The sequence below is a fragment of the Setaria viridis genome, chromosome 5, assembly GCF_005286985.2.
Source record: "Setaria viridis chromosome 5, Setaria_viridis_v4.0, whole genome shotgun sequence".
Taxonomy (NCBI): domain Eukaryota; kingdom Viridiplantae; phylum Streptophyta; class Magnoliopsida; order Poales; family Poaceae; genus Setaria; species Setaria viridis.
This window is the reverse complement of record NC_048267.2, coordinates 2,785,648-2,837,165: the sequence shown is the minus strand read 5'-3', so window position 1 is coordinate 2,837,165 and position 51,518 is coordinate 2,785,648. Positions and strand designations below refer to the sequence as shown.

The 51,518-nt window shown below is 45.8% G+C and overlaps 7 protein-coding genes and 1 long non-coding RNA gene across 15 annotated transcripts; 2 read left to right on the top strand and 6 right to left on the bottom strand.

Moving 5' to 3' along the window:
* Positions 1-5,529: 5,529 nt before the first annotated feature.
* Positions 5,530-7,158, bottom strand: LOC117855471 (uncharacterized). The gene is made up of 2 exons (XM_034737830.2): positions 6,407-7,158; positions 5,530-6,042 (listed from the first exon to the last, which is right to left on the bottom strand). Exons 1-2 carry the CDS (start codon positions 7,156-7,158, stop codon positions 5,736-5,738), a joined length of 1,059 nt encoding a protein of 352 aa, XP_034593721.1. The 3' UTR covers positions 5,530-5,735.
* Positions 7,123-9,749, top strand: LOC117855472 (uncharacterized). 2 transcript variants are annotated; one of them, XR_004640508.2, is made up of 3 exons: positions 7,123-7,302; positions 7,379-7,487; positions 7,588-9,749. It is a non-coding gene; the product is annotated as an uncharacterized lncRNA (long non-coding RNA). The 2 variants fall into 2 exon arrangements; XR_004640507.2 differs by having other exon boundaries at positions 7,126-7,487.
* Positions 9,750-11,480: 1,731 nt separating this feature from the next.
* On the top strand, positions 11,481-16,536 carry LOC117859244 (probable peptide/nitrate transporter At3g43790). Of its 7 annotated transcripts, none has more exons than XM_034742453.2 (18): positions 11,481-11,872; positions 12,015-12,293; positions 12,948-12,988; positions 13,115-13,175; positions 13,362-13,464; positions 13,559-13,661; positions 13,742-13,795; positions 13,921-13,983; positions 14,074-14,123; positions 14,214-14,289; positions 14,465-14,665; positions 14,767-14,854; positions 15,053-15,138; positions 15,458-15,565; positions 15,694-15,738; positions 15,832-15,920; positions 16,031-16,074; positions 16,164-16,536. In XM_034742453.2, exons 2-18 carry the CDS (start codon positions 12,131-12,133, stop codon positions 16,265-16,267), a joined length of 1,479 nt encoding a protein of 492 aa, XP_034598344.1. In that variant the 5' UTR covers positions 11,481-11,872; positions 12,015-12,130; the 3' UTR covers positions 16,268-16,536. The 7 variants fall into 7 exon arrangements, with proteins under 7 accessions (XP_034598344.1, XP_034598345.1, XP_034598343.1 ...); XM_034742454.2 differs by having other exon boundaries at positions 11,481-11,898; positions 12,018-12,293; XM_034742452.2 differs by having other exon boundaries at positions 11,481-11,898.
* Positions 16,537-17,655: 1,119 nt separating this feature from the next.
* On the bottom strand, positions 17,656-23,602 carry LOC117859245 (COP9 signalosome complex subunit 2). Its single transcript, XM_034742458.2, has 12 exons — positions 23,439-23,602; positions 23,252-23,344; positions 21,603-21,681; positions 20,268-20,508; positions 20,114-20,188; positions 19,889-20,023; positions 19,032-19,219; positions 18,862-18,930; positions 18,696-18,786; positions 18,471-18,605; positions 18,064-18,176; positions 17,656-17,967 (listed from the first exon to the last, which is right to left on the bottom strand). Exons 1-12 carry the CDS (start codon positions 23,446-23,448, stop codon positions 17,877-17,879), a joined length of 1,320 nt encoding a protein of 439 aa, XP_034598349.1. The 5' UTR covers positions 23,449-23,602; the 3' UTR covers positions 17,656-17,876.
* A 702-nt stretch (positions 23,603-24,304) lies between these two features.
* Positions 24,305-26,959, bottom strand: LOC117859246 (magnesium-protoporphyrin IX monomethyl ester [oxidative] cyclase, chloroplastic). Its single transcript, XM_034742459.2, has 5 exons — positions 26,423-26,959; positions 26,259-26,323; positions 25,504-25,831; positions 25,312-25,410; positions 24,305-25,054 (listed from the first exon to the last, which is right to left on the bottom strand). Exons 1-5 carry the CDS (start codon positions 26,909-26,911, stop codon positions 24,791-24,793), a joined length of 1,245 nt encoding a protein of 414 aa, XP_034598350.1. The 5' UTR covers positions 26,912-26,959; the 3' UTR covers positions 24,305-24,790.
* Positions 26,960-28,557: 1,598 nt separating this feature from the next.
* On the bottom strand, positions 28,558-31,131 carry LOC117859121 (probable protein S-acyltransferase 4). Its single transcript, XM_034742319.2, has 5 exons — positions 30,700-31,131; positions 30,244-30,432; positions 29,795-30,127; positions 29,474-29,707; positions 28,558-29,386 (listed from the first exon to the last, which is right to left on the bottom strand). Exons 1-5 carry the CDS (start codon positions 30,754-30,756, stop codon positions 28,976-28,978), a joined length of 1,224 nt encoding a protein of 407 aa, XP_034598210.1. The 5' UTR covers positions 30,757-31,131; the 3' UTR covers positions 28,558-28,975.
* A 2,486-nt stretch (positions 31,132-33,617) lies between these two features.
* On the bottom strand, positions 33,618-37,191 carry LOC117859120 (CO(2)-response secreted protease). The gene is made up of 7 exons (XM_034742318.2): positions 36,787-37,191; positions 36,435-36,636; positions 35,991-36,255; positions 34,988-35,878; positions 34,785-34,896; positions 34,490-34,703; positions 33,618-34,403 (listed from the first exon to the last, which is right to left on the bottom strand). The coding sequence occupies exons 1-7, from the start codon at positions 36,880-36,882 to the stop codon at positions 33,838-33,840; spliced, it is 2,346 nt and encodes a 781-aa protein (XP_034598209.1). The 5' UTR covers positions 36,883-37,191; the 3' UTR covers positions 33,618-33,837.
* Positions 37,192-45,825: 8,634 nt separating this feature from the next.
* LOC117854527 (protein TIFY 11d) lies at positions 45,826-46,643 on the bottom strand. The gene is made up of 3 exons (XM_034736748.1): positions 46,429-46,643; positions 46,077-46,328; positions 45,826-45,979 (listed from the first exon to the last, which is right to left on the bottom strand). The coding sequence occupies exons 1-3, from the start codon at positions 46,641-46,643 to the stop codon at positions 45,826-45,828; spliced, it is 621 nt and encodes a 206-aa protein (XP_034592639.1).
* Positions 46,644-51,518: the final 4,875 nt, after the last annotated feature.

Below are 51,518 nucleotides of genomic sequence, written 5' to 3'. Positions count from 1 at the left end.
AGAATTACTCCTTCTCCCCTACCAAAGTGGTAGTACACACATTTATCGGCTTCATTCATAACAAAGCCTACAGACGTGAGAGTTCAGTCAAACTTCTCATGCCATTTCTTAGGCGCTTGTTTGAGACCATACAAATATTTTAACAACTTTCACACCTTTCCTTACTGACCTTCTACTACATATCCATCAGGTTGATCCATGTAAATTTCCTCATCCAACTCTCCGTTAAGGAAAGCTGTCTTAACATCCATTTGATGGATGAGAAGACCGTGTGAGGCAGCCAAGGATAGTAGTACTCAAATCGTGGTCAATCTGGCAACTGGTGAGTAAGTATCAAAGTAATCTTCGCCTTCTTTCTGAGTGTAACTCTTGGCCACAAGCCTTGCCTTATACTTTTCAATAGTACCATCAGGCCTAAGCTTCTTTTTGAATATCTACTTGCATCCTACAGGTTTGCCCTCGCATGAACGATCAACGACCTCCCAAGTCACATTAGACATTATGGAATCCATCTCACTTCTGATTGCTTCCTTCCAATAGCCAGCATCAAGAGATCCATAAGCCTCAGCAATGCTTTTTGGAGTGTCATCATCTACAAGGTACATAATGAAGTTATCACCAAAAGACTATGCAGTCCTTTGTCTCTTACTCTTTCGAGTTCCTTCATTGTTATCCTTCTCATGATTCTCCTCATGTGGTTGTTCAAAGTGTAATACTGTATCATAATGTTCAAGGGAATTAACAAATTCATGACTAGAACTGCTAGATGTTTCTTTTGTAGGAAAAATACTCTCAAAGAATGAGACATCTCTGGACTCCATGATTGTACGAACATGCATGTCCAGTACTTCAGATTTTATTATCAAAAATCTATATCCGACACTATGAAAAGCATAGCTTAGAAAGACACAATCAACTGTTTTCGGTCTGAGCTTGTGTTTCTTAGCAAGTGGTACATTAACCTTTGCCAAGCATCCCCAAGTATGCAAGTATGAGAGTGTTAATCTTTTATTTTCCCATTCCTCGAATGGTATCTTCTCTTTGTTTTCCATAGGGACTCTGTTAAGAGTATGACAAGCAGTTAGCATGGCTTCACCCTACCGTTCCTAAGAAAATCCGACTGTTTCTAACATGGTATTAACCATCTCAGTTAGAGTATGATTCTTTCTTTCAGCCACTCCGTTTGACTCAGGGGAATAAGGTGGTGTTTTCTCATGAATGATGCCATGTTCCTCACAAAACAAATTGAATTCATTAGAGAAATATTCTCCCCATCGATCCGATCGAACACGTTTTATCTTCCTCTCAAGTGATTTTCAACTTTGACCTTATAGATCTTGAAAAAAATTAAATACCTCATCTTTCGTTTTAAGCAAGTACACATAGCAGTATCTAGTAGAATCATCTATCAAAGTCATGAAGTATCTCCTTCCACCTTTAGTCAACACACCGTTCATTTCGCACAAGTCTGAATGAACTAATTCTAACAGTGCCAAGTTCCTTGCCTTGGTAGCCTTATGAGGCTTGTGAGGTTGCTTAGATTGCACACACACTTAACACTTGGAATTTTTAACCAAAGTGAATTTTGGAATTAAACTGAAATTAGCTAGCTGCAACGTACAACCAAAATTGACATGACAAAGCCGTGAATGCCAAATATTTGATTCATCATTATTACATACATGATTCATAACTTTATTACAAGAGTCCGATAACGACAAGTGAAACAAACTATCACAGTCATATTTTTTACCAACAAAGGAACCAAACTTAGACACAACACACTTGTTCGACTCAAACACCAACTTAAAACCATCCTTACAAAGAAGGGATCCGCTAACAAGATTTTTATTTATTGAGGGGACATGTTGCACGTTCTTTAGTTGCACGGTCTTTCCTGAAGTAAACTTCAGATCGACCGTACCAACACCATGAACAGCAGCACCTGAGCCGTTCCCCATCAACGCGGATCCAGTCCCTTGACCTGGTAAGAGGAAACCAATGAAATATCAGCACAAACATGTATATTAGCTTTGGTGTCAATCGACCAATTTGGTAAACGAACAAACTGAAAGAACAGTAGCATGATTACCATACCCTGATGTTTCCTTCTCAGCATCGCCAATAACAACATTAGCAGACTTCTTCTGCTCGGGCTGCTGCTTGTCCTTGCGGTCCTTGCAGTCCTTGGCCCAATGGTCAGAACCACCACACACACAAAGCATTTTCCCTTATTGTTGTTCTTCTTCTTAAAGTTGGTAGTCTGAGCAGTCTTGTGTTGAAACTCAACCTACGCTTTGCCCTTATTCTTGTGGGATTGGAAGTTCCTTTTATGCACCACATGAGCACTAGAACCTCCCTCATTGCCATGCGCACGTGGATCCTTTGCTCTCGCCTTTTCCTCAATATCAAGAGTGCTGATCAGACCAGCTACAATGAACTCCTATCTCTTGTATTTCAGAGTAGTAGCAAAGATTCTCTACAAAGGAGGCAATTTGGCAATGATGCCACCGGCCACAAATTTATCCAGCAGCGGACACATGAGGTAATTGAGATCCTTGGCAAGTACATCGGACACATGAGGTAATCGAGATCCTTGGCAAGAGCATGTATCTCATGAGTTTGTTCAACCACAGAACAGTCATCGACCATCTTGTAATAATAAAACTGCTCCATGATGTACAATTCGCTGACCACATCGGATACTCCGAAATTTGCCTCAAGTGCATCCCACAACGCCTTGCTAGAGGGATGTTGCATGTATGAATCAACCAAGTTCTCAGTAAGAACATTGATCATAGTCCCTTTGAATAAGTTGTCAGTAGACATGTACACACTATCCTCTGTGGAGGTGTGCGGTCCCTTAGGACGCTCCTTGGTAATGAACTACACATTCGTAGCCATGAGCCACAACTCAAGTCTGCCAACCCATCTCTTGTAATTCGTTTCATAAAAAACAATTGGTTTCAATTGTGCAGCAAAGCCCACAACCGAAAAAGCCCTATCAAGTTTTTGGATTGTTGGAATTATAAGCATTTTATAGTTTATTTTAATCTAAAATATAAAATAAAACATGACATAAATGATAGCATAAATAGGAGCATGAACATTTGTGTCTATAAAAATAAATATAAAGCATGCAATGGAAATAACAGAAAACAAGTAATGAACTAGAAAGTTCATGAGAAAGTACCCTGCAGTGGGGCTAGTGCCGGCGGCACCATATGCACTGTTACTCAGCATTTTGAGCCTATTCGGTGTAGTCGATCAAAGTCGATGCCGTGCAGATGTTCGCCATGCAGTTGCGCCTCCTGGAAGAAGAGGTGCGCAGCGAGTAGTCGCGCAGATGCGCTCCCAAAAAAACTTGATCGCCCTTCTACTCCTCGGGTGCAGAGTCTTAGGCAAGGATGCAGCTTTGGAGACCTACTCTTCCGGTGTGTTCTATGCACGCAGAATGCCGGAACGGGGACAACAAAAAGGCAGCACAGCAGTAGGCTGAAAGCTCGATGGTTGGTATGTTGCACTCGGAAGCCTGTGAAGGAGTGTCTCTTTTATAGATATTAGAAGTTTTTTGGGTGTCCAGATTCATTGTTATTATTCGGCCTGCCATCAAATTGTAAATTACTAGTAACCCCAGCCATCAACTAGCAACCGTTACTAGTCATTTGTTGTTAGCCTTTTAATCCACATCAATTACTAGTCACTAAACACTACGTCAGTTACTAGTCATCAACTCATGAATAATGGTTAGGGATCTCTCAGCTTCTAAGATTGTTTTATTGCAAATGTAACTACGGTCTTGGGATTTAATTGAATAATTGCTTTATTAATAGGCCACCGAGGCCCATTAATCTAACAGCGCCACAACGCCGGCGTGGCGGCCTCCTTCAGCGATGTCTTGGATGAAGCCGTCCAAGTCATCGTCGTCCTCGGCCCACGCGTCCTCGTCGTCCTCGGCCCACGCGTCCTCGTCGTCCTCCATGGCCGCGGTGTCTCCTCCCCCAACGTCAGGAATGCTCACGAGGCTGTTGATGAGCTCGTCCATCAGCTCCCGGTCTTCCTCGGCTCACGCCTGCACGCCCTCCATGGGCGCTGCGCTCTTGGTGGAGGAGCCGAAGCGCGGGTGGAAGTCAAAATCGTCAGGTTGCTCCATGACGCGCGACAAGAAGAGGTCCAGCTCCGCGATCCCCGTTGCTTCATCTTCTTCTTCTTCTTGATGATGCTGTTGTTGCTGATCCTCCATCGGTGACGACTCTGCGGGCTCGATCAAGTCCTAGATCAGGTCTAGGTACTCCTCCATGGTGTCGGCGGCGAAGGCGGCGGCGCGCATGCGCATGGCCTTGGTTTGAGTAGAGAATCCATCCACGAGAATTTCTTCTTCCATAGCTTTGTTAGCTCGATCAGTTAGGGGCTGCACGCACTGATGGAGTTGTCGATCGATCGGATCGGATGGATTGCTACGTACCGTGCCTCATGAATTTATAGGTTATACAGGGTGCACCGTTCCCATCGGAAATTCGGAATTGGCAACCTGATCGACCGACTCACTCCCGCCAACTCCATCGAGTCGGAGTTGTTTGTACTAACTGAATAAAATGAATAAAATAAAATTTATTATTAGATGTATATTCCTTTTTTCGACGAGCATATATATTTCAATACTATTAGGTAAGGGAGTATGCTGGTTATTGTAGAGGTGTTCCCCATGATATTTTTTTTCTTCCAGAAGAGGGTGCGTCGAAGCAAATCCCCGGTGTTGTCAATATATTTCTTCGATCTGATTCATCAACTCCAGCACTAAAATGCGTGTTTCATTTAATCTGATCATTTATCATTTCTTATTACCAAAATTCAAATTTGTTTCTGATTTGTACGGTCTTATCGACACTTCTCCCTGCAACATACCTGCAACATATCCTTTCATGGAAAACCTACATGGGCTAGAGCTCAAGATGCTTTATCAACATAGCATCGCTTTTGAAGGTTTGCTGTATGTCCAGTTTCTACAAACATGTTTACTGGACCATGTTGGTCCCTTTTCCCTTTTCTTGATTCATTGTTTTTTCTCTACCTTTTGTTTTTTGTATGGACCATGTTTTGTTCCATTTTAATAAATCACGGGATGCTCTCTTACCGGTTCGAGAGAAAAGTTCTACAAAACTCTCTCTTTTATTGCCTTTGGCAACTACAATAGGAAACAGTTTTCTTTCTTTTTTTTTCGAATAGAATAGGAAACAGTTAGTATCATCTGTGCTGATGTAAATGAGCACTCTAGATTCAAGTTTACCGAATTATCGGATAATGTACAACTATCTTCTTCTAGAAATCTAATAATGAGCAAATGCGCAAAATATTGAGATCCGAACAATGTTCTACTAAGCGCTGTGTACCAGGCGGTCTAGCACCAGTTGAAGGGAAACACCAAACACTCCATGTCATCCAAGTTTCAGGAATTGTTCAACTCCTGAAGTATCACCCTTTTACCAGTAAGGCTTCATGTTGTCAACAAAGCAAAGGGCCAACTTCACAGAAGTAAAACTGCAGAACCTTAATTGCAATCCATAGTAGAAACAAAAAATCTACAGCAACTGTTCAGTAAACCAAACACACTCAAAATTTCGACAAGAAGTCGTTCTTCAGATATGATGTTGGCTCATTTGTAACTGCGGAACACACACCAAAGCTGCTTTCTTCACTTCCTGTAACGCCACTCTTGCAGAGCCCTCTGTATCTATCTACACGCTTAACCTTACTTTCTTCTGAATTGAAGCCTCCTCATGCGGGGACCCTGTCCTCTTGTAACGTTGGGTAGGCCTGAAACTGACCATGTACAGTGGAAGTATTTGTGTTCCTGCTGAGCTCTCCCAGATGACATGCCACGTGGGATTCTCCATGGCATCAGTGCCTGAACGGAAGAGGGGGCTGCTGGCCTGAGATTGTGGGGACCCGGCATCGATGATCTCCGGAAAGCCAGGCGACAGCACGCAGAACAGGAGGTGGGCGGTCTGCTGATCGTTCATGCTCGCCACCGAAAGCTCGACACTGCAAACAAAACGTGATAGAAGTATTTAGTAAAGAGAATATAGCTTGAACCTTATCCTGCATATGGACAAGAACAGGATGATGATATGATCCACCTCTGAAGAACAAAATTAGGCGAACATGGCATTTGATACGATCTGCCTATCCAGAACAGAGGACATAACTAGGCAAACAGCTAGTCACTTCCATTTATCCATCAAGAACAGAAAATAGAATCTAGGCAATTGGCAAAGAAAAGGTCACCAAAGCAATAAGTGAATTGTCCAAATGTCCATTCCATCTACTGATCGAAAAACAGATCCTTGGCAAACAACAAGAAGTCACCAAGAACAGAACTACAGAAGCAAGGCAATGTCGAAGTCACCTTGGCATCGGCTTTCCCTGGACGGACAAGTGTATGCCGCGCCCGTGCGCGCGAACAGCACCGAGCAGCGGCCAGTTCACCGTCAGGTCGCCGCCGTCGGCCGCGACCTGGACGTGGTGCGCCGCCGCGCCGTACCAGCCGAAGGCCCACGCGCCCCGCCCCTTCGTGCTATCCAGAAACCTGACGGCGCGCGCGTCGCGGTGGTAGCAGCGACGCACCGCGGTGATGGAGAGACGGCCGTCGCTGGTCCCGTCGAAAGCCTTCCTCACCGAGGCCTCGTCGACGTCGCCCCACGGTGCGGGCGAGAAGATCCAGCTGTCGTTGTCCACGCAGTCGAACCCCATCGCCCTTGCCTCGGCGTCGAGCACGAGCACCACGCCTTGCGCAAGAAATCGTAATACACCCTGGCGACCGTCGAGTCTTGGTTCTTGGGCGTGGGGTGGCAGCGGCCGGGGATTCTTGATTTCTTTCCGCGAGGGATTCTTGATTTCTTTCCGCGAGGGAGACGAAGGAAGGAGACCAAGAAGAGATGCGGGAGGCCGAGTGCGTGTGCCGGCGTTCTTGGGCGTGGGGTGGGAGCCGCGGGGGATTCTTGATTCTTGGGCGAGGCCGCGAGGGGAGAAGGAGGAAGACAAGAAGGGGAGAAGGGAGGAGAGAGGGGCGGGGGGACGGGTATTTGACTTGTTCAAGTGGTCGGGCCGGGTTGTTGGGTTGGTCTTTTGAACCCGGCCGGGCCCTATGAGCCGCATCATTCTGCAGCGCGAACCTGACGAACGGAATCGGCGGCGGCGGCGGCCAGCGACGCAGTTTGCGACCGGGATCGGCGGGGGTTTTCCTCACGGGCGTGGGGGAGGGGTTTGGCCTTGGATGAGCGGTAAATCAGCAGGAGCAGCGAGGTACGTTTCCGTTGTAGGTCGGTTTCAGATTTATTTGTACTCTAGCAGAATCACGGGCACGGCTGTGTGACTGCAGAGTTCGTCCCAGTTTTGCTCGCAATCACATCAGAGTTTGCCGTGCTTGCCTGTGGAATGGCATCTCCAGTTGTGGAATGGCTCCAATGTGGTTTCATGAACCATTTGAGGTTGGGGCCAGTTCATAGTTCACTTTTAATTGGTTGCGCAGGTCGCAGGAGGCAAAATGATGTATTAATGCCAATTTTTGTATGTGCACATTCTGTGTAGGTTGCATAAAACTTCAGCCTTTCATGACACCTTCTCACTCTTGGGCTTCAGATTTAGCATAAGCCTGAAAGATCCTACTGCCTTCAGGGAAGTACTCTGCAGCCTTTGAGGCCGTGGGTGAGATATAAAATCAAGTTGATCCATTGCAGTATGTCTGTCTGTTACATGTATGACAGACCCACAAGTTCAACTTTTGCCTACTTGACCCCAATTTAGAAAGACTTTGCACCATGACATTGGTTTTGTGATCCAGAGCAATAGTCCTGCATTCCTTTCAGTTCACTGACACAAATTATTTGTAGTTTACAATTTGGTCATAACTGCAAACTGTCATAGATCTTATTTTCTTGGATGGCATGAGCTGTTTCCAGTTCATCTAAAGAAAAGGCTGTCTCCAGTTAATTGTATCGTAGACTGCCCCCTCTTAAACTATAATGCAGGGCTAGTGCAGAAGCAGGCGATGGTCTCTCTAGTTGCAACTTGCAAGTTCCTTTTTACCCCGGTGTCCATTGTCCTCTCTGATATCTGCCTGTATGGCTGTGCATCACACGGACCACAGTATGCTCTTTCTTCTGTTTGTTGTCCTCCTCCATGCCGCAAGCAATTTGTTCTGCATTGAGCTCTTGTCCCTGACTCCCTGTAATGCCCGCCTGTTTCTTTCCTTCCATGTGGTCCACCATGTAGCCACAAATGATCATGACACTTCTTTCCTGCTTTGGTAATTTGATTTCAGTTCAACTAAATTTTACCTTTATGTTCCAGAGGGTTTTATCCAAACACATCAAATGGGCTAGTTTTTTTTAATAATTTCACACATCAAGTGGATTCAAAGATCTTGATGAGTTATTTGAGCAGAGCGAAACTATTGAGATTGATTTGAAGTAGATAACAAAATAGACATGCTGACTATGTGGAATGAGAATTCGGCAATTAGAAGCTCCTGCCATTTTCTACATGTAAGCTGTAACTGTAACTGTTTCTTGTTGACCCCATCTGTTACTGGATCCTAATTTGCTGTTTTCGGTATTAGCAAAAGGCAAACCTTTACTCTAAAACCTTTTGCTAATTTTAGGCTGGGAGAACTGTTTAAATTGCTTCAATCTTTTTTTACCAGGTTCAGCCTTGTATCTTCTACTAGCCCTTGTGTTGTATTGCCGTACCACCATGATGTTTGGATCTCTGCAGTCTTGCTATTCCAATCTTAAGCTGTCGTGTTCATACTGATGTCTAGTCATGTTTCATAGGACTTGTATATTTTATAACTTGCTTTCATTGTCATTCACTGGTCCAGCCTGTTTGGCACACAGGTCACAAATCTGGATCATATTATCCATGTTCAGGAGGGGTGTGGCTAAGGGCATCTATGCAAGGATGATCATTTTTATGCTAGTGCCAGTAATTTGGATGATTTGTAGTAATGAAGCATTTGAGTTATCCACAGACAAGCCTTCATTGTTTAGGTTTTCTTTTAGTGATTAGTCAAAGGGGTGTATGAGATGAGCGCTAGATGTCAGCAGTGTTCTTTTGTTTCTATGCTGCAATTACTTCTGATGTCCTGCTCTCCTCACTTTAGGATGAACATATATTTTGCACTCATGTGGCTTTTGGAAAGAAACCTGCCAAATGTAGCTGATCAATTTGGCATGATGTCCCAAAGGTTTGTTTTCACTTTTCTTTTTCCATGTTTTGCAGAGAACCAACATTCTCTTGAAGTTGCAAATATGGTGTGCATGTTCTTTATGATCCAGATCCATGCTCATTGACTTTTGCTGAAACACTGAGTTCATAAGTAGAGAAACGTAAAGGATGGTCGTTGCATGGAACGAAAAGGTCAATGTAGCAGGCCAGTTGCATACCCCTCCAAGGCCAAGAGTATATCAGGTTGTTCAAAGATCATGCCTCAAGCACATCAAACATGCCCAGCTAGGTAATGTTGGCTAAAGTTGCAAGGAGCAGCCAGAAGTACCACTAGGTGTTCACGCATTGTATTCTTAATTGTGAGGTACTTTATTTTTACACAGGCAGTGACGTATTCTTTGTTGCAGCTTTGGTGTTTATCAGTCGTAAGGTCAGGAACGGCTTATAATTTGGCATCGTTTAATTCATTTGTTACCAGCAGACTGATTCCATCAGTTACCATCCTGTAAAGTTTCGTGCTCTCATTTCTCCTGTCAGATTTAAGTTTTGAAGTCGACAGTACGATAATTTCGTTTTTGTTCTTGGCTTCACTGACACGCTTCACAATTAGGCACAGTTCTTAGTCTGTTCTTAGTAAGGATCGTGGGGAAAGGAACAGTTTTAGTTACCTAACTATAGTAACATTTTTGCACTTCATATACCGGAGATCATGCCAATTTGAAGTCTGAACTCTGAAGCGCAAACACATCACGTCTTCCATGACAGGTTGAGGAAAAAATGCCGCATCGTCGGCAAGCATACTAATCCTGAACTTTTAATGAACGCGCTTTGTGCTCTTGAAACCAGTAGATTCAGACTATCAGCCAACCGAGTTGCCATGGTCTTTCTCCTAGGTAAGTTTTGCAACACTATGAGTGAGGCTGACGGGTCGAAAGTCTGACACACTTTGCATCTGGCTTCTTTGGAATCGGGAGGATCAGATGTGTTGAGTTCAGGTTGTTGAAATGTTGATCATGTTGGTTATGGAAGAAGTTCACTGCTGGCTGCTGCCATGACATCATCTTTGATTACTGACCAGCTTGCCTTGAGAAACTGCCCCAATGTAGCCATCAGGGCCTTATCTGCAGCTATTTCTCTCACTGCTGCCAATATCTCTTCCTCCGAGAAAGGGGGTTGCGAATGCTCAAGATCATGTGCCTCTCTAAATTGTGGGCCTCCCAGTCGAGAATGTGACTTCTCTGCACTGGTTGTCCAAATTGGGTACTGAAACGTTGATGGATGCAATCAGCTCTCTCTTCATGAGTTCACGTATGTGCACTGTTCTTCCATTTGCCTGCGATTGTTGGATGGATTTTTTCCCCCTTCACGCCGTCCATTTACATGAAGGAGAATTCACTTGCCCTGATGTGTGTCAGGCGCGATTGCTGTGTTGGTGCAAAACGGCTTCGAAGTGGACTTCGTCACAACAGCCTGCGAGTTCTTCCTCCGAAGGGGTGAGGGCCCCTTCGTCGGGAGGAGAGAATCAAGTGTCTGTCCTATTCTTATTCTACCAGTCCAAAATTGAGATCACCAGAACAATAAAATGAAATGTAAAGAAGAGCACTAAATGACATTACTTTCATTTACTTCGAACCAGCCGTCCCATCGATTACAGTGACACCTCTATTTATAGGGAGATCAACCGCCACAAAGTACGATTACAAAATACCGTTACCTAACGGCTAGATTCGAGGAATATTCCGGGGTACAACGGGGAATACGGCAAAGGACTCTTTCAACTAGCTCCTCGTACAGCTCCTTCATTCCATGTGGCGGCTAACGTGGTCTTCCGACGCGTGCTTAGCTCCTTTGGAGGTCGAAGGGTCTTTTGTCACGGATAACCCGTGCTGAAAATGGGCCGAACGCAGCAGGTTCCTAGAGGGAGTCGCGAGGGCCATCCCACCACCGTCGTGTCCTGAAGGTCATTCATTTCCGTCCTCCTTTTCTCTGCACTTAGAGTTCGCTACAATCAAACAAACCGTCAGGGTTAATTGTCCCTCCAAATGGGATTTCGAAGGTGTTTCCCCAGCATGCTGCTCCACTCGTAATTTCTCAATTGCCGTCGTACCCAAAGACTAAAAGATATATGCGACTCCAAGGTCGTCGGTAACTCCTCGCTCGCTCGCCCGTCAAAAAGCGCTAGCACGTTTAGTGCCAAAGGTGGGAGGGTGGGACCGGCAAGAGCAAAAGGAAAGAAAAAGATGTACGTTTCCTCTCCGCCTGCGCATCTTGTTCGCTTCTTCCTCAGTCCGATCGATGCTTCCGCACGAGAACGACCTGAGCAGTGAGCACTGCCGGTAGAATATATCGCCTGCAGCCAATCATCCATCAACTACACTGACGAGGACGACTAAAACTGCTCCTCCTCGACGGTCTCACTCCCCAATTTCTCCAAAAGAATCGAATGCAAATCTCTCTGTCTCTCTTAACCAATAGGGAGCTCTGCATCCCCAATTTGAGCTCTGCGACATCGTCCTAGACGAGCTGTGCAAAATCCTAACCAAGCTTGTCTGCTTCCATCCTGGCCAATATATGCGAGGAGGAGCGCGGTAGCAGCCCCAGCATGGCCTGCGAGGTGCTGAGGTAGAAGGAGCCGGGTGAACAGCACGTACGTGAGATAATTTAATAATCAAGGTACCGGGTGCAGAGTTGGGCACCGGATGCCAAGATTTTTGGGCGTCGCAGAGCCTTTGCAGTTTGCATCTTCTTCCTTCAGCTAGTTAATGATTAACGCCACCGCTCGTATGTAGTAGCTGCAAGGGAGAGCGAGCGAGACGACCCGCCGTGCTCGATCTTGTTCCGGGCGGGCGGCGCGGCGAGAGGAGAGGAGAGGAGAGGATCATCGTATCGACCGGCCGGCGGCGGGATGGACGGCGGCGAGGCGGTGGCGGCGCCGCTGCTGGGGACGAATTCGAAGCGGAGGAGCCGCGAGGGGTGCCCCGGGTGCCGGCTGGAGGAGGCGAACAATATGAGCACCGGCATCCCCTACCGCAACTTCTTCTACATCTGGATCGTCTGCCTCACCTCCAGTGAGTCGTACTAGTCCATGTCGATCCCCCACAGATATGAGATATCTCCCCTTCTTTCTCGGCTACTTCAATTTGGTGTGTTTTATTTGGAGTAACTTTGATTGGAGTATTTTGTTCGTCGGTGACGTGCCCGCCGATGACTCACCGGAGTACATATGACAGACGACCAACATGACCGCCATATACTCCTGCGAGGAATTAGTCTCCAGTTTAAGTGTGGTTTCCTTGCACACCGGAGGTGCGCTCTACCGGGTGCAAGCAGGCCGAAGGCCGAAGTCCAATGGGCTTGCACAGTTTTGGGCCTGGGCTAAGGTGGTGGGCCTCCAGCAGCAGTAGCCACGTCATGTCTGTTTTTTTTTTGAAAAATTGCATAACGCGGTCTCTCTAATACTGCTGCTATACCCTATCTACCTGACACCTAATCTCTCCTCCGCACCATCTAAGTCTTGGGCTGGGTCCAACACTGCTAGGCGTTGATCTGATCATCTTGTCAAACATCTTGGAATGCAGAGTGGCCATAGCGCTCTTGTTGTCAGAGCTTGATTCACAAGTGGGCATTGATGCACGTTCTTTTCCCTTGTTCTTCAGTTCAATCAAATCAAATCAGTTTTAATTGTTTGTTGTATTAACCCCTAACCCTTTTTGCTGTTCCAGCTCTGCCGATCCTGTCATCGTTCCCTTATCTATACTTCATGGTATGTATATACATTTTAGAATCTGAACCTTTATCTTCATCGACATACAAGAACCTGCAACCCTTAAATTCTGGAATATGATGGCTGCCAACTATTTGTCACTTTGTTGTTGTTGCAATACAACAGATCAGAGACCTGAAAATCGCAAAGCAAGAGCAGGATATCGGGTTCTATGCTGGTTTTATTGGTGAGTAATGTCTCCTCTCATGGTTGAGATTTCGCATCCCGATTTTATATATTATCATACTCTTAACCTCAATCAGGATACATGTGCACATTCCTCAAATCATTGAGTAAACCACAGTTATTATCTCAGTTTGATGATAGTTGTCGTCATTACTTACTGTCTTACTGACTGTAATTGTGGTTCCAGGGGCAATTTATTTCCTTGCCAGGACCTTCACTTCTGTTCCATGGGGCATATTTGCAGACAAGTATGGAAGGAAGCCCTGCATTGTGATCAGCATTCTCTCAGTGTAGGGAACATTCAGCCACATTATGGGATCATGCTCAGTTAGTTAGTACTCCATCAGCAAATAGGCTGAAGTAAACTTGGTTTTGATTTTTCAGGATTGTTTTCAACACACTCTTTGGCCTTAGCACAAGTTACTGGATGGCAATTGTGACTAGGGGGTTGCTTGGGTTGCTCTGTGGTATACTGGGGCCAATCAAGGTAAATTGTCTCGATTGCTGGCCCCACTTAGCCAATGACACTAGGTATTAGATGCTCATGGATGCATATGTATTTTCCAGGCCTACGCTACGGAAGTCTGCAGAAAAGAGCACCAAGCTCTAGGAATATCTCTTGTAAGAACAATCCCTAGTAACTTTTGAATTTCAAACCTTCAACTTCTTACTTTGAACAAATGTTCAGTTCGTAGTGTCTATCCTTACTTGTAGGCAGCTAACTTAGGTCTAACGCTATGTCCTAGGTTACTTCATCGCGAGCAATAGCTCTTGTTATTGGACCAGCTATTGGAGGGTTTCTTGCACAGGTGAGGACAATTGCACTTTTTATAGTCTTATAAAGCAACCGTTGCAAAAAAATACATGACCAACATTATCTATCCTCTATCCTGTATTAGCCTGCAGAGAAGTACCCAAACCTTTTCTCAAAGGAGTCCATATTTGGGAGGTAAATTATTGCTCATACTATTTGTATTACATTGGTTTCTGTATCTTCTTGAGCATAAGATAAACCTTTGGAATTTGTGTCTACTTTCAGGTTTCCATACTTCCTTCCAAGCTTTTTCATATCGATGCTAGCAGCTGGATCCTGTATTGCATGCATATGGCTTCCGGTATGCCACACTATCTCCTTATGATTTTTTCAATGAAAATCAAAATGGCTACGTCTCTTAAAGAAAATAAGTGAAATATAACAGGAATGATACACCGTTCTTCAGTACAAAACATTTCTTCCAAAATTTTCATGAGATTTTGAGAAAGTTCCTTACCATTTATCCCTTTTCTCAGGAAACACTGCACTTCCATGATGGTGAAAAAGTAGAAGCTATTGATGCGCTGGAGGCACAAGTTGCTGACTCAAACTTAGAAGGTGGAAAAGCTAAAGAGGCTAGTGACACATCTACAAAGAACCTGCTAAAGAACTGGCAATTGATGTCAGCAATAATCATCTACTGTATCTTTTGTCTCCATGACACAGCTTATCTTGAGGTGATCTCTATTCTCTATTTCTGAATCTTTATTAAGTGCTCATGAGAGTCACTTCTTCAATATGAGAGGATCCTAATATGTTCTCCGAATATCATCTTCAGACATTTTCGCTCTGGGCAGTGAGCAGCAGAAAATTCCGGGGCCTGAATTTGACCTCACAGGATGTCGGTACTGTGCTGGCCGTCTCAGGTATGTGATATTTTTTTGCTAGTTTTTAAGAAAATAATTCTTGTGCATATGAAGCACAGCCCTTGCTCAAAAAAGAGAGAAACATAACCTGCAAAGTAAATAAAATCAAGACATAAATAGCATGCATGCTTTTACCACTTCCAGTAGCATCTGCCGCTGAATTATTTACCTTACGAGAATTTCACTTGATCTTTGTAGGTATTGGTGTTCTTGTATATCAACTTGCCCTTTATCCTTTCATTGTCAAGTATTTCGGATCAATCAGGCCATTACGTCCCGTGGCGGTATGTGAAATGCATCTTTGTGAGATTTGCTTCAGTACACTCATAAAAAGATTAAGAATCTTAAACAAATTAAAGTAGTTTAATGTTCAGTGGGGAAACAAGTATGCATCAACCCAATAAGATAAGTTAAATTTATGGTTAGATATAGATTTGAATATTAGGTGGTGGAGTATGTCTGATTTCTTTTTATGGAAACTGATTGGGTGCGCAGGACATAAATAAATAAATATTTATTAAAGCAAGAGATGTATTGAAGCAAATCATCTTTAATGCCATTTATCTTTTCAAGTGCCAAATTTAAATGGGTATTGATTTGTAGGTCTTGTCTATACTTCTCCTCGCAACATACCCCTTCATGGCCAACCTACAAGAGACGGAGCTCAAAATACTAATCAACATTGCTTCGCTTTTGAAGAATGTGTTCTCTGTGAGTCAACTTCTTTTCTAATGCATGTAAACATGTTTTATCAATCTTCTTATTGAAAATAAACTTAGTCTGTTTCAAGGAATTTTTTATTTTGAATAAATCGTGATGTATATTTGGGCAATAAACAGGCTACCATTACTACTGCATGCAACATTCTGCAAAACAACGCAGTGGTAAGTATCAATCCTGTCTGATAGGCTCATTGTGCTCAATACATTTGGGGTTCAATTTTCTAGATTCTAACTTCTCTTACGAAACATGTGTAGACACAAGAACAAAGAGGCGTCGCGAATGGCATCTCTGTGACTATCATGTCATTGTTCAAAGGTGTGGCTCCAGCGGCAGCAGGAATTTTGTAAGTACTACCCTTTCTTTTTACCTGGACAAAAATGTACTGCCTTTTTCAGAATTGCGTAATTTAGTTCGTCGGAAAAAAAGAATTGCGTAATTTAATTTTTTTTACAGGTTTTCGTGGGCTCAGAAGCACATGACTGGACTGTTCTTACCAGGTATGTAAAAGTTACATGTGATGGATATGGCTTATAAGTATTACCACTGTTAGGATGGCAGGCAACTGAAAAACAACAAATTGATGCAGGTGATCAGATCCTGTTCCTGATGATAAACATGGTGTCGATAATCGGGCTACTTCTGACATTCAAGCCGTTTTTCAACATGTCGAGTGCGTTGAGGCGTTCATAGCAATGTACACGTGGTTCATCACTTGTGGGTTAAATCAGAGGCACTTGTCAGATTTCAGGCCTCGGTTTAGAACTGCGAGTGTACTAGCCTACACTTTTTCGCTTATGAGCCTTGCGGGGCTCTGTCATAACTAGTGCAGATAGCTTCACCAGCTCTTAAGTCATAACTTGTGGGTTAAAGCATAATGTTGTTTAAAATCAAGTGAAACTGCAAACAACTCTGTATAAGTTACTTCTTTTTAGATAATGTAACACTAAACATTCCAAGTACGCTTAATAACACTGGTAGGATGGAGTAATAAGAAAAATTGCTGGATTAGCGATAGATACAGTCTCATGGTTGTGCACTTGCGTCTGAACCATCTCCCTTTTTTTTGAGTGGAACAGTGATTCCATTAACTTAAGGACTCAGCGATATCGCGCTGGCCACCAGGTTCTCCTTACCCTCAGGCACACCGTCCCAATACAGGTCGGCAATTGGGGAACACTTACACCCACGCGCTGCCAAAGCATGCGCTACTTTATTACAGACTCGAGGACAAAACACTACTGAAAATTGCATAAACCAATTCGAGATAATTGACTTGATCTCGTGGATTAGCCCTCCTGCTGGTGCTAGAGAGAACTCCCTCCCTTCAATCGCCATCTTGAGCATGCGTGAATCTGTTTCAGCCTCTACCTTCACCATTCCCCTGTCACCTGCTGCTTTAATACCATCCAAGCATGCCAGAACTTGAGCATGGAAAGCATCCATCAGATATGGCACACGGCCAGCACCAGCATGAATCACCTCCCCACTACTGATAAAGGAATAGTTCAACATCCCGGCCTCTACATCACGGTATAACGTACCCGTGCTGCCATTATAGGCGCCATCAGAATTGATTTTAAGTGTATCCTCTATTGGTCTTGACCAATGCGTACTCCTTTCAGGTGGGGGCTTGTGTTCCTTCATGGCTAATTTTAAGTGTATCCTCCAAATCACACCGTTCTTCAGTACCCGTATACCTCGCATAATACTTCTCCAGGTGTATGACATTGCACCCGAGTGCTTTGCTCGCAGCGGATCTCCTTGTGGATAACATTTTGCTCTCAGAATTCCAGCGCACAGTGAATCTGGGTTTTGCAACAGCCTCCAACCTTGTTTTGCCAGCATAGCAAGGTTGAATACATGGATGTCACGGAAGCCCAGACCACCTCACTGTACATTAGTTATAAGCAAGATTTCAATTGTTTGATGAGGAAGCAAAACTGGAAAATTAATTCTAACATGAATGGATTCCACCTAAATCGACTATAATTTGTTGACGCGTTGCTGGGAAACATTAAATTAAGCACGGAGGCCAGCAGGTTCGGCTTGTGAAGGACTCGAGAGGCTTGCACGAAAAGTAGGGCAACCAGATGGATAATCGTTCCCCTCTGGCAATTGGCTTGGACCATAGTAAAGTCTCTCGGACTCTAAAAACACTGGGTTCAGTTCAAGCTCTACATTACACCCAGATCCAACATTCTACCTCAAGCGTCAAAACAATTTGCATTTGCCCTCAGATCCCCAAAACAGGCTATCAACATATCTCATGAGTGCAAATACACGACAGCCAGAAGCCGTCTCACCCAACTCTGTTGGACACCGTTTGGTAAATGGTCTTCAGCTGAGTATTCCACTTGTCAATGGCATTGTACTTCCTCATCCCCTTGGACCTGCAAAAAAGCACAAAAAAAAAAAGAATCAACATCTGAACCTGGCCGCAGACAGCATAGTATTGAAGCAACAGGAAATAAGTTGGGACTACACACCTGTCTCCACGTTCTAGCAGCTTGTTCACCTGATCTATGTGGCCCTGGATACGGTTGTCCAAAATGAGAGATACCAAGAGCTGCTCGACATCCTTCTCGGGGACATTGAGTTCCTAAATGCAGATTGTGATAAGATTAGTTGCTGTCATCGAGCACTGTAAATCTAGTTCTTAAATGCAGATGGTGATCTAATAATTGCTGCCATTCAACACTGTAAAAAGATGTTGAAGCTTGAGCTTGAGCATCTTTTATAATATCCTAAATAGCAATCAGGCTCACAACTTTTGCTAGAGCAGAGAATTTTCAAATTTATATGGTAGGGCAAAGTAAAAACAACCAGCAAAATGTGCAATTCCATGCCCTTTATTTTTCACAAAGAATATCATGGGCATGGGGTAAGAATTTACCTGTGAAATGAACGGTATCCTGATCCGCGTATATGGCTTAATAAGCTTGAGTAAGACTTGAGTTCTGATGTTCTTCAATAGGTCCTCAATATAGTTACGGATAAAAGGATCATCCATTATTGTTCTTCTATTACTCTGCCAAAAATTCATTAACAGTTAAACGAGAACAAGTACACAGAAAATCAAGAGCTGGAAAAAAAAGAGCATCCAGGAACAAAGGCACACCTTTAGGATCTTTTCAAATTCCATGATGTCATTCTTCTGGTACGCTGCAATCAAGTTTGTCATTGCAAGGATCTCGGGATCATTTTTATACCTGCAAGCATTAGAGTTTTCAGGGTGGTAGAAAATCAAGCTACAAGATTTATGCGGGGATCATTGGATGTCTTACGGCTTGGCCTCTTGTCCATCAAAGGGATTCACTTCAGATTCCATCAACATATTGGCAAGGACAAGATATCTGATTCAGAGGAAAAAAAAATGCTCATATGGATCACATTATGTCTCCAACTTCCATGTAGGAGCCTAGAAGGAGAGAAGTGCATAGGTTTAAATAATTACTTGAGGCATTGAATTCTCCGTGGATTGCCTGCTTCATCGTAGTTCTTAAAAGCTTCAAAGAAATCAGTCGCAGCTTCTGCCCACTGCCTCTCAGCCATGTGCATCTTCCCACCACATTCACGAATTATACCCATGATTCTTGGATGAGGTATCGCTGATTTGATGGAAAGAGCCCTCTGATACAATTCCTGCAACAGAGATTCACTTGAGAATTCTGATAATGCATTTCAATAAAACAGCAATCTAAGCATGATTCTTGCACAGTACTAAGCAAATAAATGGCATTGGACAAGAAAGTATCGATCTGGAGGGTTTAAGGCTACAAAAGCAGAAAAGAATAAACATGTTTTATCCCATGAATGCGCTGGTGTGCACAACATATTAATATCATAATAATAGCTAAACATTCTTCCATAAATTGAGATAAAGTTAGGTATTCCATCCAATTTCAGCTAGGAAAACTAAGCCTCCCAGAAATTGAGATGAAACTTAGTGTTCCATCCAATTTCAGACAGCATAGATCAGCATGATGGCAACAATTCTTACAAGTTACAGCACTAATGTACTATTATGATATATTCACACCCTTCTTTAAGCGAAGAGTGAAGAATCCTTTTGTGAAACAAAGGCAAACAAATATAGGTCAAAATGCAAGGGCATAGCATCTAACAACTCTAAATCTATACTAGAAAAAAAAACACAAGGTAAAGTAATTAGAAGACACAACAAAATGGAGAATAATAGAATAACAATTTTCAGAAACAAACAACATCACACAACAATAATTTAACACAAAATATTATAGTAAACCATAACCTAAAGAGACACTTGCAAATAGGCAAACAAGGATGCCTTACCTTAAGCTTTTTATTATTCTTTGTTTCAGTGTACATTTGGATTTCGATAGCATAGACTTCCAAAAGCTGTGTGCCTTTCTTTTGATCATCAGAACCATCTTCCTTTTGACAAGATTTATGCAACTCCTTCAGTATCTGCCAGCAAGAAAACATGGGAAATAATTTAATAATGAAAGCAAAGTTATTGCCATGAAACAGTATTGACTAAAGAATTGATCCAATGACCTTGCTCATGCGACCGTACTCCCCCATATCAAACCAAATTTTGCAAAGCTTCAGATTTGTCTTGAACCATAATCTCTGCACCACAAACAATAAAAAGCTATAAAGAACCATTCAGCACATAAAATTTTAGTTCTTGTAATGCAACAAATCCAACCTCATTTTTTGCTTCTTCAAGCGCTTTCAGTGTTGTCTGGTAGAACTCTTGCAAAAGAGAAAAGTTCTGACTAGCTGACCCAGAAACAAAATCCATTATGTTGTTTATACATTTCTCACTGTAGTTTCGGGTCACAGCAGATTTTATGTATGTTAACATCTCCCTGTAGGCATCCATCATTTCTTTGTATTTCACCAGCTTATAGTAAAGCTTGACAGTTTGTTTGAGAGCCTTAAATCCCCTACAAAGACAAAGTTACAGGGTAAAGCATAAGAAGTGCAAGGATAACAAAAATGATGGTAGAATAACAATAAATACAATTAATTTCACAAAAGAAAAACTGTGGCTGAAGAAAGTGTGACTGTTTAGTTATACAGATATAAAGTAGCCACTGAGGTTAAAGAATTGACATTTTTAACTTCACTAGACAAGGTGCAACACACAGTAATGTTCATGAATCATGTTTTGACCAAAGTTTACCCGATACCAGGGTGGAACATGTTGAAACTTGAAACAGAGGGGCCAAATTCAGGCAGTTGGTAAATAAGCAATTAAGATATTTTGCCAATCAGACAAATTTATAATCCTTCATTATTTTATCAGGGTTCCACTGGCAACTAAGCAACCTCAAGTTTGTTTCTACGTTTCAGCCTTTCTTTTTCTTTCCCCCTCTTTTTTCTTTCGTGCTATGGAGATATTTTTTCATGCAACCAATGTTAAAAAGCTTGAGGCAGCCTAAACTGATAAAAAAAGGCCCGCAACTGACATAAATGAAATCCAACTCAATACAAATACGAGTTAAAAGCAGGTTTAAATCCTGTTGTCTTGGCCAGTTCTCTGGTTCATCAGTCCATCCAGCCTAGTAATTTATTATTCTACAATAACATGTGCACAGCCAAATACAGGTCACACCACTCAGGTTACATGTATTTCGAGATTTACATTCTTCATCATGGAAATTGCAACGACCACTAAAGTCATGAGGCAGGAATAGTCAGCACTCCGTATTGCTAAATATTATTTTGGGCCGCAAGATACATTGGAGACATCCTGGCAAGATCATATAAAGACATAAACTTTTTCCTATGGCTCACCTTAGATCCTAAACTTCAGACACAGGACCAAAGTAAATAATAATTAGTGAGCAGCAGTTTGCATATATAAGTATCCAAAACATATCAGTATGTGAACATTTGAGATTTTGAGTTCCTAAATCCGATCCTACATTAGATTGGGCTTACTCAATATTCACCAAGATGATCAATATTGCCCCAGAAACACCAAAAGCAAATGAAACAGAATAGTGAATGTTGAATAGATTGAATTAACATTTACCATTCAGCCTTTTCTGGCTCCATTTTGACTACTTGATCAAAACCAGCAAGTGCACCCTCTGGGTCTGTCTCAACCATACCTGCAGAAAGGTAGTAATAGCATTTACAATTGGGTTTACAATTTTGTTGTCCTTTAAGCACCAAATCTATGCATGCCTCAGTCTGATTCCATCACACAGATCAAAGAATAGCTACTGTTCCATGAACTAAAAGAGGCAGGACTAACTGCACATACCTAACATTTAGGTGCTGCAGATGTAAGAGACTTATTGGGCTCATACAAAACATACAGATAAAACCAATCCAATAAGTCTATATAATAAAAAAATTGATTGACTTCTAAAGAATGTTTCTGTTATACATTTTGAGGAAATTCATCTGCAGATTAAATTCAATGTTACAAGAAACCGTAAAAAATGTAGGGTTTTGACTTCTTCAATCTTCATATAATGTATTGTTATGGTTAAAAAAACCCATAGAATATGATATTTACAGCGATGTGACACTTTATGTGGAAAATAAGGAAAAACTGAGGTATATGCTGACAAGGAATCTTGCATATACAAAGAACTAGTGAGATTAGTGGCACGTCATTTGCATTGAAGGTGTAGTCACACATTAATGATCCTTGAATCAGTAAAAGGCAAATCCAAGAATCCTTGACTAAATTGAAGGGAAGAGAAGAACGACTTCCAACATTAAAGAGGAACCGGATATATTTATCTTTCTATTCTAGAATGTTCTGTGTAGCAGATGAATTAACTTACCAATAAACCGGATGCAAAAATAACTAGATGAAAGCATGAAGCAAGTGAAAAATTCTGAAATGGACTAAACTAATTAAAGCACTGATAATTCAAATTGGTGTTCTCATTTAATCCTTCTCAAGCTTAAAATTTTGCATGAAACCACGTTGCATTCATGTCTAAAAAGCGGTTTTGACTTCTAGCAATGTTCCCCCAGGCAGCTGCCAAGCCTGCCCAGGCACTAGGCGACACCACCCCCCTCTCAGACACCTAGCCAATTTATCCCTACTAGAAGGACACCTCTGCCGACCTATATCCAATTAGGTGCCAGGCCAGCTGCCCAACTAACACCAAAGGTGACACTGATTTTTGGTAACAAATAGAAAAGATGTAACGTATTTGCCTATTTGGTAATCGGTATTCCTGTGTGTCACCTTTCTTTAGTTGTAAAGGAAAATTCTGCACGAACCAAACTTTAATTTTCGGTTACAGAGGAGGCAATAGGGCTAACATCGAGCAAGGGTTGCTCAGCTAGCTGCCACAGAGCGGCAACGCCTCCTTGTCACAGTTGCCACCATGCCGCCATAGAAAGAAAACTCAAAACAAGAATAAACGCAAAAACTGGACAACCTGCTGACGTCCTTCACTAACAATTTAACTTGTTTATTCCCTGCGGCAGATGGCAATGTAAACATGCCTCCTCATATTGAACTTCACTCACCAAGGAACAGAGGCACAGCTAGATTGGCAAGCACACTTAACAAAAGTGGTATCCATCCATCAGAACTCAAGCCCAGTACCGTCGGAGAATGCGTATGCGCAACAAGTATACGACTAGCAGATAATCCGGCCGCGGTCGTTTCTGAGAATCACCCGATTCGCAACGAGGAGAAGGAGGTCGAACCTTTGGAGTTGTAGTACTGGTTCTCGATGTCGACGTCCTGCTCCTCCGGCTCCTCGTCCGAGTACTCGAACCCGTAGTCCTCCATGTCCGCATCTAATCAATCACCACCAGGAGCACCCGCGATCAGAGTTTCACCAAATCGAGAGTAGGAAAACCTAAGAGCGCTAATCGGAGGATGCGCGCTTACCGGAGCCCATGGCGGCGGCTAGGGACTCGGCGAGCGCGGGGATGGAGGGCTAGGGTTTCTGGGGAACGAGGGGTTTGCGGCTTTGCGCCCTTGCACCTTGCTGAGAGGCGGAGAGATGGGCTCGATGGGAACACAAGGGACGGCCGTGGGGGAGGGAGGGCAATTTTGCGTATAGGCCCCTGTACAAATAACAGGCTCTCCGCTCTTGTGCTCCACGGGATCTTGCCATTCTGTTCGGGTTGGGAGAGTTTTTCTTTTCCCTTCTATTATTGTCCTCTTTCCTTTTTGTTAGGGTTTAGGTTTCGAACCATGTTTAATTTGTATAAATTTTTATTTGCTGGAATTTTTCATGTTGAAGCTACACACCTCAGTTCTTTAAGTTTCGAGAGTGAGCTGATTGTGTTTAGAAGCCAACAAAAAGAGTGAAGAGTTTCCATTTTCTTTTATATAGTTTCTTATAGCCAAAAAAAATTGCAAGCGCTTTGATGATATATATTAGCTTCGAGACAATAAATAATTGGTCTGGGATGGGAAAATTTTGAGTACTTCACCATTATATTATAGTATCGTGCACCGATTCTTGAGGTTTTATTTCTTTTCCCCCATAAACATATGCGCATAATTTGTATAAGAAAAAAAAGCTGTTTTGCCAATATATGTATGTGTGTGTTTGTTTTAAAAAATAAAGTACGGAACTGTAAAAATGCAAATGGGTGGTTCTAGGTGAATCTTGGAGAACAAATGAAAGGGGGAGGTGGATGGGGATCTCCCCAATGAGATGATCAAATCTACTCTAATAATGACAATGTTACATGAGGTTGTTATAAATGCATCTAAACATTGCCACGTACATTGTAGAAGGTTGCTAAAAAGAAATATGTAAAAATTCACATGGTATAAGCCTCATAGCCAAATGCGTTACATAATTTTCTATTGTTACACAATCAGCCAATCCTGCTTGGTACGTTTGTCACCCTTATAGTTCCAAATTCACATGTACGCGAATAGAAGCTGCAGCTAATTTCACCAAGATCATATGTGATACAATACAATGGACTTTAGCTAATGATCTGTATGCCATTGGCTTCATATCAGTACAGCTTCAGACGCTCCCTTCTGCCGGAAAACCGGAACGCTCACTTCTGATGCAGTTCACTGTCACTTACATGGAGATGCCTCACAACAAAAGCTTGCCGAGCCTTATGTTGCCGAAGTCTCAATATTTTACAGACAAACACAAGAAGATGCAGGTCCTTTTAACCATCCAGCGTTTCACCATTCAAAGCCCCTCAGGGAGAAGGCACCAACTTGTCTTTTGGGGAAAGTAATTCGGATTAAATCTTTCTACAGAATCAGTAAACAAGCTGGGGCTCAAATTCAGCAAAATCGACTGAGCCTGACTCGATGGGGGGCATGAGGTAGGCAGCAATGATCTCAGACACCAGCGCAGCAACAAGAGGAATCCTCTTCAGGTTCTTCACTAGGGGCATTTCATCAGATTCTCCGATAGCAATGATCTTCTGGTTGATCTCAACCATCCTGTCAAGCTTCCTCTTGAATTCAGGGTTCTCGACGTCCAGAACAGCAGGGAAGATCCTTGCTGTTGTGCGGTTGGTCTGCAGAGATAGGCAGACATTACATTATCAGCAATGGCCTTGATTTATATCACAAGTTCTGAAGTAATTCATAAATTCTCACTAGAGCTGAAACAATCAAACAAGGTTCATGTGTTTTCTTTAATATTTTACAAGGACCTTATTTCCATGTTCAGCAGTTGTTCAGAATTATCTGAAACACAGTAAGTGTAAGTGCCTAAGTGACAACTAAAATGCAGATACGATGGCACTGTTAAGAAAAGACAGCTCATTTTCACCTCAATGATCACATGCATGTCAAATTCCTTGGTGTCCAAACCAATTCCCTCATAGAATGCAGTGCGTTGGCAGTCATTTAGGTACATGGTCACATACACCTGCAGAAGGTCATATACCACTATCGTCAGAAGGGGGAGAACAACAACTTACAGAGTTAACCCACCTTTAATGAAGGAATAGCCTGAAATTACCGAGAGGCAGAAGAACCGTGACCAGAGCTTGGCCTTCCAGTCATTGAGGAACTGCGGCTGAGCCTTTAGCAGGGCAGAGAAGAAGTCACCGTGCCTGTTCTCATCCTGGCACCAGTTCTCGAAGTACTTGAAGATGGGGTACACCTGGTACTCTGGGTTCGCCTTGAGGTGCCTGAAGATGGTGATGTACCTCCAGTACCCAATCTTCTCGGACAGGTAGGTGGCGTAGAAGATGAACTTGGGCTTGAAGAAGGTGTATTTCCTAGCCTTGGTCAGGAACCCCAGGTCCAGTGCCAAGTTGAAGTCAGATAGACCCTTGTTCAAGAACCTAGAAAGCGCAAACCACAAGAAAATTTCAGCTGAATTTCTTATGCGCTCGTCAGTACTCCTAAAACCTCAAATTGGACACCAAAAGGACAACATGCACGGCTGAATTTTTACAGAACGCTTATCAACAGTTGCTGGAAGCAACCCACAATGCATTGGCCTAACTACTACTGACAGAACAGGGGCAAGTTGCTGACTACATCATTGAACATGAGTATTTTTTTTTATGCGCATGTAAACTTAGTTATGTCTGCAAACTTAGAATCAGTACATTACTTATCAAACTGAGGTAGGGGCATCGACAGTCTCGCTAAAAAGCATAAGTTTTCATGAGAAAGGCAGGCAATTCTACTTCCTAATCATGCAAGAATGCATTATTTGGCTCCTGATTGCGCGCATTGTACGATGAAAGCGGATAAGATACGTACCCAGCATGGCGCGCTTCGTCCCTGGACATGAGCGAGAAGATCTCGGCCACCACCGGGTTGGTTTTCTGCAGAGAAACGGAACGTCAGTGCGCGCCCACCAGATGCTCGTGGAAATGTCCACCCAGAAATGAGCGCAAAGCAGAGGAAGCAGGAACGAGACGGACCTTGAGCCTGCGGCCGAGCTCCTTGTAGAGGAGGAACCCCGAGAACTCGGCGGTGCAGGAGCGCTCGAGGAACTCGACGAAGATCTGGCGGAGCGGGCCGTCCATCTTGTCTGCGGCGGCCTTGAACTCGGGGTTGCGCACGAAGTGGGTCTGGTTGTAGTCCGTCTTGAACTCCTGCAGCAGCGCGTCGAACTCCGCCTGGTTGAGCTGCTTGTTGATCTCGGCGTTGAAGAGGCGCTCCATCTCGTCGAAGTCGGTGGTGTAGAACCGCGGCGTGAGCAGCGTCTCCTGGATCTCCGTCTTGCCCCGCTTCTTGGGGCCCGAGGCCTTGGGCGGCGCGGCGGGGGTCGCGGCGGAGGCGGACACGCGGAACCGGACCACGGAGCGGCGGGCGAGGGGCAGGCCCGCGGAGGTCTTGGCGGACACCCCGCGGTGGTGGTGCATTGCGGCGGGGTTGAGGAGGGAGAGCTCCATGGCAGCGGAGGCCATTGGTGCTGGCGGCGACGTGTGGCTCGGCGAGCGCTGGGCAGCGGGAGCGAGCTGAGTTGGGGGCGCTGGGCGTATATGCTGCCGCTGTCGCTAGCTACATGGGGATGGGGCGATAAGGTGGCGATGAGGTGTAATCCTGGGCTTCTAATCGGCGCGCGCCATGTGTAGCCGAGCCCAATCTAGCCGCACGCTTTCCCCGTCTCTTTCTCTCTGATTTTCTATTTTTCCCCCCTCCCTTTTGCAACTTCTCGTTATTGCTGTTGTTATTTCTGAAAATCTTCCAGCCTCTTGTTTTTTCTTTCCTGCTTGCAGCATTTTTTTTCATGCCGAAATGCATGATTTTTCTTTGCCAAACGAGATTTTTTTTTACTTTTTCGAAAACCATGTTCTTGCTCTTGTTTAGGGAGCATATATATACAGCCAGGCATCTCAAGATAATTTTAAATGAGATGTGCGTCCTAATTAATCTTGTACCAGGAGTGGCACTGTATTAGTCCTTGAAACAAGAGAGATAATTGTGAAATGTGATCTTCGCAAAAAAAAATGGAAATTGTGATAATGTGAGTATTTTTTAGAGAAAAAAACCCATGCATGATTTCTGAGTTACTGGCCAGGATGTTGCCAGGTGTGTGGCCATGAATATCCCTACGTATTGTGGTCTTTGGAGAACAATATGCCAAGGGAAAGACTATCATCTATAGTGGATTAAACATGAACTTTGGTGAAAGAGATACATATGTGCAGGTCCAGATGGACCACATTGCTAGAATATTTTGCTGCAGATATTACTACCCTGGTTGGTCAAAAATGCATCTGTCCAATCTGAATTGGTAATAGAATCAGGATTTTAGTAGGTCACGGGCTCAGGGCGGTCATAACTTTGTGGTTGAGATCAATTGACACATTATCAGTGGGATGTCGATCCGTCTTGTATTCTTTTACACACTTCTTTTTATGCTGGCTGCCTGAAAAATCTATTAGATTTCCTTGGGAAAAAAAACTATGATTTTTCAGGGGACCAGCGTGTGAACAATACACTGATGGCAAGCTCCGGTGAGATTTTAAAGTTTTGAGGTCTTTGAGACGGGATTAATGATTGCCGGGCATACAAGAGGCTCTAATGTATTTTATTATCGTATGGCATCATGTTAAAACAAAACCTGAAATTAAAACTAAAATTGTACAAGAAGGAAAAAAAGAGAAATCTAATTAGACATTTTGTTCGCGAGTTAAGCGGATAAAGTGGATTGGCGAAGGAAGTAAAATGGACTTTTTTTTAACCTAAACCAAACATAGTCGGATCCTATGTTCGATCATGTCTTATTGTGAGATTCTTGGATCTTGATTTTTAGAGCATGTTTGATAGAGTTACATTTGATTATGATTCTCTATGGGAGTTGATTCTTTGAAAGAAGTGATTCTGTGGCTGAAAGTGATTCTCTTTGATTCTCTAGCATAAACTATCTAGCATAAACTATTTAGCAAGGATCCTGCTTGATTCAACATAAAATTAGCTCTGGAAGCTCCGCCAAACAAGACCTTAAATCGAGCTGCCAACATTGACTGATCCAAGCCTCACTTCCAGCTCCCTTTCTAATGAAGCAAAGATCAAAATAATCTTCAGAATAGTTAATTTCAACAGCGTGTGAGGAAAAAGCAAAACGAAGCTTTTTCAGAGTGTCGGTAGCTCGTCCACTTACAGTGAAAAGAAAAAAAAACATCAGAAGTGCTCCTACCGACTCACCACTCCACAACGCACAAACAAAGATGATTTTCTATCATTCTTACACGAAATCAGTTACATTCCGAAGCAGCGGGAAAAAGGCCTGACAACCAACCTCCACAACAGTACGTGCATCTCCTGTGCAATTCCATGGAAACAACATCAGGTCACGGCAGACCTGACAAGTTAAACTGAGCGTCCCAATTTCAGACTGTCAAGTTCCCAGTCCCAGTGCCCAAAAAGGTCGTCGTTGCAGTTTTATACCATTACACACGACGATCACCGTTCCAAAATCCCAACGAATGCTGCCACTTTGTCATCGATAGTAGCCACTCACTACCTCACTCAGCTTCGCCGTCGTGTCGCGGCGCCGCCTCCGGGATCGTGAACGGGTCCGGCGCCTCCGCAGACTGCCGGTCCTTGACGTGCACGCTGACACCGTCCCTCTCCATCTCCGCGTATTGCAGCCCGTGCAGGATCGCCGGAACGCCGCCGGCGCCCTTGTGCTGCCCCATTTCCAGGTCGATCTTATTCTCGTTCGGTCCAACGAGGTCGATCTTGCTCCTTGAAGGGAGCGGCCCGCCGTCGAACGCCTCCGGTGGCGGCGGCTCCGGCAGCTCCACCCATGCCCGGAACTTGTTCATCGACGGCGGCATCCCGGCGCAGAACACCTCGGAGATGTTGGCCGCCACGCCCCGGTCGTACGGGTTCTCCTTCTTGTCGTACCGGTACCTGAAGTTCTCGTACGTCGTCTGCACAAAAAACATCATCATCAATTCTTCCATTTCTGAATCTCTGATCTGACTGGCAAGCATCAATAATGAGCTGGGAAAGCCAACCTGGTTTTTGCTCATGAGGTAGACGTGGAACACGGTGAGGCCGCCGACGAACCACGCCGAGACGAAGGTGTAGACGATGAGCACGAGGGATAGCGGCTCGCCGGTCATGGACTTGAGCAGCGACCCACCGTGGCTCCCCCTCTGAGCGGCGATGTTCAGCCATGACAGCACGAAGACGTAGAGGCACAGGAACGTGGACGTCGAGATGAAGAGGAAGAAGAACCGGTAGTTGCGCTGCGCCCAGAAACTCATCGGTTTCAGTTTCATTTCATCGCAAGGATTGATCATGATCAGTCAGAGAGCTTGGATGGGCTGGCTCACCAGGCCGATGCACTGGCCGACCCATGGGCAGTGGTGATCGAACTTCTGCACGCAGTTGTTGCAGATGGAGCAGTGCGACGCCCGGGGCGGCCGGTACAGCAGGCACGTGTCGCAGTACTTGACCCGGACGACGTGCCCGCCGGCGACGGCAACATCCCTCGAGCGCGGCAGCCGGAGGTGCGGGTTCGCCGCACTCATCACCCACTCGGTGGACGGCGTGGCGACGTCGTCGGCGTCGGCGGGGGGATCGTCGCCGCCGCGCTCCGGCGGGCGCTCGTTCCTCGGCACGATCCCGGGGTCCCGGCTCGACGTCAGGAACAGGAACGCCAGATCCTGCACCAATGGAGGGGAATTCAATGCAGTCCGATTCAGAGAAGGGATTAGAAATCCTGACAGGTTCAGACAAGTTGGGAAGACTGCCTTCAGCAGATCGATCGAGGGAGGCTCACCGCTAGGCCAAGAAGGATGGTGGCGACGAGGACAGGCATGCCAAGAGCCTGCTTCTCCGAGCTGTTGGAGTTGAGCTTGGTGACGCACTGGAAGCACAGGCCGACCAGAGGGCTCGCGATCATGACGGTGGATAGGAACAGGGAGCCCGCGTCCGGGCCGAAGATAAGCCGCCCGCCGCAGAGGAATTTCTGAAAAATTCAGCCAGGGTCATTGCAATTTTTTTTGAGGAGAAAGGTCATTGCCATTTGATGATTTAAAGCAACGGCGGCTAGCGTCCTCTACTATTTAAATCAAGTTTACAAATTCTATGATCGGCAACAGTTAACCACAATACTACTTACGTTAGAAAGGAAATCACAACAATGCTCGACTCGAAATAAAAACAGAAGGCTGCTCGCGAATTCGCAGAGATTTTGCCGAAATCCTTGGTGAAGCAGAGAGGCAGCAGGACTTACATTGCTTCCTTTCCACACCTGGTACAGCCTCCTCCGGTCCGGCTCCGGCTCCCCCATCGCAATCGTCGTCAGCACCTCACAGCCGCCGCGCTCCGGCTCCCAAGATCAAGAAGCAGACATGTGCCGAGCCACAGCGGCGCGCCCCTTCTCCAGCACCGGCTCCGGCGTCGCCGTCAGTGCTCGATCATGAAAACCGGGAGCATACGGCCGTCGACGAGACGAGGCCGGCCCGCCGGGGACGAAGAAGACGCTCGGCACGGCGCTGGTGCTCTCCGGCGTCCTCTCTATCTCGAATTCGTTTTGGGGTGGGGTTGGAAGTTGGGAATTCCAACCTACCGCAAATGCAATCAGCTCCGCTTCTCTCCGCCGTCCTAGCTTGATTGGTCTGGCTGATTAGGCAACTCAACAAGGCGTGGCGGCGACGCGGGAGAACAATGATCAGCGGGCTAACGACCGCTTCCCGCCCGCGTCGTGCCGGCCTGCATGACGTGACAGGGTGGAGCGCCGGCTGGCGGTGTGGTTACTTACAGGGCCCACATGTCAGCCGGTGCAGGGGATGGATTCGCGTTCCCGGTTCGTGCACCTACTAACCATGTTCTAATATTCTCTCCACACATAAGCAATCACAAAACAGCAATAAGGCTATACACAGTGCATAATACATTATTCTTAGAATTAACATTAGGTTTTAGAAAGAATAAAGGAGAGGGGAGTTTTGTATAATTGCATATATGACATTTGTTTTTTTTTTGGTTCGTGGGCTCCACGTACGTTTATACAGCCAGCTAAAACACAAAATTAGGAGCAGAAAACAAGCTGCAGAGATACGTGCCAACATGTCATCGCCTTTCGTCCTGATTTGGAACGATTTGTGTAGCATTATCTGTTTATCTCAATTCCCTTTCCAAGAAGCCCATGTCAAGGGCCCAAAGTTATTTGTCCACACCCAATTGGAGCTCCTGGCCTCTGCTATTTCTTGGAGTTGTGTATAATTTGGAATTGGGATACACCTTTGCCGCCGGTCGAGCGTGAAGCATTTGGCACGACGGTTTTACACGCACTGACGCGCACAGGTTGCGGCAACGGAGCACTGGCCACTGGTCGAGATGGAGTAGGCTACAACAAATGGCGTCAGTGTCAACCCAAAACAAAAATATGACACTAAATACTGGCCATTTTCTCAGGAGGTACTTTGTTTTAATCGTCACGGTACACTAGTAGCGCATGAAAGTATATGATACGTAGCTGTCACGCTTGCGTAATGTGTCATGGCATGCTAGTTCGCCGTTTTACAGGGCTGCATGTGTCTGGTTTGCAGGGAACCCTGGAAGCAGTCCAAGAAGCTCCAGTTTTCCGGATATATGAACACAAATGATTGAGACCTTTTGACCAATGTTGGGCATTTAACTCAAACTTTTCAGGGATGGGTCATGGGTCCTCGTGGGATATATACGGAAGTGATAAAAAAAAGCGTTTAGGGGAAATACATGTATAGTGAATTTTTTCGAAATATATGTTTACCTGTCACTCAAAGAGTTGGTAGCCATGACCGTAGACTCAAACCTAGGCAAATATGTTTCGTCACCATGATTCTAACCGGATGAGATATGCTCGGTTTGTAGAAAAAAAATAATGACTAAATATCAATATTTCGTTGCAATTTACAATTTCACTTCAGTTTTCTAAAACCCCAATTCTCAACTCTAATCCAACTATCTCGACAAACACACCAAATTATTATGCAATGTTCCAAATTGAATGCTTGGCTTGAAAGAGAATTAAGCATTGATGGGCTAAGCACAGTAAACGGAATGATAATAGGAATTGGATAGGGTACAACAGGAATATACATTCGTTTTGGGCTGCTAGCTTGTTTTCTCGGCTCGGTTGTTGTGGGTGCATGATTTTTGACTAAGTGCATATGAGGTGAATATGGAATGGTTAGTACTAATTTTACAATTTTATCCCCGGTGCATATGCACCCACTGGTTACTAATTGGGCTTTGCCCCCTCAAACTTCCTGGACTCTCGGCTGTAAAGATAGACCCACACCATGAAACATGGCACACCTTAACCTCTCTTGCAGCCAACACACTCGCGCAAGATGGTAAGGAGGAGCAAGCTGCCATGGTTCTCTGTTACCAATGTCACCACCTAGTAACCGTTATCAATGGGAGGAGGTGGTCCGCACAGCGATAGATATTCTTGATGGGAGGGTGGGGGGCTACTGCCAACACATCCATGGAGCACCCCTTCCCCTCAACACGAGTGGTTGTCTGCGTGTATGTTGTGTCTGGATTTCTAATTTGAATTTTTGAACTATGCATGGATTTGAAATGTCATTGAGTTTTGTGTGGTTGAATCATAAAAGTTTCTAGTGTTCTAGTACTGCAATGTTGTTTGCAATAGAATGTAGAGAAAATGAAATAAAAATGAAATTGTAAAATTTGGTACAGGTCGTGGAAAGTGACATCGATTTGCTGAGGCATACCGTTTGAAACGCAACATGTTGAAAGACACTCTGGTTTTGCTCAAATTCACTAGAAGACACTGCCTTAATTAAAATAGTATTTCAAGCTAATAAGGAGAGAGAAAAGGCAATGGATATCATTTTTGCCCCTAGCCAACTAGTTAGGACTCTTTCTTCTTCTTCCTCGCTTCCACAGTTACGTATAATTTTCGGAAATGATAGCGCAAATGTTATGCAAATTTGTCGACACCTTTGACTAATGTTGGTACAAAGATTTAAGGGACGAGTCTTTTGTTGCATATATGGAAGTGATAACATAAGCTTTTTGAAAAATAAAAATATCTTTTATAGGAACTATATATCTATGAGACTATGACAGCACCGGTTCCGCCACTGTGTAACACGAAACAGTGATCTTTCACCACTTTGCCCGGTAAATAATCGCAAATTGCTTAACGAAACTGAATTTCAAATTATTCCCCTTCTATCAAAACAAGGGGGAAACACTGCTCCCCGTATACAAATGGGTCACTTTGTTTTTTGGAGTAACCCAAATGGGTTACGTGTAACGCAAAAGGCCAAAACCAAGTTACCAAACACACACGAACCAAAAAAAACAAACAAACAAAGAAGCCAAAAACACCCCACCAGGCAACCACCCAATCAGATCAGAGGACATTGACCGCGAACGGCGTCCGCACCGAGTGCGCGCCGTCCGACCAGGTGACGGCGCCGTGCGCGTAGCCCTTGCTGACGCCCGCGCCGGCGGCCACGTCGAAGCTCACCTCGTACCTCGCCGTCGTCCACCTACTCGAGAACACGAGCCGGTCCGGCGACACCCGCACCGTGACGCCCGGCGGCGCCTCGACGGCGGCCGCGTACGTCGCGTTCGTGGCCCCCACGTTGATGGCGGTGCGCGTCACGGTGGCCGGCCTCCCCCTCCGGAGGCGCGGCACGGAGATGGACGGGTAGTTGACCCCCGACGCGATGAGGTCCGCCGAGGGCGCCCCCGCCGGGCAGGAGAAGCGCGCGTCGCCGGAGACCTTGCGGACGATCTGCTCCTTGTAGCCGTAGTAGCAGAGGAAGTTGAGGTAGTCGTGCGTGGTGGTGTCGAACACCAGGCCCGGGCTGAGCGCGCGCAGCGGGCTCATCTCCCCGGCGCCCATGTCGTGCCCCGTCGCCGCCGCGCCCGTGCTGCTCGCCAGCGGCTTCCCGAGGTTGTTCATCGTCGTCGCTGCGTTTGCGTCGGGCGAGGAGCATTTAAGTTTCTGAGAAGCGAATGCTATGCGCTCCAGCTCTACTGCTGGGTCTAGTCTGTACCTGTGGTCATGAGAGCCGATCGGATCATGGACGGCGTCCAGCCCGGGTGCGCCGACTTGACGAAGGCGGCGGCGCCGGCGACGTGCGGGCAGGCCATGGAGGTGCCGGACTTGATGGCGTAGGCCGAGGGCTTCCTGCCGGGCGGGACGTCGTCGGTGTCCGCGGACGGGATCGTGGCGGCCAGGATGCTCACGCCGGGCGCCATCAGGTCAGGCTGCCGCCAAAGATCAGAGCGCGGCACGACGTGTCAGTCAGGACACGATCAAAGTGCAAACGACTCTGCTGAGGAAATTACCTTGAGGATCGACTCTGTCATGCCGGGCCCACGCGCCGAGAAGGACGCCACCACCGGCGCCGGCTTGAAGTCCTTGACGTCCTCGGTCGGGAGGATCACCGCCGTCGGATCCCTGAATTCTCAAGAGACCAACGGTCAGTCAGATTCCTTCCGCCGTTAAAAAAAAGAATGATCTTGTCACGGCTGCTTCTTAGCCTGCTCACTTTGTGGAGTTGATGTACTCGAGGATCTGCGCACCGGCGTCGGTGCCGACCTGGGACAGGGCGAATCCGCCGGCGACGAACGGCACGTCCTTCTCGGCGTCGTTGATGAGCACGAGCCCCCTGGCGCCCGACCCCTCGGCCACCAGCTTCTTCACCCGCCGCGACACCATCGGGTCCGTGCTCACGCACACCACGATCTTCCCGGCCACCTTCTGCGCGTCCAGCGACCCAGGGTAGCAGTTGCTCGCCTCGGCGACCGGCGCGTAGCGGGCGGCCGCCTGGGCCCCGAACACCAGGGGGTACTGCCCGCCGCTGAGGCTCTGGTTGGAGAAGTTTATCGCCACTCCCTTCACGACCGCGCCGTTGCCGAGCGCGATGGTGGACTGGAATGAGCGGTCGATGGAGGAGGCGGCGACGGTGAGGAGCCACGGTGCGGAGTTGACGACGGTGTAGGGGTTGGGCCCGTCGTTGCCGCCGGAGCAGACCACCAGCACGCCGCGCTGGTGCGCGTGGAGCGCGCCCAGCGCGATGGGGTCGCTTAGGAAGTCAGACTGGAACGCGGAGCTCATGCCGATGGAGATGGAGATCACGTCCACGCCGTCGGCCACCGCGTCGTCGACGGCCTTGAGCACGGCGGACGACGAGCACCCGCCCAGCGAGCAAGCGCGGTACACGGCCACCCGGCTCGCCGGCGCGCCGCCCTTGGCCGCGCCCCGGGCCAGCCCGTAGAAGTCCGCGTCCGCCACCTCCGCGCCGGCCGCCGTCGACGCCGTGTGCGTGCCGTGGCCCACGGTGTCCCGCGGCGAGCCCGTCGCCGCCACGGCGCGGGGGGTGTTCGAGTTCGACGCCGACTCGGGCTGCACGCCGTAGTACCGGGCGCCGATGAGCTTCCTGCATGCGACAGGCGATAGCGGCGCATGGCAGACACACACGTTTTATCTGTATTCAGACAGAAGTTTCTTTACAAAAAAATGCAGAGGATGATGCAAGCAAGTGTTGGTACTTGTTGCAGCTGCTCTTGTTGAAGTCGGGGCCTTCCATGCACACGCCGCGCCACCGCGCCGGCACCTCCCGCATCCCGGCGTCGTCGAAGCTCGGCGACTCCGGCCAGACACCCGTATCGATGATGCCGATGATGACATCGCCGGACGCGCGGCGGCCGAGGCGGCCGGAGCGGAGCCCGGACTGCACCTCGAGGAAGTCCCAGGAGCGCGTCGTGTGCAGCTGCAGCGCGCGGTCCTTGAACACCGACACCACCCGCTCGTGCCCTGCCAAGAACGCGAGAAATCAAAGATCGGACAGGTCCATCCAAAACCAAGTCGCCATCGATGCTTCGCTCGCGCACGATCATTGCAAGGAAAGATACAATTCGACCAGCTTTCGGGACTAAAGAAAAACAAATGCTTTTCCTTATGAAAAAAATCGACCAGGAACGGCGGAGCCTCACCGGAGAGCGCGGCGGCCTCCTCCTCAGTGAGCGCGGCGGCGAAGCCCTCGAACGCGTGGTGGTAGCTCTGCGTCAGCGCCACCCTCCCCTGCTCGTCGCCGGGGACGATGGACGACAGCATCTGCAGGTGGTCCGCCTGCACCACCTCCAGGCCGCCGCCGCCGCCGCCGCCCGACGGGCTCCCCATGTAGACGACATACGACTGAATCGCCAACACCATCGATTGATCAGCATGCATAATTCAACAAGTCTGATTGAAAAATCAAGCAAAATCCTAAGCTAGGGGCTGCATGCAACTTCAGCTCTTGCAGTTGCAATCAAGTGTGGCAATCCAATCCAACAGTAGCACTACCTCTCTGGTGGTGGTGTGGTCCGGTTCAGCTGAGAGGAGGGGTACCAGGAAGCGGTAGGCGAGGACGAGGATGACGAAGCGCCCGGTGTTCACCATTGGCGCCGCCCACACGACCAGCTCAGTGTTCGAGTCCGGGCCGGTTCGGATGGGGGCTGATAGGTACCGGCAGGATGGGCACCATTTGTAGCTGGAGTCGAGCCTCGCTTTTTGACAGAATCGGATTCACCTGGGCTCCGAGTCTGACGACTGGTTGGCCTCTTTATGGCTCTCTTGGAGCAGTGGCTCTGCGTCGCTTTCGAACGGGATCATGGCGGATGGAAGCTTCTCTCGTGGGGATTCGTTTCGGTCGTCGCCGTCGCGGCACGGTCGGCCGCGTGTCTGCCCGAGACCATCTCCAGATCAATGTCGTGGAAACTGAATTGTTTTGCAGGAGAGATTGCTTGGTGCCGAGGAATGGAATATGTGCAGGCAGCCGCAGTGCGGTCTGAGTGACGATTTCATCACTGGTGGAAATGGAGCCTTGCTTTCACTTTCATTACGCACTTTGGCTTCAGTGATTTTGCTTTACTAGCAAAAAAATATGGCTCTTTCTTCTCTCATTTTTTTCTATAAAAGGTTGCATTTCTGTCGGTGGTTGCTGATGATGAGCAGCATACCTTCATGATAGAAGTATTTCAAGGAAAGTGATGGATCGATCATAAAGCCAAAAACCTATGCCGTGTCAAGAATTCCACCCTTTAACCACATACGTGCTTCGTAGAAAACAATAAACAAAATGCAGGTTACACCTGATGGTGTCGGTGTCTGGTAGCCAAAGGCCGGGCAAGTCATTTTCAGGCAACGTATCAGATAGCCTTACCTTTAGTGAGTGTGACTCCTTTCTGGTAGCTAAGCTTTCACGTTTCATCTCCCCAGCGAAGAGAACTAGTTTCCTCGCAACAACGGCACTGCCCCCCAGAACAATTCCTCCTCCATCTTTCGCACTGATAGCAATCCGCAATCGTTTTAAATTATCTTCCATCGTATTGGGATCCATGGCGATGATTGTTTCTTTCCTCACCGCGCTGGATCAGAGACGGCGATCCGATCACACGGATGATGATGGTTTGGTGGCAAAGGAGCTCCACACCGGAGATGTGAGCTACACTAATCAGTAACCCGGCACATGAGCAAAAGCGTTTCCACAATGCCTCCCTGATGACTTTTGCTCCAACCCACCACAGCACAGCTTCCCAGCCCCCACTGCGTTTTCAGTTGCCATGATCAGTTACTGACTGAGTGTTCGTCCTTTTCGCTTTGCTACCCGGGGTGACCAAGCAGCAGACGAAGTATCTGATTCTCTACCATCCAAAAAAATAAGACCAACAGTTTCTTGTCTTTTAAATTCGAGCCAGTCCAGTAAAATTTCTCATATTCTGTAGTTACGCCAGTGGAAAGATGATAGATTTAGATTACAATAGACTATACAAAACCCCTTTTACATCTCAGACAACATAGAAAGCTTCCTTGCCAAAAAGAAAAGAAAGGAAATATGTAAAATACTGAAGAATCTGGGAGCACTGATGATTGTTCTTTCCGTGAGTATCAAGGGCCATAAAAGAGAAGCGTGGGGGGCAGTGTCACATACCAACTACTGTAGCCAACTGAGTAAGCAAACGAAGATGCCTCCGATCAACTTTGCAATGTTAGAGATATAATATCTTCTGTAACCGAAAGTCCTGTGTATGCATAGGGTTGGTTCTAGATTCTGGTTCCATTATAGATAGGACAGATGGTTTAGTTTATCTACAAGATGTATCTCTACACAATGGAATCGTACTCTAACCAACTAGGACTTGTAATCTATCTGGAGTTGTTTGGAACTCCCATATATAAACATGCAACCTATGATCAGCCAAGATAGGTAGCCATAGTTCCCTGATTTCTTTCATGCAAAGCTAGTGGAATCCACCCTTTGTGAGGCTGACTGCTCGAAAATGGTGGGATATTGCATTGCAGATGTGTTTGGTCGCTACATCACTTTAGTAAAATCTTCAGACGTTTAGCATATCCAATCGACATCCTATACTTCGCTCCGCATAGTTAACATAGTTGCGCTGCTTGGGTTCAGACCTTAAGGGCCATCTAAACTATGTCCATGGCATCGGTACAGTTAACATTTTTCGTAGCTCCTGAGTGCTGACAACATACCTCCATTGACTAGCACCGGTAACCGTGCAGGCCCGTTTGAGTTGATGGCATTAGAGCAGTCCCAACCCTCCAGGTCATTCAATTTCCAGTGCTATGGTTTCTCTAGTCGGGGCGTTCCATGAGCCGGAGCATATGCTGCTGTGTGCGCTGGCGCCGGGTTTTCAGGAGGTCGTCCAAGCCGGATCTCTTCAGCAGCAACCCAGCAATCCACTGTACCACAGCGGCATCGGGAACCCGCGCCGCCACACGACCCTGCCTGGTACGTGTTCTGGCAGTGGCACGACACTGTTGACATACTGCCCCTGTAAGTGGTCACGTTCACAGCATGAGGGTTTACAGGCCCTGTTAACCATACTAAGACAGGCAATTGTAAAGTCTCAGGGAAAGCTTTAGCTTGTAACCTCTGAAAATTTCTGATTCTGTTAGCACAATATGCACATTGTCAGCAACTTTTGTTGTTCTTGTAGTGCATAGCTTGCGCTTGCTGAAGAATATGAATCACCTCAAAAACCATGTAAATTTTCAGCTCCAGTAATTGTGGGATTGTGGGAAGAATTGAGACACCCAATTTACTTTTGCCCAAAGTATAACTGTTACCATAGAGGCTCTAGGAGCAATTCACGATTTCACTGTTTTTTGCATATCAACAGGTTCCTGCATCATGCAATAGGTTTTCAGATAGGCAGATCTAATTTGACACAGCAGCATAGCATGATATAAATAGTAGTTCCAAACTGTAACCAAAATTTGGAATTCCTTGATCGTTTGAAATGTAGCTATGATTGAATTGAAAAAAAAAGTCAGGACAAACACAGATGCAGCAATCTCCAACTTGGAGAAAAATATAAAATCAAACAGATTAGGTGATTGTAACCACAGGATACCGCCTTCCATGTATTTTTCTGTAAACTGCTAAGTTGATTGTAATACTACAGGATATCAAATTATCAACTAGAAACGGCTAAAGAAACTGAGCTCTAGCTTTCTGAATATAAACAGATTAGGAGAGAAACTGTGGGAGACAGTGGTTCAATGGCCTCAAAAGCATCATTATGCTTCTGAAGTTTGTAGCAATATAACTAGAATAATTAATTCTCATATGTTCAGAAAGATGCATGAACATACCTACCATGAAAATCATGAGCATGGATTTGCTCTGATGGTCCTCAGAGTTCCATTTAACCAACAACTGAAACACCAGCCAGAAACTTTTAGTCAAAAGATAATTGGTTTGCAATTTCCAATGTTAATCAGCACTGTTAAGTACTTTTATGTATCTTCTGACTCATACATGATAATCACCTCGAATCTATTATCCATATTTATTGGAGGATTTGAGGTGATTTTTTTTCCATTCCAAATAAGGATCCTTGTCGTCCAAAACCGGCCTGCATGTAGATTTATTTTTTCCTATTCTTTCTGCAAAACAGTTGATGTGTAATTGTGGTTCTTTGATTATCTTGTTTGTTCAAACATAAACAGTTGATGTCCTAACTTTGTACTCCCTCCATATCATAATATTTGCATTAAAGTGCCTATTTGTGAAGCATGTCAGTGAAGCCAAAGAAGAAAAACGAATTTATCTGACTGTCGATTCCAAAACTAAATCTGACAGGAGAAATGAGAGGATGACACTCAGGACGGTTAGTGATGGAATCAATCTGCTCATAACAAATGAATTAAACGCTGCTAAATTATTAACCGTTCCAGACCTTACCGATAAACACCAAAGCTGTAACTAAGAATACCTCACTGCATGTTTAAAAATAAAGTTTCCCAATAGTACCTCATCACAAGTTAAGAATACAATCCAACAGACACCTACTTGTACTGGCTGCTCCTTGCACCTTGTGGCCACTGGCCAACATTACCTAGCTGGGCATGTTTGATGTGCTGGAGGGTGGAGGCATGATCTGAGAACACCTGATATACTCCTGGAGGGGTATGCAATATCTGAACACCAACTGGCCTGCTACATTGACCTCTTTGTTCAAATCATCCGTTATGTTTCGCTACTTATGACCTGCACCTCATTACATTCAGTGTTTCAACAAAAGTCAATGGGCAAGGATCTAGGTCATAAAGAACATGCACACCATATTTGCAATTTCAAGAGAATGTTGGTTCGAATCTACATTCTGCAAAGTACGGAAAAAGAAAAGTGAAAACAAACCTTTGGGACATTGCAAATACATCATGCCAAATTGATCAGCTACATTTGGCAGGTTCCTTTCCAAAGAGCCACATGAGCACAAAATATATGGTCATCCTAAAGTGAGGATAGCTGGAAATTTTTAGAATTCCAGGAGAGCTGGACATTAGTAGTAATTGCAGCATAGAAACAAAAGGACACTGCTGAACATCCAGCACTCATCTCCCACACCCCTTTGACTAATCACTAAAATAAAACATAAACAATGAAGGCTCGTATGTGGATAACTCAAATGCTTCATCACCACAAATCATCCAAATTACTGGCACTAGCATAAAAAGGATCATCCTTGCATAGATGCCCTTAGCCACAGGCCACTCCTGAACATGCATAATATAACAGTTTTGTGACCTGTGTGCCAAACGGGCTTGACCAGTGAAACAAATTTCAGCATGGTAGTCTGACAATGAAAGCAAGTTATAAAAAGATACTAGTCCTATGAAGCATGACTAGACACCAGTTTGAACACTTGTATGGCAATACAATGCAAGGGCTAGTAGAAGACACAAGGCTGAACCTGGTAAAAAAAATCGAATCAATTTAAAGAGCTCTCCCAGCCTAAAATTAGCAACAGGATTTTAGAGTAAAGGTTTGCCTTCTGCTAATATCGAAAGCAGTGAACCAGGCCTAGGTTCCAGTAATAGATGGGATCACCGAAAAAACAGTTACAGTTAACAGCTTACATGTAGAAAATAGCAGGAGCTTCTAATTGCCGAGTCCTCATTCCACGTTATCTACATGTTTATTTTATTTTCTACTTCAAATTAGTCTCATAGTTTCTCTCGATAACTCATCAAGATCTTTAAATCCACTTGATGTGTGAAATTATAGAAAAACCTGCCCATTTTGATGTGTTTGGATAAAACCATCATCCCTCTGGAAGGTCAAAGTTAAAATTTAGTTGAACTGAAATCAGATTACCGTAGCAGGAAAGAAGACAAGTGCCATGATCGTTTGTGGCTACATGGTGGACCACATGGAAGGAGAGAAACAGGCGCGCATTACAGGGACAAGAGCTCAATGCAGAACAAACAGCTTTCGGCATGGAGGAGGACAACGAAACAGAAGAAGAGCATACTGTGGTCAGTGTGATGCACAGCCACACAGGCAGATAATAGACAGGACAATGGTTAGCATGGTGCCTTTTTAGTTTTTAGTAGGTGTGGCTTTTGTCACTGCAGTAATCTAGCAATCCGGCAAAAAATACACATAGGGTCATAGGCAACCCAGCAATGCTCACTGTTTGTAGTGTAGATGGTCCTCTAAGATGTCAATCTCTCACACCAGGAAAAAAAAGAACTTGCAACTAGAGAGACCATCACCCGCTTCTGCACTAGTCTTGCATTAGAGTTTAACAGGGGGCAGTCTACAATACGATTAACTGGAGACAGCCTTTTCTTTAGATGAACTGGAAACAGCTCATGCCATCCAAGAAAGTAAGATCTATGATAGTTTGCAGTTATAACAAAATTGTAAACTGCAAATACTTTGTGTCAGTGAACTGAAAGGAATGCAGGATTGTTGCTCTGGATCACAAAACCAATGTCATGGTGCAAAGTGATTGCGAGCAAAACTGAGACGAACTCTGTCACACAGCCGTGCCCATGATTCTGCTAGAGTACGAGTAAATCTGAAACGGACCTACAACGGAAACGGACCTCGCTGCTCCTGCTGATTTACCGCTCATCCAAGGCCAAACCCCTCCCCCACGGCCTAGCTGGTGGGCTAATCGATGGAAACCCTCGCTGATTCCGGTCGCGAAGCTGCGTCGCTGGCCGCCGCCGATTCCACTCGTCCGGTTCGCGCAGAGTGTTGCGGCTCATAGGGTCCCGACGGGTTCAAAAGACCAGCCCAACAACCCGGCCCGGCCCGACCAGCTGAACATGTCAATTACCCGTCCCCCGCCTCTCCTCCCTTCTCCCCCTTCTTCCTTCTAGCCTCGTGGCCTCGCCCAAGAATCAAGAAATCCCGGCGGCCTCCACCCAACGCCCAAGAACTCCGGCGCACGGACTCGGCCTCCCGCATCTCTTCTTGTTATCCTTCCTTCCTTCTCCCTCGCGGAAAGAAACCAAGAATCCCCGGCCACTCCCACCCCACGCCCAAGAACCAAGAATCCCCGGGCGCCAGGGTCTTTTACGATCTCTTGCGCAAGGCGTGCTGCTCGTGCTCTACGCCGAGAGCATCGTAAACAAGACGATGGGGTTCGACTGCGTGGACGACGACGGCTGGATCTTCTCGCCCGCACTGTGGGGCGACGTCGACGAGGCCTCGGTGAGGAAGGCTTTCGACGGGCGTCTCGCCATCACCGCGGTGCGTCACTGCTGCCACCGTGACGCGCGCGCCGTCAGGTTTCTGGATAGCACGAAAGGGCGGAGCGCGTGGCCCTTCGGCTGGTACGGCGCGGCGGCGCATGACGTCCAGGTCGTGGCCGACGGCGGCGACCTGACAGTGAACTGGCCGCTGCTCGGTGCTGTTCGCGCGCACGGGCGCGGCATACACTTGTCGGTCCAGGGAAGGCCGATGCCAAGGTGACTTTGCCATGCCATTGCCTTGGTTCCGTAGAGATCTTCCATCCTCGATAAAAATCTCCATGATTTTTTATTTAGGATTTAGCCGGGTCTAAATTTCATAACCCGTAGGATCCTTTAGTCAAGTAACAAAAGTATCCCTCATGGGTGAATAAGAAAAATAGCATCACCTACTCAGTTAGATGTGCTGTGTAGATGAGATGGTAACAAAGCTACATGCGAAACAAGAGGTTGCGGGTTTGAATCACACGCACCGCACAAGCGCATATTTTGCATGAAAATCGCATGAGCCTCCCAGGAATTTCTAATATTTTTTAGCGTAAAACCCTTTAGTTACGGTTGATAAAGACCTAGGACTAAAGATAGGAACCTTCAGTCCCGAATGATTAGTCCCTGTTGGATTTTCAAGACCTATGCGTCGCATGAGGAGGCTTCAATTTAGAAGAAAGGAAGGTTAAGCATGTAGAGATGCAGAGGGTTTTGCAAGAACGATATTGCAGGACGTATCTCACTCTTGTCGCCTTGAAAACACAAACGAGCTAGTCTCATCACACCTGCCACAGGACTTCAGGTCACGAATCCGTTTCTTGTATCTCTAAAGGGGTGTGTAGTGCCACCCCACGACCTCAAGATCTTCAAAGTAGGAGAATGCTTAATCTAAATCCGTGGACAATCTGAATGCTGCTGCTGCTGTGGAGCATGCGTGTTAGGGGGTGTTTGGGAGGAGGGGGCTAAACTTTAGCCCTATCACATCGGATGTTCGGATACTAATTAGGAGGACTAAACATAAGCTAATTACAAAACTAATTGCAGAACCCCTAGGCTAAATCGCGAGACGAATCTATTAAGCCTAATTAATCCATCATTAGTGAATGGTTACTGTAGCACCACATTGTCAAATCATGGACTAATTAGGCTTAATAGATTCGTCTCGCGATTTAACCTAGGAGCAACCCCTTAGCGTCCTTTGGACGATTCCCCAAATGTTGTTTGGTTGGTGTTCAGTGTGTTCTGTAGTTACAAATGAACCAACACCTGAAGAACGACTTCTTGTCAAAATTTTGACAGTGTTTGTCTTACTGAACAATTGCCATAGGTCATTTTGTTTCTATGGATTGCAATTAAGGTTCTGCAGTTTTACTTCTGTGAAGTTGGCCATTTTGCTTTATCTGTTCACAACACGAAGCCTTAATGGTAAAAAGGGTGATACTTCAGGAGTTCAACAATTCTGTCATTTGTATTAAAATGGAATAAAACATGGTCCATGCAAAAACCAAAAGCTAGAAAAAATAAAAAAACAAAAGGGGCCAACATGGTCCAGTAAAAGAATACCTTTATACTGGAATAAAACATGGTCATTGTATTCCTCTACCTAAATTTGAAATATATATCTAATAAATTTTATTTAATTCATTTTATCCAGTTGATTCATTGTTTCCCCACGGCGCAACTCGTCTGGGAGGAATACAAGCACTTCTTGGATAGGCGGATAACTAGTACAAGAATCTACACAAGAGTCGGCAATGCACCTCTTCACTAAATGCAGGGTGACACGTAGGTTGTGGGACATGGTGGTGAATTGGATATTCTGTATGGCGATCCAGCCGATGCTATGAGAATAGGTGGAAACTTTGCATCAATGGTGGTTGGCGAGGGCAACAACGTATTGCTCCTCAAGAAAAGGCATGCGTTCCCTGATCATGCTCATCATCTCATGGACTGTATGGAAGGAGAGAAACTCGAAAATTTTCGAGAGGAAGGAATCGACAATCAACATGATTTTCGAAAAGATTAAAGACGAGGCTGCGATGTGGACTACGGCTGGGGCAAAGCAACTTTCCGTTTCGCTCGCCCGCTATTAATACTTTCCCTACAAAGGATTGTAATTAATTTTTTCTTTACTCTTTGCACTATTTGGTGCTTTGTATTTGTCCAGTTTGGATCTCTTCTTTTTAATATAATCGGCAGCTCTCCGGCCCGGTTTGATTTCGAAAAAAAAACTAGTACAAGAATCCCTCGGAGCTCCTAAGAATTCTCAGACACAGACTTTCGCTTCAATGTTCTCTCCTGAGTGTCTTTGTTTGAGAGGGTCTTCAGAGGCTGAAGGGTCTAGAGGCTGAGCCACGAGGCATAAGGCACGTCCTCAAAGGGCTCGTCGCCGCCGGTGTCCATCTTCTTCGACGGCGACGCCTCCTCCTCGTCGTCAGGGTCGTCGGTCCTGCTGATGAGTAAATAAACACGTGCGTCATCATCATCCGCTGTTCTATCCAAACAGCATGGAGAAAGAATTTATTATATATACGAGAAAAATAAATGGACAGCGGAGCGCGCGATCTGTGTAATGTGATGACTGCCCCCACCTTTGCTTCCTCTTCCCGAGGAACCTCTGCACTGACAGCTTCCTAGCCTGGTTGGCAGTGATGGCCGCCGATGGCTCGGCGACGACCTCCTCATCCGGGACGTCCACCACCACCACCTTCTCCGGCGGCGGAGGGTTGTTCACCGACTGTGCCATCTCCATCAGCTGCTTCCCCTTGTCCGCGGGGACGTTCTCCACCCTGATTACCTGCCCCCCGTAGAAGATGGTCATCGGCGCCTTCGTCATCTCCAGCCTGAAACAAACGAATAGATCGAGGTATATACACACCACTACTGTGAAAGTGAAACCATCTGAACCACACTCGCCAAGAAAGCAAAGAGATTGACGCTCACCTCTGCCGGGCCATGGCAGCGCCGGCGCGCACGGGGAAGAGTTGCATGGTCCTGCCGTCGTTCTCCACGGCGGGCGCCACCGGGAGCGGCGGCGGCTCCTGGAACAAGCGGGCGACGTTACCCGCCCGCGCCTGGCGCTGCCGCTGGAGCACGCATGCGCAGGTCATGGTGAACCTGCCTGATCTCCTCCCGCTCCTGGACCCCTCGGCGGCCATCTATGATCTATCCCCTCCCCTTCCTCGCGATCTCTCTCTTTCTCTCTGCTTTGTGTGTGGGGAAGACCTCGCCCGGGCACTTGCTCTTATAGCCGCGAGGCTCGGCTGCGACTTCGTTTGCTTGTGCGTCAGGATTTTACCGAGGGAGCACGTGAAATGCGAGGGTTTTGCGAGAGCGCGAGCGGAGGGCTACGGGGAGTAGTCTGGCTACATCCACAACAACTGATGTGCAATAGTGTACACCGCGCTCTCTATATGGCTCCTTTCACTGTGGGTTATTTCAGGGTGATTTCTCTAAACCTTCTACACTCTTCTAATTTCGGGCTAAATTTAGCCTGCCCAATTATTTTTTGTGTTGAGTTATTTATTAGAGGCCGGAATGGACTGAGATGTCTTGCTTTCGGATATGCGGTTTGTGCACTGGAGTGTGATTACATTTAATATTGTGATGAGATATATGATATCTCAACACGCATCCGATTGTGTTATGCATAGTTATATTTAATTACTTCGACGGGTATATGATATCCGAGGCATGTATCCAATTGTGTTATGCTTAGTTATATTTAATGATTTCGACGAGATATATGATATCTCAAGCGGGCATCCGATTGTGTTGTGAATAGTTATGTTAAATTATTTCTACGAGATATGCGCTATCTCTGATATATAGAAAGAAATAAGTGATTCCTTTTATTATGGACAAAGTACTAGATTGGCTTCTGCGCTTTATTGTCGTTTCTGTCGTCGAGCGGAAGAATGCCCCATCCTCTTCTACCTTTTGTGATAACTAGAGATATAGTGATTTTCTCCTTGCAAGCTATGCTACCTTTTTTTAGCTTATTGTTGTGTTTTTGTCATCGAGGACAAAGGGTCCCGTTTCCGCTACTTCTACATGAGTGGGATAAAACACACAAGTAATCCTTGTTTCCCAATCCCCTTCCTTAACATACATAGATCAACCCCTAGAATTCTTCCTAGTATACCATTTGTAGTGTGCAATGATTGTACATGGAGCAAATTATTGTGTGTCGCTAACTCAAGTACTAACAAATAGAAATGGCAAGGAACATAGGAAAATGTTGGTCTTGATAGCTCAAAGTAGGCATGTACATGGAGCAAGCTGTTGTGTTTCACCATCAAACAACGCGACAGTGGAGAGTCTTCATGGACGGAAGGTCATAATACCAATTGTCTGCTCCCTATTGAGGAAACCAAGCAATTTTCTTTCAAGGTAATAAGGCAGAAGCTCGGCCAATCTAAAATATTAATATGATAAACTTTCATGCATATTTTAGTTAGGTTTTCAACGGCATTTGAGTTCTAAACATATTTTGCTGCAACCCTAGCAGCCCTATATTTGTAGTTATTACCCCATTTCTATTGGTAGCTCCTACTGTCCTACCACCTGTGGCTATTGGTTTTATGAAACCGCTACTTTACTATTTATATTCCTACGGTTCTGCAGTACCCTTCCTAATTTTCCCTACAATGATCCAAACCTTACGCTTTCCAAGTAATAATAATATTCAAAGTTTTCCAAATGCTAAATTAATAATGTTCAAAGATTTCCAATTTCTAAGTGTGCCCTTGGCTACAATAGACAATGGGCTGCAAAATGGACATTTTCGGCGGAGCACATAAAGCTAGGTCTGGCCCAATCGCTAGATTAATTGGACCTGCTGAGATAGATAATGGGCCGCAAAATGCTACCTTTATTTCGGTTGACTATAATACCCATTTGCAGGAGCCAGCAACATCGTTCACCTGCACATCTAAGGCCCACGAGAAATGTCAACAATTGCCGACCTGTTCGCTTCAGCTTATTCAGCTGGCTTATTAGCTACTAAATAGTGTTTTCCTCTCACACCAAATCAGCCGTTTCAACTTTTCAGCCGGCTTATAAGTTGAAACGAACAGGCCAGGCTAGGTTCGCATGATACTTTTGCACCCTGGCCCCAACTCAGGCACATGCGCACGCAGAATAAACTGGATAATAATGTGCTATTGCATCTTATAGAACCATCTGGGCCGGGAATATATAGACAAATCTCCCATTGAGCACATTGGCTTCGTATGAAACCCTCAATTAATAAATTTGAAAAAGAGGATCCTGCAAGTCCATCATCTCTAACTTTATAGCATACTCTCTCCTGCTGAAATGTTCTCGCGGGTACCTATCCGTCACCTTCTATGAAATGCCAAGCCAAGATGATGGAAAACCCAACTACTTTGTTACACAAGCACCAGTCTCCATAATGCGCTGAAAGCCTTTAACCAACCAAATCATTGCGTGGGCATAGAGAAATTTTGGAAGTCCTTATGTAAGTTATAATCATTTTTTTTTGAAAGTTGTGGGATCCAATTTCTGGGTAAAAATCAATTGGCAAGCTATAGGACTTGTTTGAAATTAATTCACTGTGTATACATGGTAACTCCAACTAGTAGTAATAACTGGAGCAGCAGTGTATGGGAGGATTTGGTGGGGGAGTGCAGGAGGGTGGACAGCAGTGGGGTACGCAGAGCAAAGGTGGGGGTACTCTTACCCTGTTGAGAACCTGTCAGAAATAAACTTGTTGTCCATAGTGGTCAAATAAGTTTCTACGTCATAACGGAGAACGCATGCATGCAGGAGGTGCCTTGTGGTGCACTACGACGATATATACACACATGCATGTCCTAGCTAGGAACTAGCAGCAGCGGCGAATCGTAATTGTCAGCTAGCACGATGTGCCGCTGATTTGGATGTGACGCATCGCGAGGACGTTGTTACACGTTGATCGGTTGGCATGCAGCTACGCCCAAAGCCATCAGTTCCTGAGATCTGATAAGAAACACAACAACGCTGGTTGGATCCTTCGTCGAGCCCGGGGTGAGTGCTGAGCGCGCGGCGGCCAGTGACGACCTGGCACTTGCTGGTTCCAGCGAGTATGTACTTGTCTTTCTGTCACTCACGTCGTCCTGTGTCTTGTCATTCTCTTAACAAATTTCCCACTTTCTCTGCGAGGAAAGCAAACGCAACGTTCGAGTCCACCTCGAAGTCCGTGAGCAGTCGGCACCAAAAATAACGCTAAGGTGCATACGGATTCCGTTTTGAGTGTTCTACATGTGTATTGAAAGCTAAGGAGATAAGCTTTCCAATGACACCGGTCTTAGGCCCAAATCTGCTCGGAGTCAATAGCAATCATCAAAACAAATGGACATCCAAAATCTACCAGGGTGCTGCGCCATCGTCTTTTGGGCTGTTGGTCTGTTTATCGTATTGAAGCCTATGGGGCGAGTCCAAGGAGGTCATGCATGACCTAACCCTCATAAATTCAGTAGCCGTCGTCACATAAGGGTTTGGGTTTTGCTTAGATTCAATCTGTCATGACAGTTGCCGTTCATCGGTTTGTGAGACTCCAACTTCGTATGCTTAATTCAAGATTTTCTGCAATTGAGTTGTGTTCTTCCTCGCTCTTTCTTGTATTCTTGATTCACTTGCAAGAGGTAGTCTTCGTGGCGAGGTCAACCGGGCTACGTACAGTTGATAACTAGTGGAAAAGTGGTGCTTCGATTGCGGGTTCGGATCTTGTTGATCAGAAGTCGGATCGAGTATGTTACTACTCCACCAAATCGAGAGTTATCCTTACCTGATGTAAAATCAGGCACCCTAGTTCCCATCACAGAATTCATGCGCGATGAACATGAGAGAGAAAAAGAGAGACAAAGATCGAATTGCATTGTCCTTCCACGGATCGGAATAAAAATTCTTTTTTCTTAAAGAAAACCGTAGAACCGTTTTTAGGGGCAATTGCAGGCCTTTCAGCCTGTTCATTTGTCTGAAGGGGCTTTTCTATTTATTTATATAAATTTACATCAAGATATAATAACAAAATGTAGAAACGGCTGGATGTACTCACAGAACATGCATGTTTTACAGTGTTTGGTTTGCTAAATACCTGAACCTTCCATCTCTCATTGCAATTAGCATGTAGTTTTACTGCTCTACAGCCGTTCCTTTTGCTTTATCTGTTCAGAAGAGAAAGCCTTGTAAGTTTCCTCGCAACATAAAAAAGAAGAAGAGAAAACCTTATAAGTGATTAAAAAAAGGTGATATGTATTATTCCTTTAGGAAATGCTCCTTATGGACAACGCCTTTCAGAACACTGTTCAGATCTCAATATTTGATCCATATTGATGGTACATACTATGCTTACTAATTGCTCCTATTTGAACAAAAAAATGGAGCCAATTTAATTGGAAATATCACACAGATACAGTTTGAAGAATTTTTACTAAAGCAACGGCGAATTTCATCAGGAAAGAAACAGGTGAGTTTGTTACAACCCATCACGGCGGGCACAGCAGAACTGTCTATCACATAAAATTGTTCATGCAAAAAACTAGTTGCTGAGTGCAGATCGATCATCGATGGTCACTGAAAAGGATCCGCATGAGAGCCGAGAGCCATCGACAAAGTTGTCTTGGGCGTCGCCGTCAGTGTCTTCATGTCCTCCTCAGCGAATTGAGGTGTGTGGGGTGCGCAGGGTGAGCTCGAGTGACGGCTCGTCGTCGGTCACCGGTGTGTGGGGGGTGCGTAGGGTGAGCTCGAGTGACGGCTCGTCGTCGGTCACCGGTGAAGCCTCTCCGGCGGTGTCGAGGGACGCCTTCTCCCAGAACGCTAATTCCTCTTCTCCATCTTCGTGTTGTTGCTGCTGATCGTCAGAATGCACGTCGCCGTCGGCGGCCACCGCACCCCGCGGCATCTCCCTGTCGCGGGTGACGAGGTCGTCATCGTCGTCGTCGCACGGGCCGCCGAAGAGCGCCTCGTACATCGCTGCACGTTCTACGTCGTCTTGTTTTTGTTGTAGATCGCCGGAGCGCACGCCGGCC

Excerpts from the sequence above, each read along its gene's own strand:
- LOC117859245 (XM_034742458.2), bottom strand. Across the intron at positions 20,509-21,602 it reads GAGCCAGAAAAGGCTGAATG|GGGATTTAAGGCTCTCAAAC; the intron begins GTAAATGTTAAT and ends TTGTCTTTGTAG. Across the intron at positions 20,024-20,113 it reads AGTACGGTCGCATGAGCAAG|ATACTGAAGGAGTTGCATAA; the intron begins GTCATTGGATCA and ends TCTTGCTGGCAG.
- LOC117854527 (XM_034736748.1), bottom strand. The coding sequence starts at position 46,643 with ATGGCCGCCGAGGGGTCCAGGAGCGGGAGGAGATCAGGCAGGTTCACC. Across the intron at positions 46,329-46,428 it reads GCTGCCATGGCCCGGCAGAG|GCTGGAGATGACGAAGGCGC; the intron begins GTGAGCGTCAAT and ends CGTTTGTTTCAG. Across the intron at positions 45,980-46,076 it reads CTCGGGAAGAGGAAGCAAAG|AACAGCGGATGATGATGACG; the intron begins GTGGGGGCAGTC and ends CTGTTTGGATAG.
- LOC117859246 (XM_034742459.2), bottom strand. The coding sequence starts at position 26,911 with ATGGCCTCCGCTGCCATGGAGCTCTCCCTCCTCAACCCCGCCGCAATG. Across the intron at positions 25,832-26,258 it reads GACGAAGCGCGCCATGCTGG|GTTCTTGAACAAGGGTCTAT; the intron begins GTACGTATCTTA and ends TGCGCTTTCTAG. Across the intron at positions 25,055-25,311 it reads ACATGCATGTGATCATTGAG|ACCAACCGCACAACAGCAAG; the intron begins GTGAAAATGAGC and ends CTATCTCTGCAG.
- LOC117859121 (XM_034742319.2), bottom strand. The coding sequence starts at position 30,756 with ATGGGGGAGCCGGAGCCGGACCGGAGGAGGCTGTACCAGGTGTGGAAA. Across the intron at positions 30,433-30,699 it reads AGGTGTGGAAAGGAAGCAAT|AAATTCCTCTGCGGCGGGCG; the intron begins GTAAGTCCTGCT and ends TGAATTTTTCAG. Across the intron at positions 29,708-29,794 it reads TCGGCCAGTGCATCGGCCTG|CGCAACTACCGGTTCTTCTT; the intron begins GTGAGCCAGCCC and ends TTCTGGGCGCAG.
- LOC117855471 (XM_034737830.2), bottom strand. The coding sequence starts at position 7,158 with ATGATGCGGCTCATAGGGCCCGGCCGGGTTCAAAAGACCAACCCAACA. Across the intron at positions 6,043-6,406 it reads CAGGGAAAGCCGATGCCAAG|TGTCGAGCTTTCGGTGGCGA; the intron begins GTGACTTCGACA and ends TTTTGTTTGCAG.
- LOC117859244 (XM_034742453.2), top strand. The coding sequence starts at position 12,131 with ATGGACGGCGGCGAGGCGGTGGCGGCGCCGCTGCTGGGGACGAATTCG. Across the intron at positions 12,294-12,947 it reads GATCGTCTGCCTCACCTCCA|CTCTGCCGATCCTGTCATCG; the intron begins GTGAGTCGTACT and ends TTGCTGTTCCAG. Across the intron at positions 13,176-13,361 it reads GTTCTATGCTGGTTTTATTG|GGGCAATTTATTTCCTTGCC; the intron begins GTGAGTAATGTC and ends TTGTGGTTCCAG.
- LOC117859120 (XM_034742318.2), bottom strand. The coding sequence starts at position 36,882 with ATGGTGAACACCGGGCGCTTCGTCATCCTCGTCCTCGCCTACCGCTTC. Across the intron at positions 34,704-34,784 it reads TGACAGAGTCGATCCTCAAG|CCTGACCTGATGGCGCCCGG; the intron begins GTAATTTCCTCA and ends CTTTGGCGGCAG. Across the intron at positions 34,404-34,489 it reads ATCGGCTCTCATGACCACAG|CGACGACGATGAACAACCTC; the intron begins GTACAGACTAGA and ends ACGCAAACGCAG.